General features: G+C 32.9%; 1 protein-coding gene and 1 pseudogene across 1 annotated transcript; both read right to left on the bottom strand.

Annotated features, from left to right (window-relative positions):
- Positions 1 to 26100: 26100 nt before the first annotated feature.
- Positions 26101 to 27998, bottom strand: LOC126887288 (deubiquitinase OTUD6B-like; annotated as a pseudogene).
- Positions 26101 to 66771, bottom strand: LOC126887289 (peptidyl-prolyl cis-trans isomerase). Its single transcript, XM_050654697.1, has 3 exons — positions 66532 to 66771; positions 45937 to 46147; positions 26101 to 29401 (listed from the first exon to the last, which is right to left on the bottom strand). Exons 1-3 carry the CDS (start codon positions 66718 to 66720, stop codon positions 29187 to 29189), a joined length of 615 nt encoding a protein of 204 aa, XP_050510654.1. The 5' UTR covers positions 66721 to 66771; the 3' UTR covers positions 26101 to 29186.
- Positions 66772 to 72089: the final 5318 nt, after the last annotated feature.

Genomic DNA, 72089 nt, shown 5'->3' with positions numbered 1-72089 from the left:
CTTTTGGGGGTGAAAAATATACGTTCGAAATAAGTCATGAAATAGATAAAATGACTAATTCTAAGCAACTTTTGTTCTATAAAGTTTTTTCACCAAGTGAATATCTTAATTTTTCTACAAAATAACCACGTTTTCAGACGGTTTTTCGCAAATAACTCAAAAAGTAAGTATTTGGTCGAAAAAAAAATTCTTATCAAAAATATAGCACGTAAAAAATTGAAATATATGATGTATATATTAGGTCACTATACCTAATAGAAGCAGAGTTATAACTAATGAAAAATGGGTTCATATTCGTCAAATTCCAAATCGAATATTTTAACGTGCCATAACCAAAAACCGAAGCACTTATTTGGGGAAAACTCATGTTAACTTTTTTAAAGTGTTTAAAAAATGCTTATTTTTGTTTCTTAAAGAAAATTTTTAGCATTAAAAGTAAACAAGTTACGCTTAGAATAAAGTTGGTCATTTTTTTGGTAAGAAATCGGGAAAATCATCCCCTAATTAGCATTTCAAATGAACTTAATTGTTACCACTTCACAAGTTTCTTACTCGCGTATGTATTGGTCATATGATCTGTAAGTTTCATCGGTTCAAAGTGCTTATTTTTTAAAAAGGTCTAGTTAAAAGGGTTTGAACGACTCACTTATCACGAGTGTATGCAAATTTAGAAACACCGAATCTTAACCAATTTTTTCTTACAGAAAAACAAAAGAATAAAAAATATTCAGAAAAGTAAAGCTGACTTTTTTTATTGTTTAAGATTTTTGGTATCTCTAACAATTTTTCAGTTTTTTTGAAAGAAAGCATTTTTTCAAAATTAAAATTTTTAAAAATTTTATTTTAAAACCAATTTTTTTCAAAAATAAACACTTTGAATCGATGAAACTTACAGATCATATAAACACAACATAAGTAAAGTAACTTGTGAAGCGGTAATGATTAATTTCATTTAAGTTGCTGATTAGGGGGTGGTCTTCCCGATTTTTGTTTGCAAAAACAAAAGGGACCCACTTTATTTTGAGCGTAACTTGCTTAGATTTAATGCTGGAAACTTTTTGTAAAAACAGGAAAAAGCTTTTTTTAAACACTTTAAAAAAGTTAAACTGTTTTTCCCCAAGAATGCTTCATTATTTGGATATTTCACATTGAATTATTCTATTTGGAATTTTTCGAATATGAACCTATTTTTCATTAGCTAGAAACTCTGAGGTATAGAGACCTAATATATACACCATTTTTTCACTTTTTTATAGGCTATAATTTTGCTAAGAATATTTTTTTCGACAAAATGCTTACGTTTTGAGTTATTTGCGACAAACCGTCTAAAAGCGTGGTTATTTTGTTCAAAAATGAACATATTCACTTGCAAATAACTCGAAATGTATTGATTTGGTGAAAAAACTCTATAGAACAAAAGTTGCTTAAAATTAGTCAGTTTGTCCATTTCGGGACTTATCTTGGACATATATTTTTTCACCCCCGAGATGGGGTGAAACTCACCCCCAGGGCAAAATCACACATCGGCACCATATCACTTTTTTCTTTGACATGTTAGCTATGCGTACGCCAAATTTCATGTTAATCCAAGCGGTTCTTTAAAATTTACAGCAAAAACCGTGAAAGAATGTACTATATTCTGAATTTAAGTTCAAACTTTTTACTGCTTCCAACTTTTTAACAGTCGACCCGTTAAGTGTCCATGCTTCTATCCCGTAAAGCATAGTCGAGAAATTATAACACTTTGCCAGCCTCTCTTGTCTAATTTCAGTTCTCTTGCACAAAGTACCTTTCTCATTGTATTGAAGTTTGTTCGTGCTTTCTTTATCGAACTTTGATTTCTTTGTTGTAATCGGTTGTGTGATTAATGTGATGTGTGTGATTAATGTGATTTCGAATGGGCATTAAAAAGAATTGGTGACAAAATGCATCCATGTCTCATCCCACGTTTATTACAATTTCCTCCTGACAGCTTTTCGATAACACCGTTGATGGATATATTGGATATCAATATACCCCCTACCCCAAATAATATTAGAGGGATACCCCCTATAATATTTCAATCAACGATAACAGGTACTTTCGCTCGTCATTGTAGTCTATCTTATTTGATATCAGGGCATTCATTAATTGTTTCTTCTTTTGCCCTTTAATTCGTCCAATTTTGAACATAGGCTTCCCCCAGTTTCCTCCATTCGCTTCTGTTTAGTGCTTTCTGTTTCCAGTGCGTTCCTCCTATCGTTTTAATGTCGTCTCCCCATCTCATCTGTGGTCGTCCTCTTACTCTCTTTCCTGCCCATGGTCTCCATTGTTGTATCCTGGTATTCCACCTATTGTCCGTTTGTCTAGCGTTATGACCTGGGAAGCTCCATTTTAGCCTGGCTATATGTTGTCCTGCGTCTTTGACTTTTGTTTTATCTCTTACCCAGTTGTTTTGCTTTTTGTCTGTCAATTTTACTCCTAACATTGCTCTCTCCATAGCTCTTTGTGTCTTCATTATTTTATCCATGTTTGCCTTGGTCAAGGTCCATGTTTGGCATACGTATGTGAGAATTGGGAGTATGCCCTGGTCAAACACTCTTGTTTTTAAGTATTGTTGTATTTTTTTATTCTTTAGGACCCATTTTAATTTTCCAAATCCTGCCCAGGCTAATCAGACCCTTCTTTTTACCTCCGCTGTTTAGTTTTCCTTATTTATTTTTATCATCTCTCCCAAATATCATTAACCGCTTCTATTGTGGTGTCGTTTAGTATTACGTTTCTATTAGCTTGTGTGTTTGTCATTGTTTTTGTTTTGGCAAAATTCATTTTTACACCTATTTGTTCGGATTCATTTGCTAGTTCGGTTACCATGGTTTGTAGTTCTTCAAAACTTGATGCTATGATTACTACATCGTCTGCATATCTTAGGTGGTTTAGTTTCTCTCCATTTATGTTTATTCCCATGTTTGTCCATTCCATTGTTTTGAAAACATCTTCCAGTGGTAATGTAAATAGTTTAGTAGAAATAACATCTCCCTGTCGCACTCCTCTGTTAATTGGTATGGGTTTGTTGCTTTCTCATTGTTGCTTTCTTATATATATTATGTATTAGCTTTTTGTATCTGGAATCTATTCTACAGTTGTTTATAGCTTTTTCTATTGCCCACATTTCCACGCTGTCAAATGCTTTTTCGTAGTCAACGAACGCTAAGTGCAGATATATATGGTATTCGTTAGCTTTTTCTATTAGTGTCCTAATTGTTACAAGATGGTCAGTGGTGCTATATCCCTTTCGGAATCCTGCCTGCTCTACTGGTTGATACGAGTCCAATTTGTGTGTTAGCCTGTTGTTGATAATCCTCATGAATAGTTTATACGTTTGCGACAGCAGTGAGATGGGTCCGTAATTTTTTATGTCCTTTCTGTCGCCTTTTTTAAATAGCAGGATTGTAAGACTTTCGTTCCATTCGTCGGGTATTTCTCCTTTATGTAGACACAGATTAAATAGATTTCTTAATATTTGTAAGATTTCTTCTTTCCCTTCTTTCAACATTTCAGCAAGGATTCCATCTGGTCCCGGTGCTTTGTTGTTCTTTAATTGTGATAGTGCTGCTTCTATTTCATAATTTTCTATTTTTGGTAATGTTTCTGAGTTTTCATTCGTGATTGTTTTCTTGATATATTCCTGAGTGTTGAGGTTTGCGTCTTTCTTTGAGGTGTATAGTTCTTTATAAAACCTTTCTACTTCTTCTGATATCTTATCTTTTCTCCTCTCTTCCCGTCCTGTTTAATCCTTTATAGAAATGAGTAGTGGTTTCCCTAAATTTGGTCGTAAGCATTTTAGGCCCTTATTTCTCTCAATTACTTTCTTGATTTCATTTTCAGTGTGTTTTCTTAGATCCTCTCTGGTTTTTCTCCTAATAAGTTTGTTTAGTTCTACGTATTCTACTGTGTTTCTTTTGTTTTCGCTTATTAGTTTTCGTCTACTTTCAATTAATTACCTGTCCCGCTAATTAACTGTTTATGTCGTACTTAATTGAGTGCTTTGTTGTAATCAATAAAACACGCATATATATCTTGATTGACGTTGACGCACCCTTGTATCAATATAAGTGAAAAAAAAAGATGGACTCGTTCTTAGGCTTTTATGTATCATTAATGTATATTATGTCCAGTTTATGATATAATATGTATTCGGTTATGGAAAACTTTTAGTATTAAATTGAAGAGTCTCAGATGCAGAATCCACCAATTTAATTAAAATTAAAATGGTAAATAGTATTTTAAACCTGAGACTTTTCGCGTTGAAAGTTCTTACTGGTATATCCTTAATCTGCGACTTTTTCAATTAATAAGACAGCAGACGACGAATATAGAAAACGAAAGGGAAACGATCACATTCCGCCTTCATTCGTCTAGGAAAAGGACATATGAGATGTCGCTGTATCGCGTCTAATGGGAAATTTGAATTATTTTTCAGATTCCCTTTAAAATGATGGTGGAGCTATTTTTCGATTCAGAGGTGTGCACGCTAACAAAAGCTACTGAAGACGCCTGAAATGGTAGAAACAGCCTGTCTAGCGGGTGTGCAACCCTCTGAATCGAAAACAAGCAAAACCATCATTTATTATTTTAGTATTAACTTTAGCACATGGGACATCAAGTTAATGGTGCGGTAATCACCTCGGATTCTTGCGTTTTTCTTCTTGGAGAGACAAATAGAGATCGACTTTAATCAGTCTTTGGATAATAAGCCTAAGCTATAAATTTGGTTCAAAAGTGTTACTAAAATATCAATGTGCTTCTTGTCTATAATTTTTAGTATTTTGCAAGGAACCATGGCAGGTCCAAGGCTTTTCCCACTTTTGATTGTTTTTATGCGTGTAATATTTATTCTTTTGTAATGTCTGGCCCTATTCCTTCTGGCATAAGCATTAGACAATATAAAATTGCATGTATTCTTTTTAGTTTCTCTTTGTTCAAATCAAAGTGATTACATCCTTCCTACTAACTAAGATCCATAAAATGTAATAAACTTTAAAAAGAACTTTTTAACACAAATGTCTTAAAGACCCACAAGAAAATTTCTTTTTAAAGAAACTTACTTTAGATTTGTAAAATCCGGTAAAGTCCGTTCTTTTTAAAGTAATTATTTTTCAAAGTTCCAGTTAAAACGAACGAACTGACCTTTTGAATTAATACACATAAGATTTATCTACAATGTTTATACCCTAGAAGTGAGCTAGCAAAATAGTGTCGTTGAATATCATTTTGCTTCTTCAGTGATTATTGTAGATATTAAGAAAATGAGATAATATATTTACAGACAAAAATATTGCATATTTATTGCGATGGGATGAATAGGATGAATAGGATTTTTTTTGAATGCGATATTTTAAAGTACTATCATGCTATACGCTCTGAGCTTCGCTGGTGTCGCTCCTAGCGGTTACTAATTCAACTTTCACCGGAAATGTTTAAATTTATTGTTGTTCTGAAGCTATTTCCTTGTGGCAATTTTATAATTAAGTATTTTCGATGAAAAAAAAAACACAATTTTACTAAAAAATAAATTTATTAACGTTTCGACGCCCAAGTCGGGTGTCGTTGTCAAAATACAAAATAATACTAAATAAACAAAAATGTTGTTGCTTAGTAAAAAATTCTTCTAATAATTTATTTAATCTGACTCATTTATATCGGCAATTCAGGCATGTATTATACATTTTAAAGTAGAAGACTTTAAAATTATATTGCCAATATTGATGAGTTGCGTTCCTGGGACGACTTTACTAAAAGATAGTTCATTCGATTACATGAAATCAACCCAACTCAAGAATATCCGCCACAAAAAATCATAGCATGTGATCTGTCTTTAAAAAGACAACCAAATGCAAAGATGGCAGTAAAATTCTCGAGCTAGAGATTCCATAGTAAGTCACGAGGGAAAACCAGGAAAAAACCTCGTGATACTATCCCGACATCGTTGCGGATTATCTCTGAACTATATTGGCACCAAACGGCAACAATTGAAATAGAGCACACAACATCCGGAGAGTGCTGCTGGGTTGCGTTATATCGCCGCTATTCTTTAAGCTGTATTCGAAATCTATACCTACTCAGAGAAGCATTAGAGGAGGTCTAAGGTGGAATCAAGATTAAGTGAACCAGCATAGACAACATCAGGTATGCTAATGTTGTCATCTACAAGAGCTACAAAATAATAATAAATGCGAAGCTTAGAATCCGAATTCTTACGATTTCTCTGTCTTGCTGTATAGGTGTGAATATTGGACAATGGACTCTGAAACAGAACATATGTTTTTGAGATTTATATATAGGTACAGACTGATGCTGAGAATTCCTTGGGGAAAAAACGTTACCTAAACATAACAACAGAAACGAAAATACAATACTTGGGTCATGTGTTAAAAGGTGAAAGATATGAATTACTCCAAGTCCAAGTCATTTAGGCAGGTAAAGTACAGGGCAAAATATCAGTAAGAAAACGCCAGAACTCAGATGATGAGTTCTGGAGAACTTGAGATGGTTTGACCAAATCTAAGATTGATCTAAGATCTAAGAAATAAGAAGAAGAGGAAGATCCGGAACTAAATAATCAATTAATTGAGTAATTTTTATTAAGATAATAATAAAATGGTGATAATGGTGGGCCCGGTGGAAGTGCTCATCTTACTCGGCCTCTTGGTCCATAATTAAGGTCCTTGAGCAACGAAAAAACGATGCCAATGCAACCGACCTCATATAACAATAAAATATGAGTCACAAAAGATGGGGTAAGATGGTAACTTCCATGACAGCATCATGATATTGGTCTTACTTTGTAAACTCTTTCATGTAATTTTATATGCAGCGATTCTCAACCTGTGGGGCGCGCCTCCCTAGGGGGCGCCCTTTTAGTAATGGGGGGCGTGAGCATATAAAAAAATACACCAACATTATTAACTAATTTACTAAAATCAAAGCAAAACAAAATTCTGACAAAATAAAAAATAAAATACACATGAACACTGAATAGGAGATATAATCATAAAGAGCACTCAATACTAAAAAGTAAGATTTATTGTTTTTTGTCAAAATTATTGAACGAGGGGGGGGCGCGGTGAAAATTATTATGGAAGATTGGGTTGCAAAGGGTAAAAGGTTGAGAATATAAGGCTGTTCTAAGGGATTTAAGAAATATGCCAGAAGACCACAGATTATTAACTGTATTACTTGAGGGTGTTAAGAAAGGTATTATTGTCTATGTTAGCCTACTCTTCTAATGAGAATGTATATATACTGAAGAAGCAAAATTGACCGTAAATTATAAATTATAGACATTACATCAATCAATGGTAGTCTTTTAACAAAAATATGAACTTTGCTGGCCAAAGTTTATGTATAGTACATGTTTGTAAATAAATTATTTGGACCATATGTTATTTAGTAGAATAAAAAGACAATGTACTTATATCGACAATCCCCGAAGTTTAAAATGTATTTTGTTAAATATAAAAAAAAACTTTAAAGCTACATTCTAAAATATACTTGTATATACGATGTTCATGGAGTTTGTGATCTGTAGAAGATCTTTTTCTTTTATTTTATTGAGTATTGGTATTGTAGAACGAAATACAACCAACGGTTCCATTTTTTTTTTCATCTTCTCGTTTTCCTTTTCTTTGCAGGGTTCGTCATTCTAGGTTTTGTCGGATTCCGAGGCTTTATATCGGATCTTTGAGCCTTGTTTTCTTTTATAATGGGTAGGATGCTAACCTGCCCCATCATCCCTCCTCTTTTATCCGGGCTTGGGACCGGCTGTGAGCGTGAACGCGACCTCTGAGCTACTCAATCTACCCAGTCTTTGCGCTCATAACCCCCCAGGCAGAGTTATATAACAAAGTTATATAGGCAGAGTTATGTAGCAACAATTATAGAGGTATAAGCGTACTAAACACCGCACTTAATCTAACCACAAAAGTCCTAACCAACAAAATCATTAAACTAACAACTTTATCAGATGAACAACAAGGATTCAGATCCGGAAGATCCTGCGTAGACGCCGTATTTGTAGTAAGACAAATCACAGACAAGGCCATCGAGTACAATAAACCAGCATAACTATGTTTTATAGACCTGACAAAGGCTTTCGATCGCATCCAATTCGAAGACGTCTTACACCTACTGTATAGAATAAACATACCAATCAATATTATACAAACAATCGAAAACATCTACTTCCATAACAGAATACAGGCAAAGATAAATGGAAAACTAACACAGTTTATACCAGTACAAAGCGGAGTCAGACAAGGTGACTCATTAAGCCCACTGCTCTTTAATATAATAATGGACGAAATAATAGAAGCAGTACGTAAAGGTCATGGTTACAGAATGGGGAACAAAGAGATCCAAATATTATGTTATGCAGACGACGTCGCATATAATCGCCGAGACAGAAGGCGATCTCCAAAGACTAACACACATCTTCAATACAACAGCCAAGAAATACAATATGATAAAATATCAGCAGAAAAAACCAAATGTATTACAACATCTAAGTACCCACTACGATGTAAAATCGAAATTGATGGGAAAATAATAAAGCAGGAAGCAAGGTTTAGATATCTGGGAATAGATATAACTAGTTACGGAGATATTGAAGAAGAAGTACAACAAAGTTTAAAAGCAAGTAAAGCGGCGGGATCTCTTATTGACACAATCACCTAAGACAAGACACAAAAGCAAGAATCTATAAAGCAGCAATTAGACCTATATTGACATACACGGCAGAGACAAGACCTTACACATCTAAAACAAGACGACTATTAGAAACAACAGAGATGAAAATAGACGAATATCAGGGAAAAGTCTGTTGGATGGGGAGAGAAACGAAAATATAAGAAGAGCATGCAATGTAGAAGACATAAATGGATGGGTGACAAAACGGAAACAGGAGTGAAACGAACAGATTAGTAGAATGGAAGAGGATAGGATAGAACGAATAGCACGAGATAAGTCACCAAATGGACAAAGAAGTATTGGCAGACCAAGAAAAAATGGTACGATAATTTAAACAATTTAGGAGGATAATATTGAAGAAGAACTTTATACTTTCATTTATTTATACAAGTGCTTTAATTAATTCAAAAGTAGCCCTGCAATATTATTCGAAATAATGCAGATAGACAGTCGAATACCCTTCAAGCAAGTCATTCATCTGGGTTCCGGGTGTCAAGAGTTTACTACTTAATCATCATCAATCAGCCAAAGAAAAAATATAATGCTTCACCCCAAAATTTGTCTGTGTTGATAAAACTAGCAAACTAAAATAGAAAAGCCAAATTCCAACTATTAACACAATAATTAAAATTATAATTAATATTCGTATCAGGTCTTCTTGTGATTCACAAACGTTATGAACGGATAGTATTTTTATTGTAAATAATAAATGGACAATTATTATTATTGTTATTTTTCTGATTTTTAACAAATACCCATTGTTGATGTTGTAACGTAGTAAGGAATTTGCCAGAGGATTGGTTTCAACCCATGTTTAGTTTAGTCAATGGTTTCACAGTGTTTCAATAAAGAAAAATATGAACCAAGTTGATTTTTGTATTATTTATTAATCAATAGTTTGTTTTGTACCCTTGTGCTTGTGATCTCCTAGAAATGAAGAATACAGAAGGGAAATTCAAAAAATGAATATGAAGTCAAACGGAAAACCTAATGGTATAAATATAGGATCATATTATAAGGGTGTCCCGAAAAGATTGGTCATAAATTATACCACACATTCTGGGGTCAAAAATAGTTCGATTGAACCTAACTTACCTTAGTACAAATGTGCTCATAAAAAAAGTTACAGCCCTTTGAAGTTACAAAATGAAATTCGATTTTTTTCAATATATCGAAAACTATTAGAGATTTTTTATTGAAAATGGATATGTATCATTCATATGGTACGAACATCTTAAAACAAAATTATAGTGAAGTTTGTCCACCCCATAAAAATTTTATGGGGGTTTTGTTCCCCTAAACCCCCCCAAACTTTTGTGTACGTTCCAATTAATTCATTATTGTGGTACCATTAGTTAAACACAACATTTTTAAAACTTTTTTGCCTCTTAGTATTTTTTCGATAAGCCAGTTTTTATCGAGATGCGGCTTCTTTTTTAATATATTTACATAAAAATTTTATGGGGGTTTTGTTCCTTTAAACCCCCCAAATGTTTGTGTACGTTCCAATTAAACTATTATTGTGGTACCATTAGTTAAACACAGTGTTTTTAAAACTTTTTTGTCTCTTGGTCTTTTTTTGACAAGTGACCTTTTATGGAGATATGGCTTCTTTTTCAAAATATACCTAAAAATGTAAATTATAAATAAATTTTCAGATTATTAACAGGGCTCTATAATCGTACTAAGCCATATAAAAATATATGGTGGATTCGACAAATATTTAAAATATGTCGAAAACCACTGGCTTATCGAAAAAGTACAAAGAGGCAAAAAAGTTTTAAAAACATTGTGTTTAACTAATGGTGCCACAATAATAATTTAATTGTAACGTACACAAAAGTTTGGGATGGTTTAAAGGAACAAAACACCCATAAAATTTTTATGGGGTGCACAAATTTCACGTTAATTTTTTTTTAAGATGTTGCTACCATAAGAATTACACATGTCAATTTTCAATAAAAAATCTCTAAGAATTTTCGATATATGAAAAAAAATCGATTTTTATTTTGTAGCTTCAAAGGGCTGTAACTTTTTTTATGAGCACATTTGTACTAACGTAAGTTAGGTTCAATCGAACTATTTTTGACCCCAGAATGTCTGCTATAATTTATGACCAATCTTTTCGGGACACCCTGTATATAGAACCAGAAGTTAGAATATATTTTTGTGATTCTTATTCTTAAAATAGAGCTTGTTCAATCAAGAGTATAGATATACTTACCTATATAAGAAACTACTAATCCATAAGAAAAAAGGATGTATATGTTTCGCCTGTAACTGACAGACACACAATTATATATGCCCAGACTTTAAGACCAACTTTTATACATATATCTATTGCTTTTATCTTCGACATTACGTCCTAGCATAGAGTCATGGCTTCTTCCACTACCATCTGTCAATGGTCACGATTTAGTTTTGGGCACGACCTTTCCATCCTCTCATGCCAAATTTTTAACTCTAGATATTTTGATCACCTAGCAGTAGAAGAAGCCAGTGGAAGGTAGAATGAGCAAATATAGGTACATATTGGTAGATAATAGGAGAATACCAAATAAAAAACAAGAAGAAAGCTTACCAAACATGGCTGACCACAAGAAATCAAGAAGACAGAAGGAAAACTTATGAAACAAAAAAAAGAAATAAGGAAAACGAGAAACCAATTTTGGCAAAAAAATATGTAAAGATATAGATAGCTTAATAGGAGCTTAGCAAGGCAGTCATTCGAGGAAACTTTGAGGAACTTCAGACAGAAGAACTATGAACGGATAAAGATAAAACCAATACAAATGGACGAATGGATACATTACTCAGAGTTATTACAAGAACAAATATATCTACTGACTCCCCCAACTAACGTAATAAGGGATAAACAAACACAAGTTGTAAAAAAATAAATATTTAATAAATGTTAATTTGAAGAATAAATACTGAAGGAATGGAAAATGGGCCAGACCTTAAGCTCCATATATAAAAAAGAGAAGGAAAAAAGACCCCAATAATTATAAGAGAATATGCCATACACCTTCTGTGGGTAGGTTATATGGGAAAATCATTAAAGAAAGGATGGAGGAACAGTTACGAACTTTAGAAGAACAGAGCGGTTTTCGTACCTACCGGATGCGCATGTATTGATATTATCTTTTCTAAAACACAATCCAAAGAAAAAACATTAGCATTCAATGCAGAATTGTACATTGTAATCGTGGACTTTTGAAATGCCTATGATAAGTGTCCCAGTCAACAACCTATGGAAAACAAGGGAAAATCACTGAGTACATATCTGCATAAATGCCGTAAAATCACTTTACGGCGACAATGAATATAGAACGAAAAAGTCAGGGAAAATTACTCAAAACTATTAATAGAAGACTTCGAGAAAGATACGGCCTGTCACCAACCTTGTTTAAACTTTACATAAATGAAACACCAAAAAGCTGGAACAAGAAATGTGGGCATAATATGGGAGTAAAAGTGGACAATGGACGATAACTATAAAAATAAAATTTTGTTTGCCGATGATCAAATAATCGTAGCAGAAGACAAACATGACATCGTCTACATCATACAAACGCTGGAAGAAGAATTTGGAAGCTGGGATTTGGAAATTAATCATGATAAAACGCAATACATGGTCATTGGAAACACCTATTTAGGACACTACAGCATCCAACATCTACAGCTGCAGGGGCCTAGGGCCAAAGATCCGCCCAGGCCTACAAAAAGTCTACAGCAGTACCATACGACATCAAGAAGTTACCATCAGCTACCAAAAGACATAAGTATAATCCAGAATTGTTAGTTTTTGACAAGAATTTGAATATATTTGTTAATGCAATTTAGTAAGTCATATTTTTATTATATCTTTATGAACAATAAACATGATTAATTAAAAATACTATTTTGTTTGCTTCCATTCTAAATTTTCAGAGTTAATTTCTACGATTAGGATAAGACGAACACACACCTCAGTGACTGAGCTAAGCTAAGGGTGTAACGATGGCTATCTTAGATGATTGAGGTAATATTTTCGAATATTATTTCAATTAGCTGGGGTAGTCCATCGCTTATTTCATTTCACTGGCCTAATCGGAAAATCGGAAAAGGCCTAAAACTAAACACAATAACTCACAATAAAACAAACAAATAAATGTGACCTGGGTGACAAATAAAAGAATGGTAGGTAAACAGAATGCAATGTAGATATGTAAATGACGTTTTGAAATATGAACAATTCTTTTTGTACTTGTTGTAGATCTGTCGATCTGTTAATTCCGACGTTGAAGTATTTCTTGAGAGCTAGACTGCCACCTATCTCTCCATCTTTTTGGTGGTCTCCCCGGTGGACGCTTGCCAACTGGCTTTCCTTCTAGAGCAATTCTTGGTAATCTGTGCTCCTCCATTCTTTTTACATGACTGAACCATTCTCTTCGTATTTGCCTACTCCATCTTACTACATCTTGCACTCCACATTGTTCCCTGATGATGTTGTTTCGTATTCTATCCCTTCTTATCTTCCCTGCTATTGCTCTTATAGTGTCTTCATGTCGGCTGTTCGTAGCATGCTTTTGGTTTTATTGGTGTCTTCTCTAGATTTAATGCCATAGGTCATAACAGGTCTGATGCAAGTTTTATAAATTCTAACTTTGCTGTCCATTCTCATATATGGGTTATTCCAGACACATCACTCAAACATTCGGCCATGTCTGCGACAAGGATCTACAGTTCGAGCGAGTCTCGTAAATTCCACGATTTCGAGCCACGCTTCAAGCAACCGTATTTGCGTACTTGTGTTTCAAGTTGCGTGGTCGTGCGGAGTTAAATTTACCAAATTTAAATATAATCGTTTCTACTGATTCATAATATGTATACTATTGTATATGTATAATGTATAATATATTATATTAATGCATAATATATTATATTAAAGTTTTTAAATATTGTTAAAATTTTTAACATTGTATTTTAATATGTTTTGAGTTGTGTGGTCGTGCTCTGTCGAGTGGAGTTATAATTTACCAAATTTAAATATACCTAATCGTTTCTACTGATTCATAAAATTCATAAAATTCTATAATAATATAATCGTTGATTGAGGTATTGGGAGATACCCAATACCTCAATCAACAATATAATAAATATAAGTTTTTAAATATTATTAAAGTTTTTAACATTGTATTTTTCCGCAAATCGCCAGGAAATTTTGACATTCCTGTCAAAATTTCTTGAAGAAAAAGTCAGGACTTCCTTACTGTAAGGAAATGTCATTTCCTTACTGTAAGGAAATGATATTTCCGTACAGTTGTTAGTGTTCTACATAAATGATAGAAAATTATTAATAATCCATAAAACGTCTGTATGCATTTTCGTACTTTTCTCTTGATTTCTTTGGCAATAATTCTAATGAAGCAGTATTCACTGCCTCAACCAGCTCTGGAGGAGTCCCAGGAATGGAAATTTCATCATCACTTATCATTTTACTTTCGAGAACACCAGCAATTAAATTTATAAGCGTCAAGTTTGACAATTCAACCTCAATACGTTTCCATAGTAACCCAAGTAATTTTATTAGGAATTTCAAAGCACCATTTATTTGGGAATAAAATTATCGCGTTTTTTTTTTAAATCAATCAATATCTGTCGAATTTTAAACGATTTGCGGAAAAATAGTATGTTTACCTCGTAGGAAAAGCCACATTCCTGGACTCTGTGTTGCTAAGTCTCGGCTTGCGCCTCGACTTAGCAATCTTCACAGTCGTCCAGGAATGTTAAGCTTTTCCTACCCGGTAAACAATGTACTATTAATATACTTTGTTTTATTAATAATAATAGGTATAATACCTAAGTATTGCACCTTGTTCAAAAAAAGTTCAAGATAAATACCGCGGTTTTTCAATATGAAAATGCAAAGCAAAATAATACAATTTGCAGAGTTTGTAAATGCTTGTTTTCTGATAAAATAATACAAATTGTATGTAGGTAGGTAGAGTAGCAAAGCGTTGAGTAGTTATAGCAAAAGTAGCTACGCCATCTGAGACACGATAAGGATGAAATTAGTTTTATATTTTCTTTTCTCATGGAGCATGCATGATGGAGAGTTTTTTTAAATACGTAACAAAGCATGTTGTTTTGTTATCTATGTTGATCAAACACCTCAGCTGACACAGTGTCTCAAGTACGATTGCGCGAAATCGTGGAATTTGCGAGACTCGCTCGAACTGTAGATCCTTATATGTCTGCGGTCTTGTTTATTTGTCTTCTTAGGTCTCTGGTTGGGTCAAGATAAATTGATAAGTTTACACCTATTAGCAGGGCCGTGGACAGAAAAATCGGGCCCGGGGGAAGTGACTCGAGGGCCCCTGCCTGTATTGAGTAAAAATGGCCCTATTTTCTCAATCACTTAGTTCTACTACATAACTTAAAAATTGACATTTATTTTATTAACTTACTGTATGTACCATTAAAATTATGAAACCATATTGTCACAGTGGGATATCGAATAAAATGGAGCCAAATAAATTGATAAAACAGTTTGTCGTGTATTAATTCTTTATTACAATGTAAAGTAAAGTATATACATTATTTTATAACCTTATTCTAGTAACGCTCTGCGTGCTTTTACTAAAGCGAACGAATTTATGATTTCACTGAAATTAACTTTTCTCGCTAATTCAGATTCTAGGCAAAGCATTGCGAGTCCTGCAACACGCATTTGTGAAGAACAAGAGCGATGAAAATGTTTTACTCTTGAAAGAACGCTCAGCACTGGCGACGGATACTGGCAAAGTACAAAAAATTCGCAACGCGACGCAAATGTTAGGAAAGAGTACATCCAGATTCTTAACATAAATTTCATTTAACAAAACGAAAGGCATGGTATGACCTTTGAAATTCGCTCCATGAATGTGAGACAGATGAATCAATTCATTTGACAACTCGTCAGCTACGTCAGTCGGATATTGCTGCAAAAAATTTTTTGCACTTTTTCGTATGTGGTCTTCATCTAACAGTGGAAATTTCCACAAGAAAGAGAAAGTCTCGTTCAACTTTTTCACAGCTATAAATCGATTGTTGATGCCCGCTATTACAGAATCTAGGATAACGTAAAATGTATTTATTTTGAATTCTGTTTCTTCGTCAGTTTGAAAAATTCCTTGTGTTTCGTCGTCTGTCAATCTTCTTAACCTTTTCTTGTGTCTACCTAACGGCAATGTTAACGAAGTGTTCTCTAATCCGCCTGCAACTAGCTTGCATTCTTCTAAAATTATACTCCATCGATCTCGTAAGAACTTGTAAAATCTTGTGCAACAGTGAATTAGGAAAGGGCTCATTTAACTTATCACGCGGAAAAACTTCTGGCAGTTCTTCATGACCTCGGTGAAATATTTCTTCAACTAATTGAGAACTTATGAATTCTGTGGTTGCGGTGCCAATATCGTAATTATTAAGCTTCTTATTATTTTGAGATTTCGACTGTTCATTCAACACGGGCTTTGGAGGTGTCAAAAGCGCATTGACGCTGTCATTGAATAATTCCTCAGTTTTCTCCGCAGACTCTGGGGGTTCCTCGGATTGTTTACAGAGTGGAGTATTTGTGGGAGAAGCGTAAGATGTACTGGGTTGCTCAGGATCGGTTTTGTTGTTTGGTACAGAAATGATTTTTGGTACGAAATTAAAATTGGAGAGTTTACCTTATCCTTTTTGTGAATTTATTCGTTTTTAATCACGTTCGACACGTTGCTTGCGTTTTTGTGCACCAGATTTATGATGATACATTGTTAATCTAAAAACAAACAAAAAAAAATGTGAAGAACGAATGGGTTACCTATCTTCAGTGATATAGATGAATTTAGGTGCCAAACAAAGAGTTGTTGCAATCGACGCTCTTCGGCAATAGCCGATCTGCTCAACATCTACTTCTATGGCCAAGTGTAGTTAGTGTGTAACTATAATTATTGAATTTTCGTCTTGCCCAAAAATACCGATTATATCAAACGATTAATTTATTATAGTTATGAACTTAATGAATAGGAGTCGCTCAATAGATTTCTCTAGAATTGATATTTCTGAACTAAGCTCCTATTATAAACAATGCACAAGATTACATAAAAATATCTCGTCGTAAAATAGCAAAATGGCATCTAACGCCAACATTAACTAATCTTCGAGATTAATTATTACAAAGTCTTGTTCATTATCACTTTTTGAAAGAATTACACGGCATTAAATTTCAACTGTAACTATACTTTTAATTGTACATCTTAATCTTCCCCGTATACCTATTTTTATTTCGACTAGTACTAGTAGACATGCATCGCAATATATAGAAACGAGCTTTCGGATTCTTTTATTTATTGCTTGCACTCATTAACATATATACGAAATATTGGGCTAACCACATACACACAAAAATAATAATACATATTATGAACTTACCGAATTAATGAGCTCTACGCCAAGAAGAAAATTATTATGCCGCTCCTGCGTGCAACAGTGGAAAGGAACACTTACAGGTACGTCTATTCGTGCGAGAGTCTGATCGAAGAAAGAAAGAAGCAAGCGACCGGCAGGCAAGGCAGGCATTAGGTGTCTCTTTCTCTCTCTATCGCTCTCGCCTGTCCGCTCGCCCGCGCATATTATCTGAATGGCGTTATTGCTAGCACTTAAGATATCAAACTTAATGGATTTAAAAAACCGGGCCCCTTTAAAAACTCCGGGCCCGGGAGGAAACACCCCGGTCCCCCCCCCTTGTCGCCAGGCCTGCCTATTAGATATTTGAACTGGTTTATCTGTTCCATGGCTTTCCCCTCTACCACTAGCTTGCATCTAATGGGATCTTTCGTAAATGGTAATGTTTTATGCTTTTTTTTTTCTGCGTGGATATGTTCATGTTGAACATGAACAATGAGAAATGAATTCATTTATAGAGAACTACCTAATGAATCTAAAGGAGACATTAAATGACGAAATAAAAAAACAAGAATGGCTCTAGTATAGACATATGCGAAGGATGGACGAGACAAGAATGCCGCTGAGAACTTAAAAATGAAAATCAAATAAAAGTAGGAAAAGAGGCCGTCCTAGATTACAGTGGGACGGACAAATAATAAAAACAGCAATGGAATAAATAGACCTTGCTAAAGAAGATACATATATTTTAGGAATAAATAGCGATTAGTATGTGGTAAAGGGCAAACAGAATATGCTGTGTCATAGCTTACTGTGAGCTTTTAACAAGCCATGAAGTTGAAACTTGGCAACATCTAATGGTAGACCGGTTAAGTCTCAGTTCTCATTTGTTTTTAAATAATATTCACCGTATTCACAGAGAAACTGAAACATTTTACAATATTTCGTGCTCCAAATTATAAAAAAACATTAAAAGGTATGTTATTAAGATGATTTTAGTTCAATATAATATATTTTTATATAAACTAGCGTGCATATAGAAATCCGCCCACTTAAAAATTTGGTCATTTTTGATGTCTTATATTTCCTAAACCTGTTTGCTCATTTAAGTGATTTTTTTAATATGTCATAGCCTTATTATCTAACAATACCGCTGTAATAATATTGTTGCAACCAGGTTGCAGTAAAGGAGAGACAACTGGAGCAGATTATACTATGATTATTTGCAAAGGGATGGTTTGTGCTTAGCAAGGGATTCAGTAAAATTTATTTATTATCATCTTTGTTCAACTTTTGAATTTATTATTAATATTCCCAATCTTGAAAAATTATTTTTGCAGCACAATTATTGTCACCTGAACTTATTAAGTATCATCTTTTTTTGTGTGAATTTGATGGCGGCCTTGGCTGAGCCAATTATCCAGGCATTATTATCATCTTTGGTAATGAAAAGTTTACAACATGAAGGATTTCACATTTTGAATTTGAGTGTGAATGTGGGAAAAATGCCTTCAAAGTTTATTCTGCTGTTATAAAAATTATGTGTAATATTGTTTTAAATTATACAAAAAAAAAACAGAAATAGCCGCCATCAAAGTGAATCTTCAAAAAAGTATAAAAAGAAAAATAATGCTAAGGGGAATAACAAAAAAAGAAATTTATCTACTCTAAACCCCAAGACTGCACATTAAACCATGTGAGCAATTGTTGTTATAGTTATTTCTAGCGATATTTTGTATATAATTTAAAATAAGATATTATTTATTTAAAATAAAGTATTTTACACATATTCTTGTCATTGTTTTTTTTTTGTATAATAAACGTTACTTATTACAAGGAATTACTATTAATTTTATTTTGTACAAAATTCTAATTAATATATTTTCCTGTTCGACTCAAAAAATACTATAAATTTTACCAGCATTTGTACTTTAAAATTTTTTTCGAAAGCGGTAGTCAGAGAGTCGGACTACCGAAGTCATCAATTGCAACGTTGCCTTTTTCTCTTCATGGCTTGTAAAGTAAACTTAGAATATAAAATAAACTTAGAATATAAATAATAAAGTAAAGGTGGCTATGGCTGTATATGTTTTTTAGGAATAGTGATAGTTAAAAAGGTTTGCATGATTTGGTGAAAATTGTGTTGCCTAACTTGGACAACTCACACATTACTGGTGAAAAATGGGTTGCATAAATTGAGGTATATTGTATAATTTTATATTATCCAAAATGATTCTGATTAAAAAGTTACTGCGATAGCAAAACTAGAATTATTTCTACTTATCGCAGTAATTCTTATAACAATCTACTGCGATCGAAGTAGTGGCATTGATTATAAATATTCCTCCTGTAGTTATTAATCAATGGTAGTGGTATGATTCACAACGAAGAAAAGGTGAGTCAAACCACGCCTACCTAACAGTCGCTGTGATAACAGTGAACTGCTATGTGAAACTGCAGCTTTAAATCATATTTTTTTCCATAATTTCATTTGAATTTCGGTTCATTCCTGAAACCATTCCATATCGACTGATATACGAAATAATTTTTCTACTGTGGAACCACACCATTGTCTAATATTACCAAGCAATGAAAGTTTCTTTCGACCAATTCATCTTTCCCTCCACTTTTCCTTGTATTTAAGGCGAAGTAGATGGTATTTAGTTCCTCTAATTATATAGTCGAAGAATTCTGTCGATTCTTCTCTCTACGATGTTTATGAGCACACGTTCTGAATTCATAATTTTAAGAATATCTTCATTGGAAGTTTGTGAAATACTCACGATACTTTTAGGATCCGTTGATCCTAATCACCTGTACCGCCACAATTTGAATGTCCAATTTGTTAAACATTGTGATTCTTAATGTACGTGTACCACAAACATAGAATACAATGCACCACACATTTCATGACTATCTTGCGAATTTGATTACTCTAAAGAGAATGGTCAAGTGGGTGTTTTCGTCACCCAAAAGTTTGTAGGTCAGCAATGGTTTGATCTGGTCCAGGTGCTTCAATATTTTTGGCTTGCTGTATTGCTTTGATGACTTCCGATTTCAGTATACTGGGACCTTTTTCTAACTAGTTGTCACAGGTAGTTTGTGTATGTACAGAATTTTCTCGAGAAGCATCGTCAAAAAGGTCACTGATGTATCTCTCCCATTACAAATTTTTTCATCTGTGTTTTGAGTACGTGAGCATTTTTCAAATTGTGGAGGTATACTCTTAGTTTCTTATTTCATGAGGTATTCATTTCTTTATATGAGTTCTCGAGCAAAGATTCTTTGGTCTGCTTAATTATTTTTCTTTTTATGAGTTTGATGATTTCACGTTATTTATTATGTAATAATGTTCCATTTTAACTTGTCCCATGCGTTATGATTAATTTTCAAACAAATTAAGTCAAAACACATCGACGTAACGTTGCACTTTGTTTTGATTTAATTTTTTTGAAAATGAATCATAACGCATGGGAAAAGTTTAAATGGAACAACTATATTTTCACTTTTGTTTCCATCGAATCAGGTCTAGAATTTCTTGTGTCATCCACTCATTTTTTGCCAATGTGTTTCCAAAGACTCACTTCGTCTAAAATAGTTATATGTCGTACAGACATTCATCCACACTTATAAAATATATTCTGTCAAGTCCTTTGTACTTAAAGGACGTAAGTATTTGTAATGAAATAATACTCGATGTAAAATACTTTATTTTATAGAATTATGCACATGGTTTCCATTTTCTATCGCAGTATTAAGTATCTGACAGCTGTCGTTCAGATGATAGTAGTACCAACCTACATTCATGGTTAAGGGAGTTTTACACGAACATAACACCTCCTCCCTTGACCAAGAATTACAAAAGTTAACTAGAAGTAAAAGTACTTACAAATTCAGTCTGGTAACAGGTTTCCTTACTCTAGTGGAACGCCTTAAAATGGGTTCCTCAGTTTCAGTTTGAGCCCCAGGTACACTATTCGAACTTTCCATATTGTTTGAAATTTCGGATTCATCAGTAATCACTTCGGTAGGTGGTGGTGAGACACTGTGCTCTGGAATTGATGCCTCCCTCGGAATCAAATTGTGAGTAATGGTATCCGGAATGTAACATGTTGGATTATTTTGAGATGGAGTATATTCCCCAATTTGCCGTATTTGGTCTACATGACGTTTCCATGTTCTACCATCATCTAACTGAATTAAATAATGCAATAACCCTAATCTGAGTACAATAATGCCAAATTGCCATTTAGAATGAAAATAATCCCTCACGGAAACCCTAGTTCCTATATCAAAGTTTCTTAGACTCATATCAGTATAGGTAACTCTATCACTACATGAAGGTTTAAGTAAATCTAATCTATTCCTTATTTGTCTTCCTAACATAAGTTCTGAGGGACTTTTACCTGTAACTGTATGTGGGCTTCTGCGGTATTGCATAAGTAGCTTACATAATTCAAACTCCCTGTCATTTCCCTCACTTCGCATAGCCCTTAAACATTTTTTCAGTATTTGGACATATCTCTCTCCCTGTCCATTAGTTGCAGGATGGTAGGGTGCAGTAAATTTTTGTGTAATTCCATTATCTTTCATAAAAGTTCTAAACTCATGAGAGTCAAATTGTCTACCATTGTCTGTAACAAAAACTTTAGGAATACCAAAAGTTGTAAAAATTTTTCGGCAAATTTCAATAGTAGTTTTTGTAGTAGTATTTTTTGTAAAATGAATTTCAGGCCATTTACTGAAGGAATCTACCAATATAAAATAATAACCTCCATTGAAAGGTCCAGCGTAATCAGCATGCACTCGTTCAAAACAAAATTTTGGTGGTTCCCATATATGAGAATTATCTTTAATTGGGTTGTTCTTGTGCTTATTGCACTCTAAACAATTTTTACAAAGTGACTCAATATCCTGGTCTATGTGAGGCCACCAGCAATAACTACGAGCTAAAGATTTCATTCTAACTATTCCAAAATGTGCAGTATGTAATTCTGTCAAAATTTTATTTCTCAATTTAGTAGGTATAACTACTCTTTGTCCTCTCATAATAACATCAGATTGTAATGAAAATTCAGCTTGATTTATATTGAAGCTAAATCGTTTATCAACAGGTTTTCCTGTTTTTAACCCAACAAGTAATTTTTTTAAGGTATGATCATTTTTTGTATGAAAAGCTAGATCTCTAATATTTGTAGGCAAAGTTTCAATTTGATTTATTTCAAAAATATCTGGCTCATCATGTGTGAAATTTTGTTCTGATTTTATAGGTAGACGTGAAAGTGCGTCAGCATTGAGATGAGAATCTGTATTTTTGTAACGAATGTCATAATTCAAACCTTGTAAGAAAATTGCATAATGTTGCATTCTTGTTGCACTTAAAACTGGTAGGCTTTTATCAGGTGCAAAAATTTGAACTAACGGTTTATGATCAGTGAGCAAAGTAAATTTCCTAGCACATAAATAATTGTAAAATTTTTTTACTCCAAAAATTATGCTGTAAGCTTCTTTGTCTATTTGTGAGTACCTTTGCTGTGTAGTAGTAAGAGTTTGAGAAGCAAACTGTAAGGGTCTCTCTGTACCGTCTGGAAAGATATGTGAAAGTACTGCACCTACCCCATAGGGTGATGCATCAGTTGCTAGGACTAATGGTAAATTTGGGTCATAGTGACATAAAACATTTCTAGAACAAATGAGTTTTTTTGCTTTGTCAAACGCAGTTTGACAAGTATTCGACCATTTAAAATTGACATTCTTTTTAAGTAAATTATTTAATGGTTGTAAAATTGTAGAAGTATCTTTTAAAAAATGTCTGTAATAATTAATTAGGCCACAGAAACTCCGAACTTGAGTTCTGTTTGTAGGTATTGGAGCATTTGCAATTGCAGTTACCTTATCTGCACTAGTAGACACACCCGTTTTACTCATCTTATATCCACAGTAGTCAATCTCGTCTTTGAAAAATTCGCTTTTATCCAAATTTATATGTAAATTATGTTCAGATAATTTCTTTAAAACTTGTTCAAGTCTTTGTAAATGTAAGGTATTATTTGGAGCTGTAATTCTTATATCATCCTGAAATATTGAAATACCATCTATTCCTTGTAGCATTTGCTCCATTAAACGTTGCCATTTGGCAGGAGCACTAGCAATTCCAAACATTAATCGATTTGGTTGAAATAAACCTTTATGGGTGTTTAATGTAAGTAAATGTTTCATTTCATCTTTTATTGGCAAGTGTAAGTAAGCTTTCGTAATATCTATTTTTGTATATTTGTCCCCACCTGCTAATTGGGAAAGTAGGTCATCTGGTGTAGGTAAAGGGTATTCATCCACTTCAATGCAAGGGTTTAATGTGATTTTAAAATCACCACAAATGCGTATGTCCCCATTTTGTTTAACTACAGGAACAATAGGAGTTGCCCAGTCCGAAAATGCTACTTTCTTTAAGACTCCCTGATTTACTAAGGACTCTAATTCTGCCTCAACTTTAGGGCGTAATGCAAAAGCTACAGGACGGGCCTTACAAAATTTTGCTTTAGTACCAGGTTTTAGATAAATTTCAGCCTCTAACCCTTTTATTTCACCAACTGACTTTTCAAATAAATGTTTATATTTATCTAACAAAGTTGCAATTTCAAAATTTTCATGTAGAATTGTATTTACCTGATGTAAATTGATTTCCAGAGCATGTATCCACTCTCGACCAACCAGTGAGTAGCCATCACCATCCACCACATACAACTTTAGAGTGTGCTTTAATTCCTGGTGCTCAACCTCCACTGAAACTAAACCTAAAACATTCAAATTATTTTTGCAGTATGTAGTTAATTTAACATCCGATTTTTGTAATTGTAATGCAGGAAAATATTTTTCAAATATATTTTTATTTATGATTGTAACAGCAGCGCCAGAATCAATTTCAAAATTTAAAATATTACCATTCACTTTTAAATTTATAAAAAATTTATCTTTGCAATTTCCAGCATTTACTTCTAAGACCTCTTGAGCAGAGTTTACTGAATTTACTTGCCTGTGTGAATTTTGTTGTGCCTTTAAACAAACTTTTTGAATGTGTCCGACGTTTTTACAAAAGTTACAGATTAAATGCTTTTTATTACATTTATCGGCTAAATGCGAGGTGTCTCCGCATCTATAACAAGCCCTATTAGGGTTATTTGACATTGTAGAAGTATTATTAGGAGAGCTACTATGATTATTTACTGTATTATTATCATTAAATTTACTAGTGTTTGTATTTTTATGAGAACTTTTTGCTTTCGCATTTAAAACATTTATACTAGCCTGATTGTAATTATTGTTGTGAGAAAATTGATTACTATCCTTTTCTGAAGTTTCCATGCTTGCTGCAATTTCTACGGCTCGGTCCAAGTCCAATCCCTTTGTTTCTAATAGTCTGGCTTGAATCCTCTTTGACTGTAAACCAAAAACAAACTGATTTCGTATAGCACTTTTTAAATATGTGGAAAAGTTGCAGTTTATGGCAAGTTTCTGTAGAGAATGTAGGTATTCTTGTATACTTTCGCCTTCTGCTTGTCTTTTTGATTGAAACCTAAATATTTCAGCAATTTCAAGTGGTGCAGGGTTGTAAAAATTATCCATTAACTTAACTGTATCCTCATATGACTTGTCTTCAGGGACCTCTGGAGCTAGTTTATCACACAGTGTATCGTATGCTTCCGACCCCATGTAATGTAGTAAATAGGGCAATTTCATTTCCTCTGGAATTTTAAAAACTTTGTATGCTCCTTCCAGCCGTTTTACCCACCTGGACCATTTTGTAGCTGTCTGGTTAAAAGGTTCAACGGAAAACTGGAATGTAGAAACTTGTGTAGACATTACTGGAGCTGTAGCAGGTGCAACTATCGCAGTTGTAGTCGAGGAACTCGTGTTTGTACCGGCTGTAGTTGATGTAGTGTCTGTAATATTTGTATCCATTATCCTCGTCGCCAAATGTCAAGTCCTTTGTACTTAAAGGACGTAAGTATTTGTAATGAAATAATACTCGATGTAAAATACTTTATTTTATAGAATTATGCACATGGTTTCCATTTTCTATCGCAGTATTAAGTATCTGACAGCTGTCGTTCAGATGATAGTAGTACCAACCTACATTCATGGTTAAGGGAGTTTTACACGAACATAACATATTCCTTTGGTATATTCGTTGTTCTGTGTATTTTTCGATTTATCTGTTGATATCTGTTCACGTGTTTGGTGGTTTCCAAGGGTGCCAAAATATATCCTACTAGGCTTAAATAGTTGGCTTTGCCAATTTCATTAATTTAATTAGTATTTTGGAGCAGAATAAACCTAATTTACAACTATTAAAATTCATACTTAACCCTCTTACCCAATGTATCTCACAAGATACAGGACTTAATAATTGATTTTTTAATTATAGCAGGCTTTTGCAATAGGTCAAACCTTGGTTGTCACAATCAGCTATTATTTCTCTATACATTTGGATATCTTTGTTTCATTTAAACGGTTTCAAAGTATAAATAATGTTAATTTATTTTCTTGTTCCATGAGTGTGCGCGTTTTTCAAGCCATCAACACAAGCGGTAAATTCAGTTTACCTACTGTTAGTATTCTAATCATTTTTTTTTATGAAAACCTATTCAAGTGACTTATTATTATGTTGTTCAAGTTTAAATATTCACAAGTTGTAGGCACTAAAACTTTCTGGTTTATTTGCAATATACTTGTATAAAATGGACACATTTGGCAGCATATGTGGGAGGGGGAGGGGCGGAAAAAATTTTAAATATGAGTTTTGCTTAATGGGGTCCTAAAACAATAAGATGTTAAAAGAAAATTATCATGGGTTGAGGATTTCTTCATTTGGGTAAACGAGGTTAACCCTATTTTTTTAGAACTGCATATATTTGAATATCCAACACAGCACACAAACTAATGTAGCAAAAAAACACGAAATTGCTGGTTATGATGGATTTATTCATTCCTCTTACAATTCTGGTAAAAAACATTAAGAATCTAGAACGACTGACCGCCATTCTTCGGTCAGTCTGCATTCGCATACGATGATTAACACCAAAAAAATAAGAAACAATTTAAATGCAAAGTCATACCTATCTCTAATGGCATTATTAATATAAATATTATTAACGGATAAATCATCAGATCACAAAACTCTATTATAACAGTTTTTCCAAGATGATACACCTATACTTAACAGTCAAAAAATTACGAATACACTAAACACAGAACAGATTTCGCTGCATGTCATACTTCACTTACCATTTCTCTAACGTCAAATATCCAGTAGATTTAATTAATAATTTCACTTCAATTACAATCCCTGCTAAACAAATAAACTATTTGTTTATTCTAACGAAGATGTGATACACTTGAACTTCAAAAATGCGTCTCAATTTTCTTTCGATCAGGACAATTTTCGTGATGATGCTGAGAGCATGTATCTTCTACAAAATGGGTCACATTTTACCAATTTAATATTTGGATTAGCCTTTTTGCACTTTACCAGATGCGTATTAAATACCTTTCTTCATATGAGATGAGCACTGTTGTAAGGGCATTGTATTTGTTCTTTGTGATCGAGATAATGCTCCCTAAATGGGTCACATTAAAGTCACACTGGACCAACATTGTACATAAATTTGAAATCCTATTACATAACTCCCCGCCTGATGACCAGACGAATATTTACCTCATATGCAACAAATTTTCTCGAGTAACACATAATTTCAAGACTATATATTAGGATTAATGTTGTTCTGAAGCTATTTCCTTGTGGCATTTTTATAATCAACTATTTTAAATGGTAAATAAGCCACAATTTTACTGTACAATAACTCCCCGCCTGATGACCAGACGAAAATTTTCCGCATATGCAACAAATTTTCTTAAGTCAACGTTTAATTTCAAAACTATTAGGATTAATGTTGTTCTGAAGTTATTTCCTTGTGGCATGTTTCTAATCAACTATTTTCAATGGGAAATAAGCCACAATTTTACTAAAAAAAATGATTTTATTAACGTTTCGACATCCAAATCGGATTCCGTTGTCAAAATAGGATTATTATTATCAAAATATTAGGATTACTGAATATTTTTAAATTCTAAATTTTTTTATCGCTTTTTAATCAGTTTCACGTGTAGTTGTCATATATTTTTATTAAATTTCCTAATTAAAGCTATTGGCAGTGATTTTTATACATCTTCGTCCCTAGTGATTGGTATAGGAGAGTTATAATCTTCTCCTAAACGGTATAAATGTCTACAGTAGGTTAAAACCAGTTCTGGACCTTTAAATTGTTCACCCTGTAGTGTGGGAGGACCCGCGGCCTAAATAACTTTAATAGGGCAAGTAAGAATATTCGATAAAGCTCACAGTTCTAACTGACCTCCCCATAACTTTGTTGTTGCAACAAAGCTGTTTACAATAATTTTTAAACTGTTCCTCGCTAACTACTTCAGATTCATCTAATTCATTGCACATAAATGGAATGAAGTCATCTTTGATTTGTTTTATAAAATCTGCTGTAACTTTTCTTAAATCATTTACAGACTTAGTTGGTCTTCCAGTAACTTACAACTGATGATTTACAGCTAAATAAAAACAGTTTCCATCTGCAGGAATATTGTGAAGTTTCAAATTCATGGTTTTAAGCACTTGTTTAATAGCGTTGGCTTCTACAATGCTGGACCCCTCTTTATTCTTCTTAGCTTGCTCGAAAATTAGTTTTTCCCTTTCGTTAGTTTTTTTTATTTCGTCGTTTCTGCGCTCGAGATATATGTGTACTATTAATGCCATTTTCTACTGTTTGACCTACATTGTAGCATTGCAACATTGTAACATAAAAATAAGTTGTAGGGCAACATTTTATGTCATTTCAACCATTTTGACGAATGTGGTCTGATGTTTGTGTCATTTGTGACGTGAATGAATCTACGACAGGCAACGAAACTTGTTCTGTGTTATTGTAGGTCAAATGGGGCGAGGGAAGTAAACATTAACTTTTATGAACGTTATATCAAGAAGGGTGTATCATTTTTATATCGGAGCAATTGGAAAACGTCTTAAATGGTTAAGATTTAATGCAAAATCAAAAGAGATATTACTTTTTACCATTAGTAGCGAGAACTTTGAATGTTGATTGGAACTGTTGCATTTTTTTTGTCAAGAACACAAATATTAATTGGAATGGATAAATTAGTTTAAATTATGTAGATGTTTCAAAAATATATTAAGATGTTTTGCGTTCTTGTACTTTTTTTGTTTTATGATTTTTTTAAGTTTTTCTGAGTTTTTTTGCATTTAAAAATTCACAATTTAATTTCTGGAATTTTTAAACAATGTTGTTACTGTTGCAGTGTTGCCACCTAAGGAGAGTAGAGGTAATCGGATACTTCTACATTACCCCAACTGCGTCCCTGATGCTGTTGTATCCCTTCTGCAGTACGAACTAGCAATTCATTACTAAAAATATACCATGGAATGTATACATTTTTCTATTAAGTGAAAATAGAGAATTTACGATAGTGTTGTACCTAAAACAGAAGAGATGAGTCCCTATATCAATCGAGAAACCTCAGACGTGAAATAAGAACTTTAGCCGAGGTGTAAAAATACTACCAAGGCTAGTACACTTGTCAAAGCTAATGCCTGCACGTGTACACATTTGATTTCAATTCATTTGAATGAAATCTACGGTGTTATTCTTAAAGCTAAGTATTACTTCAGAGGTTTAAAAAAATGAAACCTTCATTCAGTAACTATTCCTGTGAAGGTGTTTGAACCATTCTAACAGATGACATTCTCTTCAGAGCATTTCGTTTGTATTTAAGAAACTGCTTAGTATATTTCATCTCACCCATTAGAATGGGCATGCTCTATCACTATATTATTATTTCCAACAGTTCATATACTAAGCCACAAATAGCTAGGAATTGTATAATAACTACCAACTACAATAATTTTCTTAACCATGTAAGACATTTTATTCTAAAACATATTTTTAAAAAAGAATTATATAAATTTACAATTGACCACAGTCTGCTACGACAATTTTCTTGGATGTTTTTCCAGATTGAGAGCCCAAAGCCTCGATCTTCTTGACGACGTCCATTCCTTCGACTACGGCACCGAATACAACGTGCCTGTTGTCCAGCCAGGAAGTTTTGACGGTGGTGATGAAGAACTGGGATCCATTGGTGTCTGGACCAGCATTGGCCATCGACATTACTCCAGGTCCTATAAAAAATGAATAATGTTAATAAACTTCAAGTAAAAACATTTGAGGCATTCAATTCTAAAACTCTTTAAATCCCATTCTTAATTTAAGAAAAAAGAGAAAGAAGATGAAAAAAGAGAAAAGAAGATAAAAAAAGAAAAAAGTTTTGTAGAGATATAAAACTTTTCATCATATTCTAGAGGCTTCAAATCTGCTTTTACAACAATAAAAATACAGAGTGAGTATTATGTATGGAACGCCTTAATTATATCGGAAACGGCTTGCACGATTTTTATAGATTTTGGTGGGTAAGGGTCTTCTAATGCGGCCGATATTTTATTGGTATTTACATTGTTGTCAGATCTTCCGTTTTTCTGAAAATCTAATAAACTTCCTTATTTCAAATGGAACACCCAGTATATTTTTTGCGTTTTGAAGTCCTTAAGAAATACTAGCTTCGTTCGCGGTAACGATCCTGGACTAGTCCAGGATTAGTTACGAATTCTCTTAGTACTCAGGTTTTACGCAAGCGCGGTTCAGAATCAGTTCAGGATTGATTTGCACCGCGAACGAATTTAGAACTAGTCCATAACCAGTGATGTGGGAGGGAGTCCATAACACTATTATAACCTAGTTTTATGTGTCCATCTTATTTTGATGAATTTGTTATTTTAATTCAGATTTGCATGAACATTTTACTAGATCAGATCAACCAGATATATGTTTATAGTATGAATAGGCATGGTTTATATATGGCATATATGTTAATAGTATGAATAGGCATTTAATTTTTAGTGACTTTAATAAGCTACGAGACCATATTAAAACATTATCCAAATATTTTTTCTAAGAAAAAAAATTTGTGCTCTTATACTGGTTACTGGTATTGTATAATTTTTATTAATTACATGGAGTATTTTTAATATACCATATTTTAACATTAACGTCCATATTATGTATTGTTTATCAATAAAATATTAGGGTATTCTCGTCTAATGAAGATTTCATAGATATATGTTATTTTATTCAATTTTTCAGGTAGTAAATTTTACATTACATGGGTTATTTTTGTATCACAAATATAATAAATATTTAACTTTAAAGAGACACACAGTATTTAGTATCTTCATATTTAAAAAATCTTTTATTTGTTTATGATCATATTACTGGAAAAATTATACATCAAAGTATGTAAAAAAGATTTTATTGAAAATCAATAAATTTCTAAACTTTTGAATTAAACCGAAGTATTAAAAACAAATGAAATAAACACAGAATGAAAAGCAAACACCACTACAAATCAGCTGTTTAAAGCACAAAATATTTTTTATAGAAATATGTTTATAAGTATTTTGAAATCCTACTGTGTATATTCAGACTCTGAGTTCGCTTCAAATCCCAAGGATCGGTTGGACTGGTTCAGAACTCGCAGTTCGGTTACAGCGAACGACAAATCTGAGAAAATCCCAGACTAGCAGTTCAGAACTCGATTACCGCGAAGGCTTTTTTAAAGTGCGCATGCGAAGTAATCCTGGACTGGTTCAGGATCGTTACCGCGAACGATACTACTGATTATGATTTATAATATATTTCCTATACCTAAATGGCGTAATTTTGGAGTTATGGCAACATTTATTTTAAAAAACAATTTAAAAAAAAATAGTAATCATTATTTTCTGCCCAGCAGACATTTTAGACTCTGGATGATTGGGGACAAAAAAGGTATTTTGTAATTTTTCCTCTAAAGTTGATCGTTCTTGAGTCATAAACAATTTAAAACTGAAAAAAAAAACGAAAGATGACATTGAAACACAAGTAAACAATATTATTTTTGAAATTACGAAATGTCTAAATCAGCGGTTCCCAACCTTTTTTAGCTTGAGGCACACTAACTTAAAAACTCGTTCAGCCACGGCACACTTTGGGTAAATAATCTCTATAATGAGTATAATCATAATGTATTGTTATGTTAATTTCGCGGCACACCTACAGGAACTTCAGGGCACACCAGTGTGCCGCGGCATACTGGTTGGGAACCTCTGGTCTAAATTCAAGTTCGAGCCATATTTTATCAGTTACCGATAAGTAATTTGGGCTTATTTCATTTTAATACATTGTTTTTTAGTTATTAATGTAGTCCGATCGCCCGTCCTGTCTTAAGCGCTTCCTTCATTAACAATTAAAAAAACAATGTTTTAGAATAAAACATGTCAAAAAATCTTATAGGGAGCTGATAGTAGAAGGTGTGAATTTGAATTAAGGCACATTTTTCAGTTGTTTTTAATTTTAAGCCTTGAAAAGGTAATTTTTCGTTTTTTCTTCAGTTTTAAATTGTTTAAATTTAAAGGGCCTAGCCGGGTAAGATGGTGAAAAGTGCCCCTGACTCAATTTAAATTCCATATAGGCCACTTTTTAGCACATATAGAGGAACTCACTTTCTGAAATTTTTAGCTCCCTAGGTGGTCACGTGACCCCCCTAGAGCCTAATTAGGCTTTTTATGTTTTTATTTTTTTATCTCAGCCGCATCAAGAGCTAGCCAAAAACTTTATTTAAAAAGTTGTAAGTTTCAAAAAGATCTATATGAAAAAAATTTTTTTTTATTTTTTGGCGGGAAATTCGAATTTTTAGAACAATTTTAAACTTTTAAATAACTCTGAAAAAAAAACTAAGACACTCGTTTTTACGAAAATCAATTATAACATGTATTTTTGCAAAATCTTTCACACTAAATTTTTTTAGATTTTTCAAATTGGTGAAACGTACCTTTAAAAATAAAAAACCGCATTGTTTTTTTTTTGGCTTTTTGATACAATTTTATACATATTTTTCAAAAAAGGTAACACCGTCACTAGAATAGGTAAAAAACTGAAAAATAATTGGGGTTTGTTTTATAAAATTGTTTTGTAATGCCATCCATTTTCAAGATACAGGGCGTTGAAGAAAACAAAATTTTACACATTTTTTACGATTTTGCTGAAACTACTGGCAACATTGTAATAAAACTTGGCGTGTTTTAAGAGGTAGTTATTGTGCATGTTTTGACATACAACTAAGGATTTGATATTCATCATTGGCGCGCATAGGGGTAAGGGTCTGAACTTTTTAAAGAATAAAGATAGTACGCCACTGACATATTTCAAATTAATAATCGTTTTTGAATTCCTCTTTCAATTTGTGACAAAAAATCTATCTTCTTATTTTTTCATACGACGCGCCTATTTTATTCAAAAAATAAAAGATCTTAACCCTTACAAAGCATTCGAACTTCTAGTAGTTTCTACATCTACATACATAAACTAGTACATCCATTATAAAAATTAATTCGAATACTTTGGAAGCGTTAAGATATTTTATTTTTTGCAACAAAACGGCGCGTCGTATGAAAAAATGGGAAGATAGATTTTTTATCACAAATGGAACGAGGAATTCAAAAATGATTGTTAATTTGAAATATGTCAGTGGCGTACCATCTTTTTTTCTTTAAAAACTTCAGACCATTACCGGTTTGCGCGCCAATGATGAATATAAAATTCTTAATTGTATGTCAAAAAATGCACAATAACTACCTCTTAAAACCTGCCAAATTTTATTGCAATGTTGCCAGTAGTTTCGGCAAAATCGTAAAAAATGTGTAAAATTTTGTTTTCTTCAACGCCCTGTATCTTGAAAATGGATGGCGTTACAAAAAAATTTTATTAAGCAAACCCCAATTATTTTTCATTTTTTTACCTATTCTAGTGACGGTGTTACCTTTTTTGAAAAATATGTATAAAATTGTATCAAAAAAACGAAAAAAAAAAACCGAAAAAATGCGGTTTTTTATTTTTAAAGGTACGTTTCACCAATTTTAAAAATCTGAAAAAATTCAGGGTGAAAGACTGTACAAAAATACACATTATAATTGATTTTCGTAAAAACGAGTGTCTTAGTTTTTTTTTTTTTTCAGAGTTATTTAAAAGTTTAAAATTGTTCTAAAAATTCGAATTTCCCGCCAAAAAATTTAAAAATTTATTTTTCATATAGATCTTTTTTAAACTTACAACTTTTTTAAATAAAGTTTTTGGCTATCTCTTGACGCGGCTGAGTTAAAAAATAAAAACATAAAAAGCCTAATTAGGCTCTAGGGGGGTCACGTGACCACCTAGGGGGCTAAAAATTTCATAAAGTGAGTTCCTCTATATGTGCTAAAAAGTAACCTATATGGAATTTAAATTGAGTTGGGGGCACTTTTTCACCATCTTACCCGGCTAGGCCCTTTGAACTCAAACACTATCAACTTTGAGAAAAATTACCTTTTTGTTCCCAATGATCCAAAGAACCTAAAATATTGTCTGCCCGAGCCGAAAAAATTGATTTCTGTAATTTGTTTCAAAATTTTTTTTACAATAAAAAATAAATGTAGCAATAACTCAGAAATTACGCTATTTATGTATAGGAAATGTTACATGAAAAATAATCAGTATTTATTAAGGACTTCAAAACGCACAAAGTATACAGGGTGTCCCATTTAAAACAAGAAAGTTCATTAGATTTCCAGAAAAACGGATCTGAGAACAATGTAAATACGTCCATAATATCGTTTGCATCACAAAACCCTTACTCACTAAAACCAATAAAAATCGTGCAAGCCGTTTCCAAGATAATTGAGGCATTCCATACATAAAACTTGTTTAGGCAATACGTAAAGTATCCTTAACAATAGTAACCTATACTTATTGTACGGTTATAGAGTATATTCCCATAGGTAAGCTGGTTAAGAGTAGATAACGATTTTTCATATGTAATTTAAAGTATTATCTGCATAAATGGCACAAAGAATATTTGCTACGAGAGGTATATGGTTCAAAATGCATACAGTATCACGACTAATAAGTTATGTTCACATACATGTAGAGTACTTACAGTTTTATTCCTTGATGACGTGTCACATCAGAGCTCTGATTGAATTCCATAATCCATTTGGTTCATTTGTAAGGCACTCACTAATACGCTAAATAAATCATCGTCGATAATACTGAGCAGATTGAATTATCTGAGCGGTATAAAACGATAGCAAAAAAAGCCGGTAAAATGCGGCCTTTTTACGAATAGCGGGAGCGTCGATAGATTAGAGATGATTCTCGTTAGGAAGCTTTTGACGATCTGCCCCGGCGAGGGGTTCAAATGCGAGTCTCAACAATAACCTGGAGTTTCCAGAAAGGTTACATAAATACTACTTGAATTTTAAGTAATCAGTAGTACAGGGGCGTAACTAATTATTTTAGTGAGCCGTGTATAATATATTTATTGTACATATTGCCGGGGGCGACAGGCGAGAGAGATGGCCTATATCACCTCGAAGAGAGGGGATTGGCAAAGATGTGCACAACGATAAGAAATGTTTGAAGAAATTAGAGTTTATATACACAAGGGGTAACAACGATAAAATGGAGGAAAACGATAAGTTTTCCCCCTAGGGATAGATTTTAATCTTCCAGGGGAATCACAGCGATTTTCGTAATACCACGAAGAAAATCACCGTGAGTAGTGTGAATCTTGACAGTACGAACTAGACCATCCTTACCAGGCAATACATCTATTACCCTGGCAGTTGGCCATAAGAGTGGAGGAGTACCATCCTCCTTCAACAGAACCAAATCCCCGATCTTGACAGGGTCAGTAGGGTCGGTCCATTTATTTCTTTGCTGCAGGAGGCAAAGATAGTCTTTTTTCCACAATTTCCAAAATTGCTGTTGAATTTTACTAATACGCTGAAAAAGATTCAACCTATTTTCAGGTATCTCTGAAACACTTGGTTCAGGGGGCGCGGTTAAACTTCTTTGAACTAAGAAGTGAGCTGGAGATAGGAAAGCGAAGTCATTGGCGTCAGACGACATCCTAGTGATGGGTCTCGAATTTAGAATAGCCTCGATTTGGCATAATACTGTGTTAAACACTTCAAAGGTGAAGTGGGAATTTCCTATAATTCGATAGAGGTGATACTTCACACTCTTTATTCCTACCTCATGGAGGCCGAATTGATGGGGGTTGCGGGGAACACCCATCTTGAAAGTTATGGAGTTTTGAGTACAGAATTCCTTAATCTGTTCCGAATTATTTTGATTTAAGAAAAAATCATAGAATTCGCGCATTTCATTTTTTGCCCCATGGAAATTTGTGGCATTGTCGCTCCAAATAATACTGGGCGTGGATCTTCTGGCAATAAACCTTTTCAGAGTAAGAATATAGGCTTCTGCGCTTAATCCTGTGACGAGTTCGATATGAACACATTTAGTGCTCATGCAAATGAAATAGGCTACGTATGCTTTGTAAAGCGGTGCCTTCCTCAAATGTGAGGACTTAATTAAGAAGAACCCCCCATAGTCCACTGAGACGACTTGGAAGGGTCTAGTGGGGAGTACACGATCGGGATGCATATCTGCCATCTGTTGAACAGAATTGGGTGTCATGAATCGGAAACAGTTTACACACTTACGAATTAAGCGTTTAATCTGTCTTAATCCGTCAATTGGCCAGTACTTCATTTTGACATACGAAAGTACTGTTTGCGCGCCTGAATGTAATAACTTATGATGAGCTTGAGTCAAGATTAGTTCTACAACTCGACATTTAGAAGGAAGTAGAATGGGGTGTTTTTGATTATACGATATGGGGGCGTGTCGGAGACGTCCTCCCACACGAATCAGCCCATCATTATGTTGTAGGAAGGGGTTGAGTTTACGAATGGCTTTATTGGTCACGAGTTTAGCATTTTTCAATTCAAGAATCTCTTTTTTAAAGTAGATACTTTGGATATACCTGATGATCGCGTGATCAGCGATCTCCATTTCGGGTGGCGTCAATATATCCGTATCTCGTGGAGAGTTATTTATTTTCTTTTTAATATTACTGATGAATCTAAAAAGATAAGCGACAATTCTTTGAATTTTACGAAAAGAAGAAGATTTAGCGAATAGATTTTCAAAGGTGTCGTTGAGTTCGTGATTTGTTGCTATGTTTGAGACAACTAACTTCCTTAATTCAGGAAGATCATCCTGAAAATGAGGAATTTGATGAAGAGAAAAATCGATGGGATTGTCTCTAATAAAGCTAGGTCCGCATAACCAGTCTTCGGTGGTCTGGGGATTATCAAAGACATTTATCCCTCTGGAAGCGGGGTCAGCGATGTTTTCGTGACTTCTGACGAAATGGAAATCACAAGGAAAAGTTTCCAACAAGGAATTGACCTTTTGAATTCTGTTTTGTACAAAAATGTTCCAAATGTGTTTTTTAGAAAGTATCCAAGACAAGGCAATTGTAGAGTCAGCAAAGAGATGAGATGAAGATATACTCAAATTTTTCTTGAAGATGTGAAAAAGTCTATGAGCCAGAGTGACTCCCAACACTATTCCACAAAGTTCCAATTTGGGGATGGTGAGTTTATTTTTTAGCGGAGAAATTTTGTTTTTAGAAGCGATAAGCCGCGACGATACAGAAAAGTCTGAGTATGTCGCTTTGAGATACACACAAGTGCTGTATATTTTTTCCGATGCGTCGGTGAAAATAATTAATTGAACATCAACAACTTTCTTTTGTAAAAGTAAGCATCGAGGTACCTTGACCTCTTCTATAGTTTTGAATGTCGATAAGAGGTTTTGCCAATTTTTCATAATGATGGGTGAGTCAATGGGTTGATCCCAGTCCAATTTCTGGGACCATATTTCCTGTATCAAGAGCTTAGCGTTCACAAGGACAGGGGATAACCATCCTAGCGGGTCATACAAAGTAGCAATGTAGGAGAGAATAGTACGTTTAGTAACAACATTAGCCAATTTGAAGATAGGAGTTTTAAACGAAAAGTGGTCGCGTTCTGAATCCCAGAATATGCCTAAGACTTTATCAGATCCCGTGAAGTTAAGACTGACTTCAGAGACGGGATTTAAATTGTGTTGAGACAGAAATTCTGAAGAACTGCAGTTCCACTTGTGGAGGAGGAAACCATGGGTTTCTAGCAAAGAAGTTAATTGTTCGAAAAGACAACTTAATTCATGAAGACTGTCAGCACCGCTGATCAGGTCATCCATATAGATAGATTCTTGCAGAACACTAGTAGCAAGTTCGTGGGTATGTTTGTTGTTGTCAGCGATGTGCTTGATAACTCTTTGAGCGATAAATGGGCTACTTGGGAGCCCGAAGGGTAATCTTTGAAATTGATAGCACCGTAAAGGCTGCTGAATATTGTCCCTAAAGAGAAAATTTAACAGAAATGTTTCAGTGGGACAAATGGCGATTTGTAGGAACATAGCCTTGATGTCGCCTACTAGTGCGAATTTAAACTGACGAAACTTAGCGAGAATGTCAAAAAGTTCATGTTGGACGACATAACCTTTGTCTATGACGTCACTGAGGGAGATTCCCGTAGACGATTTATTGTTTGGATCGAAAACTATACGAGTGGAAGTAGTAGAGTTGGATTTGAAAACGGGAAAGTGAGGGAGAAAGTAATTAGGTTTACCTGAGTCATTTAGCATTTTTAACGGCACTTGAATTATTTGTCCGTTATTGAGATATTCCGATATAATGTCCTGATATTTTTCCAATAAATCAGGGTTGAGTTGAAAACGTTTCTCGAGACTGAGAAAACGTCTTTTTGCCGAGAGAAACGAATTTCCCATGTCTATATCTTCGATAGGGAGTTTGAGATTGAGTGTGGACTCATATCGTCCATTGGGGAGAACATTAACATGTTTTACAAAATTAATTTCAGCGGGGTGATCATTAATGAGATCGGTGTTCTGAGGAGCGGCTTCTTCCAGCTCCCAGAATTTTTGTAAATGATCGGATAGTTCCTCGTTGGACACTACCGGCTCATTTACGGCGGAAGGAGTGTTATGAGAACAACAAGTAACGAGAGAGTTTGAATAAAATTCCAAAGCCTTTTTAGTATTTTTCGACTTAAGAGCAAAGTCTGGAACTGACCCTGATATCGTGTACCCGAGTAGAGTGCGTTGAAGAACGGGAAGACCTTTTCCCAAACGAATTATTTCAGGTTGAATGATATCGTTATACAGGTCTGCACCGAGCAGGATACCAATTGGGGATGTTACATGGAACATCGGATCACCTAATGGTATCTCTGAGGGTATGTTTAGTTTGCTCGCCGAAATAGAAATTTGAGGAAGCGGATTTGTTATCTTTGGGAGTACAGAGCACGAGATGTCAAAAGGAACGTCGTTAGCGACAGCGAAAATTGTTGTATCAACAATAGATTGAGACGAGGATGAGGTGGAGTTAATTCCATTGATCCGTAATTTTCCATCTCTAGTGGTGAGTGACAGTTCCTTTACGAGGTCAGCACTAATAAATGAAACCTGTGAGGCCGAGTCTAAAAGTGCCTTTGCGAAGACCCTCTTGCCGCTAGGAGCGACAAGATAGACCTGGAGTGTGCTTAATAACACCAAATGATTATCAAGCGAGGCTGCAGATAGAGCCATTGAATGTGGAGTCGAATTTTGAAGATTAACTTCCGTTTCAGGAGCTCTAACATGTGAGGGCCCCTGTTGTGAATTACCCTGTGTATGGGAGTTATTTGAGATAGCGGTTTTATTATGATTATTTGAGTTGTGTTGGCCAACAGCCGCGGAAGGGTTACTATGACCCGTTTTGTCGAAATGGAGCAACGTGTGATGACGAGATTTACAAACTATGCAAGAGAATTTGGATTTACACTGATCGAGCATGTGAGACCCAAGACAATTAATACAAAATTTATTTTGTTTGACAAAACTAAAACGTTCTTTAGAATTCAACTGCTTGAACTGAGGACAAGAGTAGATCGAGTGAGAGTCGTTGCAATAGGAACATTTCTTAGGACCTAAGCGAGGCGAAAGGTTACTGGTAGAAGTGTCTGAGGCTAGGTGTAAAGAGTGTCTGGAAGTAGTAGTCGATTTTGGTTTTGATTGAGATTGAATATTCTCAAGATGAACAACGCGTGTCTCGATTTCCCCTAGAAAATGGACAAAATCAGGGGTAGCTTGGCTACCACCGGATTGGAACTCAAGAGCCCTAATGGTAGGTGCGTCGAGTTTCTGAGTAGCGATATGTATGAGAAGTAAATGCAAGAGATCTGAAGGGGGCCTATTCAAGTTCAATAGGGCCTTGAAATTATTTGACATGACCGTATGAAAATTTCTTAATTGTGAGTGATTTGCGTTTCCAGAAATAGGAGGCGCATCAAGAATTTGAGAGATGAGAGTTTTGATAAGCGATTTAGAGTTGGCGTACCTTTGTGTCAGGTTATCCCGGGCTATTTTGTAATTGTCACCTGTGAGTGGGATATGCTCGAGAAGCGTCAAAGGCTCGGAAGTTAGAAAACTTTTGAGGTAAATGAGTTTTTCCAGATCACTTAATGTAGTATCAGATCCTATTATTGTATCAAAGGTCTCAATGAATGAATTGTATTCAGTAACTAAGCCACTAAATGGTTTTAACTGAATACGAGGGAGGTTTACTGTTCGTTGCCTAGCCATAGACTGTGAGGTTAGAGAAGAATTAGGGTCAAATTGGAGGGAGGGGGTAGCAGTCACATTAGAACTTTCAATGACCTCTAACCTTTCTTCCAATAGAGAAATTGTATCCAAATATTTATCAAAAACCACAGAGGAATCAGTAGAGGGGGTAGGTTCCTCGGGGATCGTCTCCAGCACATTTTGAGCATCGCGGAAAAGTCCGTAAGAATGTTTGAGTTGTGAAATTATTTCACGAATTTTATATTTGTTTAGAGAATTAAGAGTTGTGGGAACCGAATCAGCCAACTTGGTTATATCAAGTTTTGCGGTGAGCCTCTGTCGGTTATATTTTGATCGGTCAGCCATGTTGCGAGAATGTGAGATTAGATAGATTATTTGCAAATGTCTAAACCTATAAATCGATGCGAAAATGAGAGAATATGTACAATATATTATATATTACACGTTTAATAGTGTGAGATTGGCTTAATAGTATCACCCTGTATGAGCGCAGATTAGTATATGAAATGCAAAACTATAAAATTTCAAAATATATGCAATTTTCCAAAATGGGTATTTTTCAGCAAGTGTGAGACACCCTTAACAAGTATTTAAATTAATTAAATTGAAGGAAAAAACAATTATTTATTTTCTATAGTTTTCTAGAAGTGTAAAATGAGCTTAAGCGAAGCTAAATGTAGCAAAAACTTACAATTTATGCAAGAAAACAAAATTATTTTTAATAATTTTTGTAACCTGTGAACCAGGCTTAATCGGATTCAAAATTATAAATTTAATTTAAATCAAAAGGTTGAACAAACAATGTTAAAATTATAACACCCGTACTATCAGCCAAGAAATGAGTACACTTTTTGTATACTATAAACAGAAAAATATATTTACGAAAATAAAATAATGTAATATATGCAAATATTTTTTCATACAAACAAAACGACTCCTTTATTTGAACAAAGCAAGTAGTTTCTGAAATTGCACGTGTAGACCGGGCTTAACAACCTACCAGCTATTGTAGAGACGTGCTGGGTTAAATACTGAGAATTTGAGTGCAGAAAGAGAGGAATATTTTATTTTTGTGCCGGGGCGGCGTGGCTTGGAAATTTCCAAATGCAACAGAAAGACACTATAAATGAAAAACCGTTATTCTCAGAATAGAGATTATCAAAATATGCAAATACGAAGGACCTTGAGGATTTAATTAATAAATAATTAATATGATACGGCTCGATGGAACAGAAATGTTTAGGCAATACGTAAAGTATCCTTAACAATAGTAACCTATACTTATTGTACGGTTATAGAGTATATTCCCATAGGTAAGCTGGTTAAGAGTAGATAACGATTTTTCATATGTAATTTAAAGTATTATCTGCATAAATGGCACAAAGAATATTTGCTACGAGAGGTATATGGTTCAAAATGCATACAGTATCACGACTAATAAGTTATGTTCACATACATGTAGAGTACTTACAGTTTTATTCCTTGATGACGTGTCACATCAGAGCTCTGATTGAATTCCATAATCCATTTGGTTCATTTGTAAGGCACTCACTAATACGCTAAATAAATCATCGTCGATAATACTGAGCAGATTGAATTATCTGAGCGGTATAAAACGATAGCAAAAAAAGCCGGTAAAATGCGGCCTTTTTACGAATAGCGGGAGCGTCGATAGATTAGAGATGATTCTCGTTAGGAAGCTTTTGACGATCTGCCCCGGCGAGGGGTTCAAATGCGAGTCTCAACAATAACCTGGAGTTTCCAGAAAGGTTACATAAATACTACTTGAATTTTAAGTAATCAGTAGTACAGGGGCGTAACTAATTATTTTAGTGAGCCGTGTATAATATATTTATTGTACAAAACTCACTCTGTATATTTGTTTATCTACCATAAAATTTAAGCACTTTTGGTATCAAACATGTTGTTTATTCATCACCCTTAAAATGTGTTTGATGAATAATAACTAAAAATAACTCATTGGTAGGTGTACAGACTGAATAGAAAATGAATCACATTGACTTATTGGTGTATCATTATAAATAATGGAAGTATGATTCATTAAATAGCCAACAATTCAGTATTACACCAAAACAAGACAAAAAAGACAATGAAATAATGATTGCTTTAAATAATATATCAATTTCTATAATGTAGTCAGTAAGTTGTATAACTCAATAAAATTATTTTTCAGGTAAACGCCTTAAACAAAAATAAAAATATACAGTCCGTCCAAAATACTTACCGTTGCACGTCATCCTCGTCATAGCCCGTGACGTCACATGATAGCAACACGAAATATTTAGGCGGTAGGTCTGTTCCATTTTAGAATTATTTAGACGAGTACAAGGGAATCACAGCCACTGGCATATTTTATTATATACGCGTAGAAATAATATTGGAAGATTTCCATTAATGTACATTTAAAGAAACATACCCTAACTTGTTTCATTTAATTTGTATAAGTGGAATATAAAGCGTTTTTATAAAGCACATTTGTTCGGATAACACTAAGGGCCGGTTGTTCGAACGCTAATCAACAATGATCATTATCAAATAATTAATTACTGTCAATGTCAACTTTGTTTGGGTTGTTAAAAAGTCTGTGGAGTCTATAATCAATTAATATAACAATAATTATTACCATAATTAATAATAAATCTCCTAATTGTAATTAATTATGCTTTCAGCAACCCAAACAAAGTTGACATTGACAGTTTTGGTGACAGTAATTAAATATTTGATAATGATCATTGTTGATTAGCGTTCGAACAACCGGCAATTACTGTGATTAAAAAAAAGGTGACATTTTGCCATAAATTGGTAACTTATTTGACAGTTGCGGTGCGGTGACGACACTTCATATTTGTTTTTATTCTTTACTATAAGTATTTGTTTTATTATATTTTTACTGTTTTTATTATTTTTTACTTTAACATAAGATTATAACTTAATTCTTGTTTTTCTATTTCTAAAGTTTTATTTACATTGAATATTAATTTGATTGTTGTATAACCCACTTCCGCAAAAATTATAAGATATGTATATTTGATTTAAAATGAATTCAAGATTTTTTTGTAATTGGGCAACAATGTCAACTTAGATCTCTGACGTAGATAATGACGTGCAACGGTAAATATATTGGACAAATATATGGTAAATATATCAGAGATCTAAGTTGACATTGTTGCCCAATTACGAAAAATTCTTAAATTCATTTTAAATCAAATATATCAATTACGGAAGTAGATTATACAATAAAACAAATTAATATTCAATGTAAATCAATAAAAACTTTAGAAATAGAAAACAAAAATTATTAAGTTATAATCTTATGTTAAAGTAATTAATAAAAATAATAAATATAAGAAAACAAATACTTATAGTAAAGACTAAAAACAAATCTGAAGTGTCAATACCGCAACTGTCAAATAAATGTTACCAATTTATGACAAAATGTCACCTTTGTTCGATCGCAGTTCGAGTGTAATCCGAACAAGGGTGCTTTATAACAACGATTTATATTCCACTTATACAAATTAAATGAAACAAGTTGGGGTATGTTTCTTTAACTTTACATTAATAGAAATCTTCCATTATTATTTCTACGCATATACAGTATGTCCCTGTAAGTTGTATCCATATGGAAAACTTTTTTATTATTAATTTTACGAAAAAAAGTTATTCTTTATAAAAAGCTCTGCATGATCCAAAACCTGAGATTTAACCATCAAATATCAAATTTTTTGAATATTATACGAGGTATGTCAAAAAGTTTGAATTTCACTCAAGAGTAAAGTAGCTTTATTTTTCACAATATTGAAAATTGCTATTATGAAAAGTTGTTTGGAATTAAAAACTGTATTCTAGTATGCAATTACATCCTTCTAATTGAAAAATTTTTTTTTGGAAAAATTAGGGATAACTAACATTATTTTCAGTTATTTTAATTCAAGTTTATTTTTCACAATATCGAAAATTGTTATAATGAAAAGTTATTTAGAATTAATTCTAATTGAAATATTCTGAACTATAAAGGTACTTTACTTTTGATCTAAATTTATTTTTTTGACATACCTCGTATAAAATTGATAAAATTTGATATAAGATGGTTGTATTTTAAGTTTTAGACCATCCAGAACTTTTTATTAAGAATCACTTTTTTTCGTAAAATTAATAATAAAAGAGTTATCAGAATTGAAATAACTGAAAAAATAATGAGATCCATAATTTCTCAAAAATTTTTTTTTTTCAATTAGAAGGATGTAATTGCATATTGGAATATAGTTTTTAATTCCAAACAACTTTTCATAATAGCAATTTCCAATATTACGAAAAATAAAACTATTTTACTTTGAGTGAAATTCAAACATACCTCGTATAATATTCAAAAAATTTGATATTTGATGGTTAAATCTTAGGTTTTGGACCATGCAGAGCTTTTTATAAAGAATAACTTTTTTTCGTAAATTAATAATAAAAAAGTTTTCCATATGGATACAACTTACAGGGACATACTGTATAATAAAATATGTTTAGTGGCTGTAATTCCAGTGTACTCAGCTAAACAATTCTAAAAAGGTCAGACCTACCACTTACATATTTTGTGTTGGTATCATGTGACGTCACGTGCTATGACGCGGATGACGTGCAACAGAATCTATATTGTACGGATTGTACATAAATATGTATGTATTGGAATTGGGGACTACAATTTTTTTTGCAAACCTATACTGATACTTCTACATAAGTGATGAAGTGATTGAAATCCTATATCTAACTAAGTATTTCCAATAATCTGTTTTTTGTTTATAACTTTCTATATCAAAATATTAGACCAGAGTGGATCTTAACACGTTGGCTGCTGTGAGACACAAATGTTTTGTCTCATGTTGTTGTTGATAACAGCTGCGTGACACACCCTAGTTGTCTCAAAAGCATATAAACAGGTGACTCGTGGCCGTAAGGACCCACTTTTTTAACATTATGGCAGCCAACGTGTTTAAAAACTACATTTGTATGTGAGAGGTGGAATTTGAACAACCAAAACTCAAGAAAAATAAAAATAATAATTGACAGTTTTACTTAACCTATTTTATGGTGATTTTGTCATCAAAACAATTCGTTTCTTGTATTGCTGAAATTAGCTGAAATGAGCAAAAAAGTGCATGAAATATGGTGGTTCAGTATCGGCCGAACAAAAAGAGTTGATCGAATTTATTGACACGCAACCAATATGTAAGAATATTGTATTCAACAACCATTAAAAACTATCAGCTGAAATCTTATCTGACGTGCACGGGCCCAGTGACAACTGAAGTGACAATTATTACTCAGTTCGTATACGAGCATCGAAATTAAAATGGTTCAGACCCATTCGAATAGTTGTACAGTAAAACCTCCGTTAACCGAAATAATTGGGGGGGGGGAGGCCGTTTCGGATAACAAGAATTTCGGTTAAAAATAACATTGTTTTTTGTATTCTTCCTGTATCAAATTACAAGTATTCTTGGTCAAAGTTGGTATTAAAAAATACTATGAAGCAATTTCGTAATGTTTTCTTTAATTTGTAAATACAGAATAAAGTTAAGGAACATGAAAATGTTTAAAAGTTTTTTTTAAAGAAATCTATTTTCTTTTGTGTTTTCCTTTGACAAGGTTTTGCAGCTATTATCTCTCAATCATTTCATTTGCATTGTATATTTAATTGCGTTCTTTAGTTGTATGACAGCAATGTTGATGATGTTGACAAATTAACATCAAATTGTTTCCGTTTTGCGATAAAAATTTACTTTTTATTGACGAAATTATTGAAACTGCCATCCGTTTCGGTTAAACGATGTTTCGGTTAAAAATATTTCGGTTAACGGAGGTTTTACTGTATACGAAAAAATTCATATACATTTCAAGCGAATTTCTTCTAATTTCATATGAGAAATATGCTCGAATGAATTCGAAAATACGACCCATGGTCTATAAATAGTCTATGTCATAATTAAATAATACTGTTCATATTTATTAACAAAATAAATGTTTTCCTACTAACCGGTGTGCTTTAGTGTGAAGTTTTCATCTGCGAATTTGTTTCCATAGATTGATTTTCCTCCAGTGCCATTGTGGTTGGTGAAGTCGCCTCCTTGGCACATGAAGTTGGGAATGACACGGTGGAAGGTGGATCCTTTGTAGCCAAAGCCTTTTTCGCCGGTGCACAAGGCCCGGAAGTTTTCGGCTGTTTTTGGAACTACGTCGTTTCTTAGCTGTAACATAAGAATGTTTAAATTGTAGAGAAATTATTCACAAAATGTGTAAGTCTGCTAAGCATATGAGTTACAGCAAATAACCGGACTGCTGCTTCTCAGTCCCGCGAATATGTTCAAGTGTTTGCAAGAACTAGTTAAAGCCTGGAAAGCTAAAAAATACGCTAGAGAAGAATGTCGTGTTAAAGCAGTATTATATGGAAGTTAATTTTGCCCCATAAAACTTTTTCAAGAGAGTTGCAGGCACAGGAAATAACTGGCGAACTCTGGATGACTGTCAACATCAATAACAACAGAAGTCCAGAAAATTGGTAAATCGATCAGAAAAAAATCATAGTGTAGTGTCAGAGCTCGTAAAATCTCGGAAATTGACAAAAAACCTTCCAAAGCAAAAAGGATCGAGAATTATTAGATCATCCACAGTATATGTTACACCTTTTGGTCCCTGTGACTTTTGTTTTATTCAAATTGTATGTACATACAGAGAGGATCTAAATTATAGAATAAATTCATTTTCTCTAAAATGGACAACTTTAGAGAAAAATCCCGAAAAAGGTCAATTTTTATTTTCAAATTACAATTTTTTCGCATATATTTTTCATACTAGTGACGTCTTCCATCTGAGCGTGGTGACGTAATCGATGATTTTTTTAAATGGAACTAGGGGTAGTGTGGCACCTCATTTGAAAGGGTGTTCAATTCTCTATACAGTAATATAAACATTAATATCATTATTTATATAGGGTGGCCAAAATAATAATTTTTGAATTAAATTAATTGACGAAAAAAGAAGAATGTATGCAATTTATTTAACTCAAAATACATTATATCGCCGTCAGAAAATAGAAAAAAATGTTTATTTGGCAAATAAACATTGCTTTTCTCTTAAATTAAATATTCAAACTGCCAAGAGGTAGGTGGGAGGCTGTTTGATTTAATTTAAGCGAAAAGAAATGTTTAAAACATTTTTTTTCTATTTACTGACAGCCGTACAATGTATTTTGAGTTAAATAAATTACATACATTCTTCTTTTTGCGTCAATTAATTTAATTCAAAAATTATTTTTTTGGTCACCCTTTATAAATAATAATATCGTTTATATTACTGAATAGAGAATTGAACACCCTTTCAAATGAGGTATCACAAGACCCCTATTCCCATTTAAAAAAAATCATTGATTACGTCATCACGCTCAGATGGATGACGTCACTAGTATGAAATATATGCCAAACAATTGTAATTTAAAATAATAAAAATCGACCTGTTTCAGGATTTTTCTCCAAAGTCGTCCATTTTAGAGAAAATGAATTTATTGCATAATTTAGATCCTCTCTGTATATTGAAATATGTTTTAAATTGTTTCTATGCAAAGCAAAAACGGATAAGGTATGGCAAGCACAGGGAAACGTGGTCTTGGTAGAAGATCATTCAAGAACCCGGTCAACTTCGGGGCGATGTAAAACACAGAAAAATTAATCAAATTAAACAAATTTGTTAAAACCCCTCTAAAAAATTGCTGTCATTTTATTGTAAAATGAGAAGAAAAAAGTTCAAATAAAGCCTAAAAGAAAATTTGTTAAAAAATTTTGAGATAATTTTGATTATAACTGTTTTATTTTCCATTCTACAAAAAAAGTAACAGACAGTCGTAGAAAATTTAATTTGCTACAAATTGTCTGATAAAATGTTTTGTATGGTTGTTTAGTTATATGTCATGGAATATAAATTAAGAAAATGAACCATGAACCATGAAGACATGAAATTCCACATGCTTCCAGAATATTCTCCACGGTGTTGATAAGGACTCTGTCATTCATAGTGTTGAATAATGCATTTTATCACAGCCACCTTGTTAAATGCATTCCAACGATGACTTTAACAATAATAAATATGTTGATGTTCATCCTTTTTTACAGAAAATTTCGTTATTTTGACTTCTAGAGTGATACCAAAAATTCAAAAATCGTTAACTAAAAAAACTCGACAGCGATACCTCGAGAAACTTATAAGCTGATAAAATCTTTTTGAATTTTTTGTTTCAAATGATCCAATGAGGAGTTCGGATGTCCACCGTAAAATTAATTTTTTTTAAGTGTCTATATTTGCCGCAGTTGGCTTATTTTTCAATATTTTGTCTTGAAATGTTTTTTCTTTGTATTCTGAGTATTCTTTGAATTGCACAACGATTGCACTTAATATGTTCATTTAAAAATAAAATGATTCTACTATCGTTTCAAAAAAAGAATGTGTGTGTACTTTGTACGCACGTAAGAAGTTATTCTTCTATAATTTCAACGAAGTAAATATACTTAACAGGTTATTTGTATTTCATTTAAATATTAAACTAACTTTCTTATCTACCACTTTCAAAAAATTTTTATAACCAAGAATTAAAAAAAAAATATGAATCGTCCAGGATTGGAACCCGCGACCTTCCGTGTACTTCCGTTCTCTGACCCACCGCTCTACCAACTACGCCACGGAGCTTCTTTTATTAAGTGACACGTAAGTTTCGGATATAATTAACAACACGGTGACAAATAGACATATAAAAATGTTATACCTACATAATATCTTATTATCTTACTACAGAGAAAGACAAATCCAAAAATTATAATAAATAATACATTTACTAAAAACGCTAATATATTCTCTTAATGACTTATTTGCGCCGATACATAATATACATACATACCTATCTTGAAAGATTAGCAACTAAACGCCATACTGTCAGTGTGCGCATGCGCGCAGATTTATGAAATTTTACTCTCAATCGCGCCAAAAGAAGAATAACTTCAAAAAACTTCACAAAAATGTGTTTGAATGAAATGTTGATATCAAACCATATCCCCCCGTTAATTAAAATTGTGAACCGGCATTATTGTAATTTTCTTATTGCTAAACGATGTATGTATTTGATTTTTAGCTTGTACAATAATTAGTAGCTCAAGTTACATTTTTATGAGTCACCCTCCACAATTTCCTGTCGAGATTGCATTCTTTCAGATATGCATTTTACCAACATATTCGAACAGAATGACCTGGTAAATACTTCATAAAGATTAATTTTTTTTTATAACTAATTTTGATAACGAGTCACTTAACACGTTAAGCCCCGCGTGAGACAGCATCTGTCTCACGGTGCTGTGATCTTGGCGGACCGCGTGAGCTTACCGTGTCTCTCACAGCCGTATTGAAACTGCCGGTCCACAGATCTCACAAAAAAAATTCATGCCGGGGCTTAACGTGTTAAAAAACTATAACATGCGTGACACGAGTAAATCGATTCCATTTATATTACCCCAAAGTGCCACAAATTACATGACCAAGGTAAACAAACAACACCGATCGCCAACTTCACCCCAAAGTTCGACCCCTTTCTTTTAATTAGGGAACAAAGTGACCCGCTAGCCTTGACGAAAAATAATTACTTTTCCATATGTTCCAAATGAGCATTCCAAGGTTGATGCCGTTAAATTTTTTATGTGTCCCCTGCGTGACAAGAAAGTGGCTTATTTTTTAAACGAAACCATACTCTGGATACGTCGATATTTGATACATAATTCAATAATGTAACTACCTTGAATTTTTATACCAAATCAACAGAAAGGGGTAGTAGATGTTTGGAAAAAGTTTAAAATCGATACACCGAGCAACAATTAGTATTTTAAATGTTGTAAAATGTGTTATAATGTTCTAATTTTAAAAAATACTTAAAATGCGTATTTCAACGGTCTTGAAAATGAATGCTTTAAATTTTTTTTCCAACCATTTGCAAAAAGTTATGAAACAGCAAAGTAAATACATATACGATTGCTCCGTTGTTTATAATTTGTTGTAATTGTTTCAAAGCTTAAAAGTGAGTCTGTGGTACAATCTAATTACGCACAAAGAATATCAAATATTAGTTCAATGGTTGTATTTTAATCAAAGATTAAAAATACTTGTTTTGTAATTCTTAGCGCGAAAGTAGGCTTGATACAGAGCCGGAGCTAAAATGTTCACTCGAAGCGACTGACACGCAGCATACGACATAATTATATAATTTTATTTATTAAGTGTACGTCGCGTGGCGGTCGTCGCTTCGAGTGAAAATTTTAGCTACAGTACTGTAGTATTAGTCTACTTTCGCGCGTGTAAATTACAAAAAATATATTTATGATCTTTAATTAAAATATAACCATTAAACTAATAATCGATATTTTTTGTAAATAATTAGCTTGTCTTTAAACTCACTTTTACGCTTTGAAAGAATTAAAAAAAATTATAAACAACGGAATAATCGAATGTTTACTTCGCTGTTTCATAACTTTTTTGCAAATGGTTGCAAAAAAATTTTAAAGCATTCGTTTTGAAATACGCATTTTAGCTATTTTTTAAAATTAGAATATAATAAAAACTTTCTAAAAAACGTTAATTTGTTTATAACTATTTTTTAACATTTAAAGATTATGCAATAAAATAAAAAAATTATATTTTGTCGACAAAATGTTAAATAGGCATCTCATCTTTATAAGATTCCAAAGTTTGATCAGTGTATCATAATTATTTTGGTTATTATTGCGACCGTAAATTATTAATTAACAATTGAATTGTTGCTAAAATATTGGTTCAATTTTCAACAGCTTCTGGAACTATAATCTAAACCAAGAAGGCTTTTAAGTCACCAAATTATTTAATTATTGGTAAATAATCACTTATAATTAAAGATTTTGTTGGGAAAACCCGCATTTTCCGAGGAAAATTTTCGTCGGAGCAGATCGGGAAAAACATATCTCTATGCAGAATTTACTTGCGGTGAATTTTTATTTGAGTGTTTTTGTTGTAAACTTAAAATCTTCGGAGTTATAGAGCAATAATTGAAAAAACACGATTTTCGGGCGCTGTTTTGTTTATAAAAAAAGTAGCACACTATCTGCGGACTTTGCATACCTATATTATTAATATATAATCATAAGCTTCGATTCCAGCAATAAAATTGCTGGTAAATAACTTTTCCCAAAAATGGCCTATTCTCCGATAATCAGCCCAGACTACATGATTTATCAAAAACCGACGTGCTAGCCTGTTACAACTCATTAAACCGTGCTTAAACGTTTCCGTGTTGACGTTGTTCTGTCGAAATTATAAAATTGCGTTGTTTTTATATTTTGTCTTTTTATCTTTTGTCTTTTTGTATCTCGTTACATCAAAAACCTGCAAAATTTACATACACCATACACCCTCAAAACAAAATTCTGCCTGCTTTATTCAACAGGACAATTATGGTTTATTTATTACCTGTGAATCCATTTTACAACGCTCAGAGAGCGTGGTTGATTGAGCATAATAAATGGAGGTTTTTTTCACAGTGCTTGGAATTTTAAAGAGGCCAAATAGGGGTTCAATAATCCGATCGTTCAGATATACAACACGCCTTCTGTGTTAATCCACCGATGAATAAAAATTTTTGGGATGTAAATTATTGTTAAGGCAAAGGGTGGTAAAATTAAAAACTCTATTTGTTTTGATGACCATCGTTTTTGATTTCTTTGTGTTCAATTTAATTCCAAATTCTCTACAGGCACCCTATAATATCTATTATCTAATAGCACAATGCTCAGCTAAATATTAATCTCTTAGTTCCCTTGCTTGACTATACTAAGTCAACATAAAACCTTTTTTACCTATTCTCTATTCCTATACCTAGTCCTCTATTCTCTCGCAATCATTTTCTGAATTTCGTAAGGTTGGGACCAACGACCCGTTGAAGCGCGTGTTGAAGTGCGCGCTTATAGCGACAGAGGCCATAAATTAGGTTTCGGCATTAGCTTAAGGATCATAATAACAAATTATCGAGAGAAATTTCGCTGTTTCACGTTGTGTTGAATCCATTCTTCAGTTTTTATCTTTTTCCGTTACGTTTTTCTATTTCACAAAGCCCGCCGCGCCACGTTACGTCGGATTTATTTTTTAGATTTCGTTATTTGATTTAGAAAAGGTCTCAATATGTAACCAAATACAAAATACTTTGCGTGTACTAAAATTTTACCATGCTTTATTGGCATCTAGTATGTTAAATAACAGTAGATGGCACAGAATAACATAACAGATCATAATATATTACTAAAATGTACAATTTAAAAATTCGAGCCAAGGATTGAAAAAAAATTGGTTTTTTTAAACATTATATTCCATACGATTATTATTTCGACAGTGCTTTGATTAAACTTTAACAAACAGTATACCAAGATAACAAATTTTCGCTATCAGAAAAATTCCTAATTAACTCCCTTATCATTATTTTCTGCAGTTGGTAAATAGCAACAGTATAGATATAGGTTATGTAAATGATGTAGTAATATATCAGTACAAGTATATACACAGTAACAAGTGAAATAAATTATGTATAAAGGTCAAATGTTTAAAATGTACGAGGCCTGCACCAAAATGCTGGATTAAACAATCAACTTCGTTTGAATTTTCTTTGATATAAATGTTGCCCTTTAACCCTCACAGGACCAACCTTTTAGTAGAAACAGCGAGGACCAAGGAGGGTCAATAAATGTCCACAAATAAATTAATCAAAAATGTGCTTCTTTATTTAAACCAAATTAAAAATAACACTTTTATATTATTCCTAGACGTTAATGGAACAGTTAAAAGATACGAATTTATAATTTACCCGGAGTCTTCGGCTTCAGTGGAATTGGCATCATCATAGCATACAGAAACATTTTTGACTTCTTGCTGTGCTTACCGCATACATACTTGCATTTTCAACAAACTATGGTTGTTTTATCCACTTATTGGCCTTTTTTCTTTTATATTTTGCTAATTTGACACATGAATGATATCGTCCCTTTCCATTTTGGGATGGTGTGGAAGGTATTCAAGGGGAATATTTATAGTCCACTGTCAAGTTTTTATAAAAGTATGAGGAAATGAATTAAATTATAGAAATTCTAATTATGCCATCTAATAGGGCAATAGTACGCCGACAACTACGGTAGGCGGGGGTAAAGACCCGCACGGGGTAAAGCCACGCATTGGCTTTTTGAATTTACCGGACAATATTCTAGAGCCGGCCGTTAGGTGGGCGATCGGTAATGATACGGTTCGGTTCAGTGTGTTATAAAATTTCATGGAGACAGGAAGTGTATTAGGTGACAAAGTGAGGTTAGTAGATTTTTCGTAATTTTGATCTAATAATTGTATTTATTTAGGGTAAATTTTGTTCATATACCGATAAGATTTACTAAAAGAGTAAATTGTCAGTCGTTATTGTGACTATTTAGATTTGTTTTCATATCATTTCATTGTATTTTATATGCTGTATACTTGTAGAAGCAATTTATTGAAATAGTTCACTAAGGGGCAAAGTCCCGCAGTTAAATAGATGCCTCATATTGCAATTTAAAGTTAGTTACATCTTTGTTATTGTATCTAATCATTTTTTTTGTTTCTATTTCAGAAACTATAAAAGAAAAACCCAGTATGCAGCATTAACGGAAGACAAACTAGTTGAGGCTCGTGCGTTACTTGCAAGAGGTGTATCCATTAGACAGGCCGCTAAAGAAATAGGTTTTCACGAATCGACTCTGAGAGACCGACTGAAAAAAGGAGGCAGGGACAAACTTGGGCGATTACTACGAGTAAAGAGATTTTACTCGTAGTTTTATGAAAAGAAATAGGCTCTCTGAGTCCCCCGAAAGACTGTGTTGCCAGAACAATGAGGTTTAACAAGGATCAATTATCTCAATATTTTGATAATTTAGAGGCTGTTATGAAGAAATTTGGCTTTGCTTCAAGTCAGATTTTTAATATGGACGAGACGGGAGTTCAAACGATTCCGAATATCCTTCCAAAACATGTAGCTCCAACGGGAAGAAGAGAAGTCGCCAAGGCAGTGGCAGCAGAGCAAGGTCAAATGGTAAGCGTTGTATGTGCAGTCAATGCTTTGGGAATTTTGTGCCTCCTTTTTTCATCTACTCACAAAAAAGAGAGAATAGGCTTTTAATTAAGGGCGGCCCATTAGAATGCGACATGGCTGTAACTGACAAGGGATATATGAATACTCCGACATTTATGAAGTGGCTAAAACATTTTCAAAAATACACAAATGGAAGCAAAGAGAACCCAATTTTGCTAATTTTAGATAATCATGTATCACATACGAATCTACAGGTGGTACATTTTGCAAAATCAAATAATATTGAGTTGCTTATCTTGTCGCCTCACAGCAGTCACAAAACCCAACCGCTAGATCGATGTATTTTCCGACTGCTAAAGACTTATTATGATGCAGCTGTGGACTCCTGGAATGTCTCTCATCCAGGAGAAACATTTAGCGTTTATAATGTTGCAGAAACGTTTAAAATAGCATTTGAAAAAGCGAGTACTCTTGAAAATGCAGCTCAAGCCTTTCGAACTACTGGGATATATCCCTTCAACAAAAATACTTTCTCGGAAGTTGATTTTCTACCATCAGAGATCACAGATCAACCACCGGATGAAGAGCCAAGTAATGATGATCGACTGTTAATATTTAATAGTGACGCAAATCAGTTAGAAGATTTGTGTCCTGTTTCAGAAAATATTCTTCATGGTCAACCGTCTACTTTAGGTTTAATTGCCCCTGGAGCAGACCAGGATGTATTACAGGAGTCCCAAACTGAAATTATACCCTCTATGAAGAAAGACGATTCTCAAATTAAAATAGCAACTCCCAGAGATATAATTCCTCTACCTAAAATGAAAATTAAAAGAAAAAGGGTCAGAAGAGACAACTTGCTGAAAAGGCAGCACGAGTTTTGGAAAGACAAAAGCGCCTGAAACGAAAAGTAATAAAACAAATTTTTTCCACTATGGTTGCGAAAAAGAAAAAGAATGAGTCCAAAGAACAATCATCTTCGGAATCCGATGCTGATTATTCCATTCACGATAGCAGTTCTGAGTATGATTTTTCTATCCGAGGAGGCTAATGTCCAAGAAGAAGAGATTGGTAACTCACTGCAGGGCAATGAATCAATAATGATGCCAAATGACTATGCAGTAGTTAAAGTTCAAGGAAAAACGAAAAATTATTTCCTTCATTATGTAGTGAAGATTATTTCTGTCTATCAAGGAGGCTGTGATGCAGTATTTCACAGGCGTTTAACAAATACTTACCAAGTTCACAGAAACAAATGAATAGTCTTTTATTACTGAGGCGGATATAGTTTTAAGATTATCCAAGCCTACTGAGATGAATTCTTCAAGGTTTCATAATGCTATTGTTTTCTCGGAAGATGTGACTAGTTATAATATATACTAAAACAGTTGCTATGTACTTTATAAGAAATTATTTTTTTATTTTTGTAAGCCAAGAATGTTATTTTATTATAGATCAATAAAAGCGTTTTCATTTAATTATTTATGTATCTATGAACTTTTATCACGATAAGCATTTTATGGTTTAGTTTTTAAATTTTAGTAATAGGTTTTTTTTTTTACTGAAGTACTGTCAACTTTTAATGTAATTTTAGACAATTTTAATTATTGCTGACCTGTAAAAGTACATTTGTACATTATTACCAATAAATACTCTACTCTACTCTACTATGGGGCAAATCCCCGCAAATACATTTTTGAATAAATGTATACTTTTGTGGTTAACTAATAATCAGATAGAGCCCATACTTAGACACTATGTTAAATAAGAAATTAGCCAAATATTTTCATATTAATTTTTAAAAAATACGTATCATACATCTCACTACATCGATAATAGTAGATATTGCGGGTCTTTGCCCCCACCTACCCTACTAATTATTTGAGATTTTTAGGAACAAAGGTATTTAGAAAATCGGATGTAATGCAATGTTGTAGATACTTTTTAACCCTCCTTGGTCCTTCTAGGGTTAAGGTCGATTCGCACACGTGAATGAGACATGATTCTACCGGCAACGTAAAAATATTTTGCACACGCCCGGCACAGTGGTCAGACAGTGCTGTCAGTGTTGTCGACGTGACCGTACTGTAGAGACAGATTGTAGTACTGTAGGACACCGACCATATTTTTATTATTGCGGACTGACCACGGATGCATTCTTTAAAATTAATAACGAGATGTTATTGAATGGTGCGTAAAAATTTGATTCGTTTTGATTTGTCAAATCCTAAGTGTATGGACAAGGAATATAAAAATGGGATATGGAACAAATTCGGCATAGAAATGAAAACGAATGGTGTTTTTAAGATATACTTCTAGTTTACTTAGCAACAAGATCGACCAATTTTATATATGTAATACATATTCTGAAATATTGAAAAAACTTGTTTTTATCATCTATCAACTCTTTATAAAGAGTAAAGAATTTCCCTTCTATTGCTCTCTTCTTCCAAGATTGATGGACCCACAAGAGATTATTAAATTTGTAGCATCTGTTACGCTGGCTGCACATGGATTCGCTCCCAGGTTCAGGTAGGAAGACCTAACCCTTCGGTCATAACTTAACTTTCGGGTATGAGTTTCGGAGCCAACTCGTGTACAATAAAAGTGGTTTTATAGGGGTTGGGAGCGAATCCATGTGCGCCTCGCTCACTGATTTCTAGTGGCAGAACCGCAAAAAGGAAGTTCTGAGATAACTGACCATGAAGTTTCGTGGCATCATAAAATACCATTCAAAATTACAATTTATGGATAAGAGGTTGACAGAAGAAACCAAATACTTGTCAATGAATGGTTACATTCGATACATTTTTGGCAAAGTAACGTAAGTGATATTTTTGGCGAATTTTTAATGTTTTTCCATTAAACAAACGCTCTTATTGTTTAGAAGGTACTGCCGGAGTGTTGTAAGCCTAGACATATTATGTTTGAATTAATTCTAGGCTTACTTCACTTTGGCAGTACCTTCTAAACAATAATAGCTTTAGTTTAATGGAAAAACATAAAATGTCACTTACGTTACTTTGCCAAAAATGTATATAATATTATTATTACTTTTTTTTTCATTGTATGAATTTCGAGAACTTTCATATACATTTGCCAGTATTTAATTCAAGTTTTATAGTGTTTTGGCAAAGATGGTCGGTCGTAAGTAGTGGCATAAAAAGTTCATAAAATAAAATTTTTTTATTTGTTAATCATGTTTTTATTCGAAATAAAGATATACTATATGAACACAACAACATTTTTCTTACTAATAACTAAAAAGAATTTTAAAATGATTATCAGTTATAGAAATAACTTTGTTTATAGAAACAAGAATAAAAACGTGGAATGTAAGTTGATGTAAAATTCACTTTGACTTTTATTAATTATTGCATTATATCGAATAAGATACATTAGATCTTCATACTTTTTTCTGGAAATTGGAATTTTATTTTGATAGACCCTATTAATTTCAATGTCTTTAAAAGAGAATATTTTGTTAGGATTTATGGTTCGTATTTCTTTGAATAAGTTGACCATTTTAAAATAAAATTAATTAAAGGAAGTTTTATACAGGAAAATGCTATGATTATCCTTTTCGATTTCCAGTATTGAAACATCACTTAACAAAGACTTTTCCCTAAAGACCTAAAGTATCTAATACATAAAGTCGAAATGAAAAACACTTTGCACACCCTTACTTTTGTACCTTGTTTAACAAAATAAAAAGCATTGTTATTGGTTCTTCCACCACTCTTTGCTACATTAACCTGTTCCATCAATGCAATTATAATGTTTAGCTGATTGGAAATGTCTCCCAAATCCCAGTATAACTTAAAACGCTCGTCTCTCTTCTTCTGTGCATATCCGGTACATGTTTGCCTACATTTTGTGATGTCACACGGATCTTTCAACTGGTCTGGCTGGAACGTCTGTCTTCCTGTTGTACATTCTACATTTGATAAGAGTTTCAGAGGTCTTTAATTCTGTTTTGTATCCACTTCTTACATTCTTCTTCTTGTTACATTCTGAGTGAAATGTAAGTAAACCTATACTGTCACAACTTTGTTCTTTCATTGCATAAAGTAAAGTATTTAAATTAAAGTAAATTCTACACCGACACAACCTTATATTTTGGTGACACAAAGAGTATGTTTTTGCCAAAAAATTTCATTCCATACTAGCACAACTTTTAATGTGCCGGTATAGACTAAAAAATAAGATATTTGTATTGAAGGTTATAAAAATTTAAAAGTGGCATAACATTAGTTTTATGAAAATGTGCCGGTATTCCACGTAGAAGCAACACAAACACACCTAAAGTCAACGTCATATTAAATATGTGACGGTATAGTGCTGCCGCTCGAGCAAAATGGAGGGAAATATGCACGTGGTACAACTATATCTAGGGGATTCTATGCAAGCTACCTTTATGCCGGTTTTTTCAATTATAAAGTGAAATTTCGTGATTTTTAGGTAGTGGTTATCACAAAACACCATTTTCTGAAAATGTGCCACTATAGAACTCAGTGAGCGAGTGTTTCCTGTTGTTCCTCTTCATGTAAGATCACAGCAATCATTAAGAGTTTGCTGTCGGAAAATACCACCATTCTGATAACATTCAAGTCACGGCACTGTGCTGTGTGAACAAATAGTGAAACAGTCGAAATCACGGTCCAGCAAAGCACTGATACGGCAGTTTCCCATTACGGCATGTCACGGATGTATGTGAATCGACCTCTAAGCGGAATTTTCAGTTTTAGAAACATGTATCCTCATCATCACGTCACGAGTGTGTGCGAATCGACCTTAAAGCGGATATTTCAGTTTTAGAAACATGTATCAGTTGTAAAGAACTGAAGACAAATCAAGCAGGATGCACAAGACGAGCAAAGGAGGAATAGCGGACCCTAAGAAGAGAAGAAGAAAAAAGGCAATAAAATCTCCCTTTTATATAAATTTAAGATAGGAGAATACAGTGATAATAGATAGCCAGTGAAAAAGTGGCCGCAAATAATTTTAATTAAATTAGTAATTGTAAAGGCTGTATGACACTATACATTTTCTTGTATCATTTCTAATATCGTTTCTGATATGTCAAAAAAATGCATAGTGTCATACACAGATACAAGAAACGATATCAGAAACGATACAAGAATTTGTGTCAGGCACAGATTATTGTACAAGAACTGCGCCAATTTCTGCGCAAAGAGCAAAAACGTAAAACCTGCTGGTAAAACATCTAAAATGTCATAATTACTTACTCATAATGGCGGCTGAAATGAAAATGGGATAATGTATTGATGAATTTATTTGTGTTTTTGTAGGTATTATTTATAAATCTTTTATTGATACTTAATATACCGTTTGGTATGGACTACTGTTCTACTAATAACCATATATTTAGCTCCTAGTAAAGTTCAAACTATAAATTTAGGTTTCATGGTGCATAATTTTTTAATAGACGAAAATACAATAGTTCCTAATTTGGATCAAACTGAAGATAATTCTAATGCAAATATTTTAGCACAAATATCAAAACAAAATAAAAACACAAATAATCAACCTCAGCCAACGTAAAATTCTGGTTAACATTAAAATGTTAATTATATAAAAGTTTATAAATTTTATAAAATATTTAAAATCAGCTGTGTCTGTAGATGCAGTACTACCATAACGTGACACAGGGTGACAAACAAAATTTCGACCAATCACGTGCCGAATTTCATACAATTTTCGATACAAGAACTTGCATAGTGTCATACAGGGCACAAATGTACGTACAAGAAATGATACAAGAAAATGTATACAAGAAACGATATCAGAAACGATATTAGAAATGATACAAGAAAATGCATAGTGTCATACAGCCTTAATTCATAGATGCATTTTTTATATCAAAATAAAGCTATGTTTTTTTCTAATAGGATGATATAAGGTCGCCTGTGAAAAATTGGCCACAAATTAGAGTTGCCAGCTGTTAACACAAGGTATCAGAGAAGTAAAAGAAAGCTAGCACGCAATGCCACTACTTTGACAAGATAATTGCATTACCAACTCGCATTCGCCATCAAGCATTGTCAACCTTATCAAACCAGTGGCACTGCTCGATTGCTTTCTTTAACTTTATCTCTTATACGTTGAGTTTTAAACAGCTGGCAACCCTAATTTGCGGTCATTTTTTCACAGGCAAACTTATTACCATCATGGAAAAAATTAGCTTTAATTTGATATAAATACATGCATCAATGTCATGAACGATTTTTTTTAATGAATTACTATTAATTTAACACATTCACGGACACAACTGCATATGAAGACACGTAAGATGGACATGACTGTGTGAAGATGAAGATGTGTCCGTAAATGTGTTAATTATTAAAACTATTTGCTGCCACTTTTTGATTGGCAACCTGTTGTCAATGTATTCTCCTATTCTTGAATTTATAATATAAAAATGTATTTTAATTTAACTTTATCCTGTAGTAGGTTCTTACAACTATAGGATATTATTTTATTTTAGGTAATAGATATATAAGATAGCTTTGATTTATACACAATATACATCTTAGGATATGCTAATGACATTGACTTAATAGGGCATAGCAAGCGATATGTTGAGCAATATTTCCTAGAATTGGAAACAGCAGCAAAACTGGTCAGTCTATACTCTGACAACTCTTACAAGATGGTGATTCAGTGTCACTCCTCATTAAAATTTAATGACGAGTGACAATGAATCACAAGTCTTGTAAAAAATGTCTGAGTATAATCATCAACGAAGACAAAACCAAGTACATGTTAGTAGTAGTTACTAAGAATCCTATAGGAAATGAGGAACAGGAAACAGTCTTTGGAAGTCATAACTTTGAACATGTTGACAGCTTCACATACCTTGGCTTGCTAGTGACTACTACCAACAAAACAAGTGTAAAAGAACGAACAAACCTTACAAACAGGGTATGCTATGGAATCCAAAAACAATTCCACTCAAGAAACATCTAAAGAACTATCTCAGAAGGATGAAAGATTTTTGGGGATATTCAAGCATAAAATACTCCAAAATATTTGGAACTATAAACAACCAACGAGAAAGGCACAAAAGACATAACAGGGAACTTGCACATTTTTTTAATTACATAATAATGTTCAGTTTTGTATAAAAATGAATTTCCAAAATTTCACGATTCAAAAACTCATAACTTAAAAGTACAAATTTAAAGTCTTCTTTATCTTAAAATAGTTCAAACGACCCGTGACGTCACAGTTTAACTATGTGGTATCGTTTATGGTTATATTTACGTATATTCTTCTTCTTCTTCTTTAGTTTATTGGCCTCCACCTAGTTAGGAGTCGGGGAATAAAGGAAAAATATTTATATTCTAATGACATTTATCGTCGGTCGTTGTAATAATATATACCAGTTTGTTGAGATTGGAGTTTGATACAGTTTTTGAAGGAAAGGAAAGAAGGTTTACTATTGAAAATAAAACCATTTTGTAAACGTACAAATTTTCTATGAATAGTTCAAACGATCAAAAACACTTTTAACGTTACATAACTGTATTTTTTACTGACGTTTATAATGTCTAATTTAAAATTATATACACAATTGGTGTAGAATGTAAACATACAACCCTGTGATGTCACGACGCGTTTTGGGGTGGCTGGTATAAGTTGAATTTTTGGTTGTCTTTAGCGGCCAAACGAAAGACAAACAAAACTTTTGTATATTTGATACAGGTTCTAAATTATGTTCTGTTGTGATTTATACCATTTTTTTTTCGAATTTAAAATTTCATGCAAGTTCCCTACTTTCGAATTATACTAACTCTAATGAACCAGAGATCGTAAAGTTTATTAAAACACAGTGACTTACGAGAAGAAGCTGACCACAAAACAGGTGGTTAGATGAAGTTAGGACCGACAATACAAATGGCAAGCAACACAACTGCTAAAAAATTAACCACACAAACACCTGTAGCAAGAAGAAGCAGAGGCTGACCACAAGATGGAGCTAGGACTGACTTATTAGGTATATCACAATCAGAAAATGGCAACAGGTTGCTAGAAACTGAACAGAATGGCTACAAATCTCAGAGCAGGTCAGGATTCACAAGGATTGTAGAGCCAAAAGTGATGATTATAGTTTTGGACAATGCCATTACCATTTGTGAATAAAAGGAACCACCTACATAACAGAACTGGAAAAAGGAAGCTTATATTGGTTAAATAAGTAAATAAATAAAACCTTGATATAACAAACTAATTTGGGGGATGGGATGCCCGTTAAAGCCAAAAGTCTGTTATATAAAAATAGGTTTAAAATAATCAAACAACTTTACTTTGAAACTATGAACACTGTATTTAGATATAAATAAAAAACAAACAAAATTCTATTTAATTGTCTTTGACATTCGTCATGAAGTGACATTGTTTGATATTGATACCCTTGCTTTCTATTCGGTAATCCCAGTTTTGTTTGCACTTTTGAAGTTTGCTGTTTTTTTTTATAATAATCTCTCAAAAAGTACGAAATTGCATATAGATACTACAGTGAGCTTCGTTATCTGAAGAATAATCAAAATGTTATTAGATCGGCGAGATGCGATCTTACCTTGTGATAACTTCATTTTTGGCAGTGTTGTTTTGTCTTCTTTGCTATCTTCACAACCATTCTCATTTTTTAGGTTCATAATTTCATCTGCTATTTAACTTTCAGTCTTGATATTATACCCAGGGTCCCTTTCATCTACTTCTAGCCATTGTAAAACACCTTCCTCAGCTACCTACTTACTTCTTCTCCGGCATTATTATGTATTCTCCTACAGAAATCAGGAATTGCCAACCTTTCTAAACCTATGTCTGCATCTAGGCCATCAAACAAATTTTTCTTTTGCAAGGTACGCTACCCTCTTGTATCTTCTGCATTATCTTCATCATGCAATACAACCATTACTTCATCTAAAAACTTTCTGTGAGATATTCCTTTGGTTTCCAAAATTGTTCCCTGATCCATTGGTTGAATAAGCGATGTTGTATTTTTTGGCAAAATCATACAACTAAAGTTTGTAGGTAGGTGTAGCGTTTGGGGTCCACACGGACCCCATTGGTATTCAATGTATCTTGGTATGTGACAGATTAACATGTATAATAATAATAGGACGTTTTTATTTTTTTTAAGGTTGACTCGATTTTTGTCCATTATATCCAAAGTCCGTTAAACAGAGGTCCGTTATATTGACGTCTTACTGTACTCAATAATTATGAAAATTACATTAAAAAAATTTCAGAAGAATGCTGTAAATGGAGTAGCAAAAAGGTAAGTTGAGTTTTTTGTCTTCTTTTTGTCAGTTAAAATGTTTCTTGCTATGAATATTACATTCATTTCTACTGTTATATCTACTCTTGCAATAATATTTTTGTTTTAGTAACTGAAAACATTTGTTCGTTGTCAACCATTTTCAATCCACTCCTAAATGTAGGTCTCTCCAAATTGAAGTGTACAGGGGAAAACGAACAGTCACAAAAAGTGAAAATGGTGGATTTTGTGTTTTTTTAAATATTGTTGGAAGTACTATAACAGCAGTTTTAAAACAGGGAAAAACTGATCGCAGTCCTCACAAATGCAGGTAATAGTATATTACATACCTAGCGGGAAAGTACTCTATTTCAGCCGAGCAGCAAGGTAGACGCGAGGCTAGAATGAGTTCCCGTGAGGTTTGTATACTATTTTACTCACAATCGGTTAGTAGTTTATGGATTTCTAATACTCACAATCTACCAATAATAATTTCGTTTCAAATATCTGTATCCATTTTCATTATGTGATAAGATGAATTATTTTTTATTTATTTATTTATTTATTTATTCACGGGCAAGCCCTATTCCGATATAAATTTTACAGTGTTCTAAATTATATAACATAATTATACAATTATATAACATTAATGTTAACCAATTATATAACATAAACTATCGTAATATAACATATAACCAAGTGGTTTGAGAAAAATAACTTGTATGAGTAATACAGTTACAAAAAAGAAAAAAAAAAGAATAAGATAACATTAGGTCAGTACAATTACAAACAAAAGATATCACCTAAATCAATTCGGAAATGTTGTAAGGTATAACGGTTTTAAGTTATCTAATACATACAGGTCATGTAACACTAATCACAATACAAAAGCTCTGGCCGAAAATATTAAAAAGTTAAAAAGTTAGGGAAGAAATTAGGTTTTTAAAGCGGGAAACTGATATATTAAAAATTTCGAGGTTATTTAATGAGTTAGCTAATCGAAGAGTTCTAGGAATAAATGTGTTGTAGGAATAATTGAATCTATGAAAAGAGACATAAAAGGTTTGCACCTGCCTAGTCGAACGACTGGGGACAAATAGAGATATTTTGGAGAGAAGTTCGGGGCAGTTACACAGCCCGTTGATAATTTTAAATAAAATAATTAAGTCTCTTTGTTTTCTGCGTACCTCAAGAGGAGGTAAGTTCAGTATGCGCTCTAATACAGAATAGTCATAGTATACATGCAACTTACTGGCAGTATATCTCAGAAAATTGTGTTGGACAGCCTCAATCTTCAGTTTATGTAAAATAGTAAAGTAATAGGGGGACCAAATTGTGGAACAATAATCGAAATGAGATCTAACCAGGGAGAAATAAAGAGATTTAATAGCTGAGATTATTTTAAGTAACCTGTAAGATCGTTGCTAGGTAACAAAACAAGTTTGTTGAATCTGACATTTAGGCGATACACGACGCCATTAATTGTACATATAATCAAATTGTGTTTATTTTGCAAAAATGTCTGATAGTGAATTTGAATGTACGCCATTCAAAAACCATCTTTTAATCAAAAATGACATTGACATTTGCAGGTAGAAAAGTGACAGATGCTAGCCGGGAAAGTACTGTCCCGGCTAGCTGGGAAAGTAAAGTAAGTAATAAGTTGCTTCCTGATTACTTCAAAGGTTAGAAATCCATAAATTACTAACCGATTGTGAGTAAAATATTTTAACCTTGATACACTGACATAAACTTTTTAGGTTTTCTCCAAATAGGTTTAGTGTGACTGATAGTTTTTCCTCTGTTCCCTTCAATTGCTTCCATCTTTCGCTATTTTGTGCCAATACTGTTTGCCTCCCACTGCTATTGTGGTCTCTTATCCTCCTTGGTCTCCATGCTAAGATTCTCTATGCCCACCTGTTATCATATCTGGCTATATGAATTTCTTCCAGGATATAATTAGGGGTATGTTTCGTTCCATTGCCCTTTGAGTTGTAGGTTTTCTTGAAAGCCTAGGGGTCTCCAAGCTGTAGGTACAAACTGATAGTATGCATGTTGTGCTATACACTTTTCATTTTTAAGTTTATAGGAATGGAGGCGTTTTTCAAGATATATGCTAGTTTACATGCCAGTTGCGTTTTTGCCAATTTTTTGTAACTTTTTAAACTTGTTGGCACAATTTTTTAAACAAAAGTGGCACATTTGACTAGAAAGATAATATACTTAATATTTTACCTCTTTTTGTATTCAAATTAGGCTAAAGAGGTATGAAATGGAATATTATATTAAAAAATTGATAAATTTCTATAATAAATGTATGTTTTTTAAATTTTTTATATAAAAATTGCTCTAATTGTGGTTAATGTGTATATAGTCGGTTCGCTAAACTCAGACGCAACTGGCTAGATATTTTAGTCGATAATTTTTTTGTTTTTTGCCAATTTTGCAAAAATTGGCAAAATTACTAACTATTTAGTGATTATTAACTATTTAGTAATTATTTTTTGCCAATTTTACTAAAATTGGCAAAATTACCGACTAAAATATCTAGAAAGTTGCGTCTGAGTTTAGCGAACAGACTATATAAATAATCCTTTGACCATGATTTTCGTATCACAGAATAACCTTACATAAATAAGCGATTTTGTAGCAAAAAAGCCTGATAATGTAGTCAGGGTCATAGGAAATTTCCATGCTGACTCTATCAGACATCACACCTTTCAAAGGAAATCAAAGTAGATATAAAATGAAGAATATTAGCTAATTATAGAATTATAAAAAACTGGATGCCGGCTTCCCCAAAATCTTGAGTGTCTAGATAGCTGTATGATCGGGTACAATCTTAAAACATGCTTATTAACCTTTTAAAATATTTTTTCCGTATTATATATTTTCGCATATTTGCCATCAATAAATTTATGTATAAATGAGAGTAATATGACAGACGCCATGAAGAGAAAACACGCCTTCCAGACTACCTCAAAGAAATTTATCTAGAGGTATTTTTCCCGGCATTTTTCACACATTTCAATTAAAATTAAAAGAATCATTATTACACATAGTTCATACACTGCCTTACAAGTACAGAGCATAAATACATCTTCTATAGTGACTTGCAAGTTGGCATGGTCATGGTAGCGTAAAATAATCGCTCCAAGAATTATAAAAACGTGCTTTTCACTTACCTCGATAATGATTCTTCCAACGGGCTCGTTTTCAGCAGTCATGTCGAAATATACCCTGGGCAAACCCATTTTTTGGCTTAAGTTTCTGACCAAAGTACAGCTAAGAAAATTCACAAACTGCGAACTCACACCTCTACCGGCGAATGCGCTTTGTAAACCGGCTTGACGGGAAAAGACAAAGAAGGCCATCTTTAACGGAAGTGACGACAGTTGGTTTGAATTATCAGGAAACAAAACTAATCGTATTGTTAGACGGATTTATTTGATATTTTAAAATTTTGTAAATTATTTTTGATTTTTTTTAACAAAATAATAAAATAAACTATTCTTTAATACGTAACTTATTTAAAAATAATTAAAGTGCGGCTACTGCCCACCGGATATGATGCGTTACGTAATATAACCAATTGCTATGCGGATGTGAATGGAGTGTGATCAGAATTCATGTTGGAAATGTCGTTTATGTCAAATTAGATTTAATAAAAATAAAATTAAATATCTGGAGTTTAAACAATCAGCAGCGACAAATTTTAAACTAAAAAAATTAATTTAGTTATATATAACTTGGATTTGCAACAATAAAAACATGTTTGGTTTGTTGTTACCTGCTGTTGCTGACCTGATGATGGCTCTTGTTGGGCCGAAACGCGTCCAAAATGTTTTAAATTATCATTGTTTTTTAATACATTTATTTGTGGTTCATCTTGGAGAAAGTGTATTATTACCTCTAGAGTGCTCTACACCACATTTGTGAATCTTTTCCTAATAAAAACATAATAAAAGGTCAAAATTAAAATCTGATTTACTAAATTTAAACCTAATTTTAAGAAAATATAACGGTATTTTAAATTATATAATGAAACTAACAAGCAGTAGCTTGAGCTCTTTTAATCCATTTCATATGGTGAATAGGTGGATTGGTCCGCGATAACTCCTTTTGATTATCCTTTATAGATTTTCGCGTTTTTTGCTTTCTCGGTGATCTGTTTCCATTCTTTCCTATTATTCTGTATTTTTTTTCTCCAGCCTGTAATTTCCATATTGGATATATCCTCTCGCAGTTGATCTTTCCATCTTATTTTCGGTCTTCCTCTAGGTCTGTTTATTACTGGCGTCCAATTTGTTATCTACCTAATTAGTTCATCCGCTCCTCTTCTTTGAATGTGGCCAAACCATTTTAATCTTTGTGCTTTAATGAATTTCACTATGTCTTCTCCTTCCATTAGATTTCTTACTTCGTGATTAATCAGAATTCGTATTTCCCCTTGATCTGTCTTAATTGGGCCGTGTATTCTCCTCATAATTTTTCTTTTTATTATTCTCAGTTTTTCTTTATCTTTTTTTGTAAGGCACATTGCTTCCGCTCCTGCTGAGTGATGACCGGTCTAATTGCCCCTCTATACATCTTTGTCTCTGTTTTCTTGCTCAGGTTTTTATCTTTAAGTAATTTGTGGTATTTCCAAAATGCCCTATTCCCTGCTTTAATTCTTTCATTTATCTCTATGCTTCTTTTCTGTTTTGACCATCTACTATCACTCCTAAGTATATTTAAAGCAGTCAACTCTTTGGAATACATTATTACTTATTCTTATTTCTGTTATTCTATTTTATTTGGTCTTGATTTCTCGTACTTATTAAGTATTTTATTTTTCTCTGTGATTTTTGCATCTCTGCATGGTCAATATTGTGTGTGAATATGTCGTTTAAGTTTACTCCTCCTATTTAAAAAATGAACCATAGCTATAGCTGTTTTCTATAGATGCTGTGGAAAGCCTGTTGGAAATCAATAAATAACATATGGCATAGATTTTTTTCTGTGTATCTGGTTAGACGATTTCTTATAATTATTGTTGTCATGATCTTATATGTTGTATTTTATAGCGTAATTGCTCTATAGTTGCTGCAAACAGTTGGATCTCTTTTTTAAAAACTGGTATAATGAGTCCGTTCTTCCATTCTTCAGGCATGTTATCTTTTTCCCATATATTGCAACTGCAACTAAAACAACTAATAAAATAATAGAATAAAAGATTAACTGGTACTTATAATATTTTTCAATTTTTCACATTTTATTATGGAAACAATAATCACTAAAATATTATTATGTCTTATCTTCTTCTGAAAGTGCCCTCTCCTGGCTTTCCTTAATGGAGGTTAGCTACTACAATTATTGCAAACTCTTGTCTGTCTTCAGTTGTCCTTATTAGCTGTTCAAAATTTAGCCCTGCCCAGTGTCATGTGTCATATGTTTCTAAGCCACAAGCCACGGATAGTTTGTTCCTTCAGTAGTCTACCCTTTTACCTCTACCTCGATCATTACTCTCACTATTAGTTGAGCATATTGGTACATTTATTTATTATTTCACAGTATGCGTGGCCTGGATATGATGTTTTTCTAACTTTCATTGTGTTGAAAAGTTCTCGTTCCTTGCCTATTCTATCCAGCACTTCTTCGTTTGAAGTATGCGAAGTCCATGAAATTTTGAGGATTCTGCGCTAGATCCACATTTCAAAGGCCTCCAATTTATTTACGGTTGCCGTTTTAAGGGTCCACGTTTCAACTGTATAGAGAAGAGTCTAGCAGACATAGCATTTTGATAAACGTAGTCGAATTTCTAGTTTTATTCTAGAATCAGATAGCAGTCTTTTTAGTTTTTCTAACGATTTTCTGGCCTGTTCTGTTTATTCTCGACCTTATTTCCATATCAGAATTTAGGCTGCTATCGATCCAACACCTTACTTACTCTTACTTCGTGGGTTTTAGCCTACTCGACAACATGCCCCCACTCTTCTGTCTTGAGATCTCCATCTAATTCTGCACGTCCATAGCTTTCAGGTCTCCTGCTATAAGCCTTGTATACCTCATAATATATACACATGATATATAGGGTGAGGCAGATAAAGGGCCTATTAGAAATATCACGAGAACTAAATTAAAGAAAATTATGAAAATCGGAATATAGGGGTTTTGAGGTGTGAACTATTTAATGAAAATATTTTGGTCTCTTTGCTACTTCCGGTTACACCGGAAGTTGATTGTAACTTCGTTTATTTAAATGGGACACCCTATATATTTTTACATTTTTAGATTCTCCTTGATTTCTTATTTCTTAAAATATAAGGTTTTGTAATATTATATAGGGTATATTAAAAGATAATTACGTTTTTTTATTAATTTCGTAGCAAAATTCACACCCTGTAGAATTGTAGTAGTTTTACATCAAAATCCCTTTATATATATATATATATATATATATATATATATATATATATATAAAACAAGGCTGAAATATTGGGGTAGCAGCAATCTCAAAGAAAACTCTTTATAATAGTTCCAAGCTTTCGAAAATGTTTATTTTCATCATCAGGGAAACTACAATCATAAATAGACAGTATTTAACAAATAGGCTAACTGAAATCAATAATAATTGCTATCTTTGTGTTACCAAAAATCCAGAACACCATAGTTTCCTCTCACTAAACCAGGTGTCGAGGATCCCCAAAAACACAAAAACAACAAAAAATTGTTTTGAGAAATGCAGAGTCAATACTTTCACTAAAAACACTGCACATCACAAAACAATCTTACTAAAGAGTTACTTATATGTTTGTACTTACATTATTTGAGGATGTTGAGCCTAGTTGTTAAACACTGACATATAAAACGAAATTTTGTCCTGGTACAAATCGTATATAAAAATTAAAATTAAAAACTATATATAAAAAATTGTTCTAAAAATCGAGTATAAATTGAAAAATAATAATATAATGTAAGTACAAACATATAAGTAACTCTTTAGTAAGATTGTTTTGTGATGTGCAGTGTTTTTAGTGAAAGTATTGACTCTGCATTTCTCAAAACAATTTTTTGTTGTTTTTGTGTTTTTGGGGATCCTCGACACCTGGTTTAGTGAAAGGAAACTATGGTGTTCTGGATTTTTGGTAACACAAAGATAGCAATTATTATTGATTTCAGTTAGCCTATTTGTTAAATACTGTCTATTTATGATTGTAGTTTCCCTGATGATGAAAATAAACATTTTCGAAAGCTTGGAACTATTATAAAGAGTTTTCTTTGAGATTGCTGCTACCCCAATATTTCAGCCTTGTTTCCTAACTGTTCAGCAAATATTATATACCTGTTATATATATATATATATATATATATATATATATATATATATATATATATATATATATATATATATGTTCAAATGATTTTTAATATGGTGTACTATTGTTACCAATTATTAGTATAGCTAAATTTTGAATTTTAGTATACAGGGTGGGTCGAAACACGGAATGTGTATTTTCTGAGTTTTCTTAAATGGAACACACTATATTTTAGTATTGTAATGAAATGGTATTTTATGGTACTTTTTAATTTCTTAAGCATTCCCTATATCCAACTGCTTTAATTTGTGCTTAATTGTTAATCGCACCAACAATCTTAACTACGTAGATATTTTGATAGCTCAACCATTATTGGCAATTTTAAGTATCAGTCTCGATTAGTATGTATTTATTTTCGAAAAATTATTTGTGATTGAATATTTTTACGGCCAACCTAATAAAATTTCAGATATTTTGTGTTGCAATTAATGTTTGGATTGAATCACCAATAACTCACAAATTGAAGCATTTAGGTACAGGGATTGCTTAAGAAATTAAAAAGTATCCTAAAATAACATTTCATTACAATACTAAAATACAGGGTGTTCCATTTAAGAAAACTCAGAAAATACTCATTCTGAGTTTCGACCAACCCTGTATACAAAAAAGGAAAAATTTAACTATACCAATAATTATTAACATAGTAAACTATATTTAAAATCATTTGAACATAAACAGAGTTTATTATGTCATACTACAATTCTACAGGGTGTGAATTTTACTACGAAATTAATAAAAAAAGAATGTGTGTGTACTTTGTACGCACGTAAGAAGTTATACTTCTATTATATGATTATATGATTATAAACGAAATTAATATACTTTTTATTTATATTTTATTTAAATATTAAATTAATTTATACTTACTACTTCTCAAAAATTTTTATTAAAACAGTGCCAAAAAACACATTAAAAATGCCACAAATGATTTCTGAACATTAATTGTCGGAAATTTTTTTAACTAAATACGTATTTTCTGAAAATAAAATTATATAATAAATATACTTACAATCATAAAATGTATAAAAAAAAATAAAAAAAAATAAAAGTTTCTATTGGGATTCGAACCAACTTACCACGCGGCTGGTATATGCGTTGTATTGGGATTCACCCGCATTAAAACTTCGCCACAGAGACAGCTTGTCATTATGTGCGAAGATCGTCTAACTAAACAGATTAACCTTTTGACATTTTTAACTTATGTAAATCAAATTATTTTGATTTTGAATTGAAATGATTTAGAATTGAAAAAATACAACAAAACATAGAGTAAGAAGACAATATATTAGGTGAATATTAAGGTGTAAAATAAAAGTATTACATACTACTTATGTATTTTGGTAGGTTCAAGGTAGGTATCGGAGCCCGTATAACGACTAATAAAT

Source organism: Diabrotica virgifera, chromosome 6, assembly GCF_917563875.1.
Source record: "Diabrotica virgifera virgifera chromosome 6, PGI_DIABVI_V3a".
Classification (NCBI taxonomy): Eukaryota; Metazoa; Arthropoda; class Insecta; order Coleoptera; family Chrysomelidae; genus Diabrotica; species Diabrotica virgifera.
The sequence above is the reverse complement of the archived record's forward strand: the minus strand, read 5'-3'. Positions and strand labels throughout refer to the sequence as shown.

Bases quoted from the DNA above. Each gene is read 5' to 3' on its own strand.
- LOC126887289 (XM_050654697.1), bottom strand. From the start codon at position 66,720: ATGGCCTTCTTTGTCTTTTCCCGTCAAGCCGGTTTACAAAGCGCATTC. The intron at 46,148-66,531 runs GTAAGTGAAAAG...CTTATGTTACAG, and splicing joins TTGGAAGAATCATTATCGAG to CTAAGAAACGACGTAGTTCC. The intron at 29,402-45,936 runs GTTAGTAGGAAA...CATTTTTTATAG, and splicing joins CTTCACACTAAAGCACACCG to GACCTGGAGTAATGTCGATG.